Genomic DNA, 72,089 nt, shown 5'->3' with positions numbered 1-72,089 from the left:
TCAACACCACTATCACCACTAGATTGACATCCCCAGCAGACAACAGAGGGTGAGGGCTTACAGAGGACGTGGATGGGTCTGTTTGTGAAGACGTGCACGTAGAAGGACAGGCGATCTCCGGGATGCACGAACTGTCCGTCACGCTGGTCCATCACCAGACGTATGTCAGGGTCCCGCTTCATCCTGCAGCCGTCTAGGTTGTGTGCTTCCTCACCTGGCTCTGACCCCAACATATGGCACTGTCAGTGTTTTGGGCAACGCCTGTGGAGGGGGGGGGGGGGGGCGCTGGGGGGGGAAGGGCGAGGTGGGGGGGGAGCAGCTTTGTCGGCTTCTTGGTTACACTTGCGCTACCTTAACTGCCTCATCCTGGTTACATATAAAAGGTTAAGGTCAAAGGTCCGGCAATACCCACATTTCTTCCCCTCCACTCCTCTGTGTGACTGGCGGAGTGAACGTCCACGACTTGTTGTGAACACTACTCATTCCGTTTTGAGGCGAAAAATTGTGGATACTGCCAAAGGCCCCATAGCCTTTCACAGCAATCAGGGCAGTGTGTTCAAGTACACTGTGTCTAGGGTTCAGCATTGGAAGGCAGGGCCCAGTCCTCTCCTTCTGCCCTTTTAACTTTCCCCAACCAAAGTCAGGTATCCAATCACGCCTGAGTGGAGTGAGGAAAATCTGAGTTGAGCGCCTTGCCCAGGGACTCAGCACCATGCTGAAACGCGGCCTCGAACCCTGATCACTGATGAACACTGGATCAGGAGTGCAAAGCCAAAGCAGTTCCGCCACGGCTCAACCGTTTGACTACACATGTTCTGCCTTATCTACCCCATTTCGGTTACAAGTGCTCGACCTTCACTATGGTTATACATGCTCTACTATGACTACATGGTAGTTACACATGCTCTACCTTAAATACATCTTGGTTACACCAGCTCTATCTTAACTGCATTTTGGATACACCTGTTCTATATCTTAACTACGTTTGTGATACACATGCTACATATTGGTTTCACATGCTCTTCATAGACTACTATATATTGGCTTCACATGCTCTACCTATACTACTCCATACTGGTTACACATGCTCTACTTAAACTACTCACTGGTGCTGTGCTTATGAGACAGCGATTCAGCTGTGTCCTAAGGATGGTTTCCAAAGGACATAATTGGTCTCTTTTTACACACACACACACACACACACACACACACACACGCACGCACGCACGCACGCACAGACACACACAAACACACGCATACTTATAGCCACAGCCTCAACAGACTGAGGGAAGCGGAGGAGAAATGGAGTAGGAGAGAATAAATTTTGCCCGTTGGTTTTTAATTCAGTTTGATGAGAATGAAGTCCTCCACGAGGTGCCAGAATGTTGGTGGTGGTGGTGGTAGTAGTAGTAGTAGTAGTAGTGTAGGGACTGACATTTGACTGCCTAGGCCTGACGGCCGTTTCATTTCCCCTTCAATATCTGTCTCCTTTTATTTGTGGGATACACATATGTTTTCTTTTACATGTACTGTAATTCACTCGTCAAAGTCAATAAATTTTTCTTTTAGATTGATGTTCATGTCAAGGAGATTTTTTAACACATTAGTATTTTGTGTAAGTTTAGTTTCTATAGGTAGCACATTCCATTTTTGTGCAATTCTATTAGCTAATGAATTTTTCTTTAGGTTAGTATTACAGTGCTCTTCACAAATGTTCATCATTGAATTTCTTGCACTCTCATAATGTGACATTCTAAAAATATTATTCACATTGACTTCATTATAACAACTTAATATTTTGTACGTTTCTATTAAATCCTCTCTTAGCCTTTTACCCTTTAATGAATGCAGATTTAAGTATATAAGTCTGTTGATATTCAATATTCAAAAAGGGTACTAGATCTGATCCAGGTAACTACCGATCAATTAGCCTCACATGTGTGGCATGTAAAGTACTAGAATCACTAGTTAGAGATGTTTTAGTTAATTTTATGATTACAAATAATTTATATTCACCATGTCAGCATGGATTCAGGAAACAGAGGTCATGTATTACTCAACTGTTAGAGGTTATGGAAGACTTAACTCAGTTAATAGAAGAAGGAATCTGTAGATATTATATATTTAGACTTTAAAAAAGCTTTCGACTCTGTACCACATTATAGGTTATTATCTAAGTTAGAGGCTTTGGGGATAAATGGCAATATCATGAAATGGATAAAGGCTTTCTTGGTAGGGAGAAGTCAGAAGGTAAGGATTGGAAATAGTTTTTCACCAGATGTGCAAGTATTGAGCGGAATTCCTCAAGGTAGTATTTTAGGGCCAACTTTATTCACCATATTTATAAATGACCTCCCAGACTATGTTAGTAGTTGCTGCAAAATATTTGCCGATGATACTAAAATTTATGATAAAACCCAAAATTCCTTCAAATTGCAAAATGACCTAGACAACCTTCAAAATTGGTCAAACATGTGGAATCTATATTTTAATGTATCTAAATGTAAAGTGCTACACTTAGGAAGAAATAATCCAAAAAAAGAATTATTTAATGAAAATTAATGGCACAAATTCTAATGTTATTTCAGAATGCAATGAAGAAAAAGACCTGGGAGTAATATTTGATGAAAATTTTTCTTTTGATGGCCACATTCAGGCTGTGATAAATAAAGCTAATAAAGTATTGGGTATTATTAAGAGAACATTTACATTTATGGATAAGGACATTTTTGTCAACCTCTATAAAACAATTGTTCGACCAATTTTGGAATATGGTAATATAATTTGGTATCCCAGACTAATAAGACAGTCTAAAGCAGTTGAACAGGTGCAAAAAAGAGCAACTAAAATGATACCAGAGTTAAGAGATTTGGACTACCAAAACCGTTTGAGACAACTAAACTTGCATTCACAAAAATACAGAAGATATAGAGGATACATGATACAAGTATTCAAGATAATTAATAAAATGGTTGACACTGACCCCTGCACCTTCTTTTCTACTAACAAACTCCATGTTACCAGAAGCTCAAATACTAACCTTTTCACAAAATTTTGCAGAACAAATATTCGTAAGTTTTCTTTTAGCTTTAGAGCAGTTAAAGGATGGAATGCACTGAAAAATTCAACAAAAACAGCAAAAACTATTGACCAGTTCAGGAATCTTCTAGACAATGACTCTAAATCATTAATAAAACCATTCGATTTTGATGAACGAACATTTAAAAAATTTCATACGCATGTACGAAACCCTAAACTATTTCTATATTAAGAAGGGGCGTCGAAAAGCCAAAAAGGCTTTTAAAAAAAAAGTCCCAAATTCTGTATCTGTATCTGACAGCTCACAGATCTGCATTCTTTTAATAACTTAGTTGCTCTTCTTTGTACCGTTTCTATAGCTATAGATTGTGTCTTGAGGTATGGGTGCCACACAATATTACCACATTCTACTTGTGATCTAATCAATGCTTTGTACATTGTTGGCAGCAGTCAGCAGCATACTGACCTTGACCAGTGCAAAGGATAACGAAACAAGGGAGGTGGGGATGGAAAAGAAGGAAAGAAAGAGAATGAGATGATGATGGTGGCGGTGAGTGGTGGTGGTGGTAATAATGAAATTATGGTATTGATGATGATGATGATGATGCTGACCTAGATAGATAAGAAGATATTTTGACACTGACCACAGCAAAACTGCCTTGAAGATCAGACTTCTCCACGTTTGTCACAAGACTATGGTGACACTGCGGTCACAGCAAATTATGGTCACAGCACACTGTGGTGACAACACAGGCTGTCGACTTTCCAACACAGGATGTCGGCTTTCCAAAATAATCGACTTCCAACACAGACTGTCGACTTTCCAACAGAGACTGTAGATTTTCCAACACAGGATGTCGTCTTTCCAAAATAATCGACTTTCCAACACAGGTTTGCCCTGAATAGTTTCTGCTGGTGGGTAAACAGATCACGTTGTAAAGTGTCATGCAAAACGGCACTCAAGCAACATGAGTGGGGGTTCATGTCAAATCATGTTGACCATCTCCAGAAAAAAAAAACCGTGAATATTTCGTGCAGCACGTCACATCTGCCATCAAATTCTCTCTCTCTCCCTCTCTCTCTCTCTCTCTCTTCTCCCACTAATCCGAAGATTAGAGTACAATGAAAGAATCATGATGCAAAAGATTATGACAGGTAATGCACCACCAACAATGTTATAGCGTCATGCTCACAAATGATCATTGTTACAGCGTCATATCTACAGTGAGCATTGTTATAGCGTCATGCCCTCAACTGAGCATACTCAATGCGTCATATCAACAAATGAACATCGTCATTGCGTCATGATCACAACTGAGCATTGCTATAGCATCATGCCCTCAACTGAGCAGCGTCATGCCCTCAACTGAATATCGCCATAGCGTCATGCCCTCAACTGAGCATCGTCATGCTCTCAACTGAGCATCGTCATAGCGTCATGCCCACAACTGACCATGTTTATAGCGTCAAATCCACAACTGAGCATCGTCATAGCGTCATGTCCATAGCTGACCATTGTTACAGCGCCGTGCCCACAATTGAACATCACCATGGCGTCATGAATAAGATCTTTAAATTCCTCCCCTTCATGACAATATTGTAAGCAGGGTTAGCGATCAAAGTTCAAGGTAATATTTTGTATCATAACCGTTTCCTTTAATCCATTACAGTTTAGTCGCTATGTACAAATCCGAGTGGTAAGTTAGCCTTCAAGATTGCTATGTACATATGTCGATCTTTACAACTCAGATGCAGCACTTAATGTTTGATATTTGTATGTTAATCTCGTGCTGACTGAACCATGTACAATTTAATATTTCCTGTCTTAAAAGACATAATAATAATCATTGTTATTGTTACACACATGCGCACTTTTGATGGCAATTTTTATCGAACAGTTATTTGCGAAATGAAGTGGAGGATAATAAAAATGATAATAATAATAATTATTATTATTATTATGATACATGAAGGACATACGATAAAAGAGTACACATGTACGTTCATTCATTCACACTCATACATTCGCTCATAGAAATTATTATCATAGCCATTCACTCTCTCACTCAAAGAACAGGCCCCAGTACAGATCATCATGTGAAGTTTTCATTCAGTTTTATTGCGGAATCCTGTGAAAATGCCTACAACATATCCATGTAGCAGATCAAATAAAACTTTCGGGTTGTGTAATAACAGGTATTTGCCTGAGATAGAAAGGGAGGGTAGCCTCTTATACTGCTCCAACACCCTAATCCCCTCCACAACACACACATATAAACACGGAAACACACACACACACACACGGAAACACACACACATATACACACCTATGCACGCACACACACACACACACACACACACACACACACACACAAAGCACGCACAACAACAACAACAAAAAAAAACAATAACAAAAACTCGTGTGGAGGGGGTGTACATTTCTTTCAGCCACAAACTATGCCCACATGGCTTAGTTCCGTCACATTTGCTCCCAATTTTTATTTCTGTTTTCTTTACTCAAATTCTCATTTACTCAAAATTTTATTAATTATCATTCATTTTGGTCAGATGGAGTCAGTACGCACACATCGTTTATTCAATGTTCTCCCTGAAGCCGTGCATATCGTTCAAAAAATCAAAATCAAAACGTGCTATACATTCAATCAGCATTTGCTGTAGGATTTACATGTAGAAAGTTTGCTAAGATGTCAGCTGGTTGAAATACTTCAATCCGCGTAGAAGCTGTACCTTTAAGCTACTGGACAGTCACTATAAGGGTAACATGGATCACAATTCATACACTGAGCAATTAATACGCTTCCACGAGACAGGATCAAAAGATAACGTGGAAGGTGTAAAACGAAATTTCATATAAAACAACTGCGATAAAAGGCAGTAATTGTAAAAAATAAAATTAAAATAAAGAAAGAGAAAGAGACAGGCGGGAAGACAGAAAAAGAGAGAGAATCAAAGAAAGACAGAAAGAATAGGTGCCTTAAACAATCATGTTAAAAGTGTCGTTAAAACACAAACATTGTTCAATCGGTTGAAAAATACGTGGTGTTGAGTTTGCTCACTTCACTTCAGGTTTAAAGTGATGCCAAGAATTATCATTCTCATACCTTCCCAAAGGATACAATCACACCCACCCCCGACACACACACACACGCGCGCGCGCGCGTGTGAATAAAGGAAAGGTGCCTGATCGCTGAGTATCTACAGATCAGTTCTTTTTCTTTTTGTCTTTCTTTCTTTCTTTCTTTCTTTCTTTATGTCTGCATGTTTCTTTCCAGGGGAAGTCTAAACGGGTCTAATGTCAGGTAAGTAGAACACTGGCAGACCGGAGGGTTCCAGGCAGTGATCTTCACTGGACTCGGTGCCCACGTGCACCGGCACGTCACACTTCACTGAACCCCCTGCACCCCTCACCTTCACCTGCAAACACACACACACACACACACACACACACTCACAGTTGAAGAAAAGGAATGGTGTCCAATAGCCGAGTATCCTTAAATCTTTCTTTCTTTAAATCTGTCAGCAACGATTGAATCAAAAGCGCGACCCGCAAAGATAATAGGGCGAGGTAAGCGAAGTCATGACCTCATTCTGAGATATATTTTCTCCAACCCTTTGAACCATTTCGTCAGGATAACTCGTTGGGCTCAGAGGTGACCTGAATTTGCAATATGTTTTAGGGATAATTTTACAGTGTGAAAATGCTCATGTTCCTCGTAAGAACCACATGGAATGACGTATGACCAATGGCAGGCGAGAAATAATTGTATCGCCTGATAATATCACGATCGTTTCGAGGATCTCGTGGCAGACATCGGTGGCGGTACTTGCATTTACAGGAACGCTCGCAGCTAAGTGCTGGCAAAGTGTCCACATGCAGCTCTCATGTGATTACCACCACCACCAACTTTACTGATGAATGGAATTGAATTAATCTTCATCAGCCCAGGTAAGACTCGCTTACTTCTTCGTTATACCACTTGTATCCAACTCTGCCACTTCTAACAGTACGACCACAACTACTGACCATATTTTGATAGTTAGTCCTGTCCGACTTTCACCATCAGAACAGCAGTGGAGGCTGCTGCTGTCCTAGCGCTTTTGGACAGTCAGCGTTTGGATTGTCAAAGGCAAACTAAGAGCCAGTGCTGTCTTACCTCCTGGTTTCATAGTCATAGTTCTTCACAAAATACTAAGCTATAAAAGAATTCCCATTGCAGAAATAAAATCATTGATCATACAGCCCTCACTTTTACTGTTGGCCCAACTGTAAGAAATTATCTTTCGGGAATGGCTCGTGGCTCGTGGAGTGGCTCTTCCTCTACTGGTCCGCACCATCACCCAACTCTCACCTATGAGTCCTAGAAACTGCTTGCATGCTGAACCCCCGGTAACAGCTTTCAGAGCAACTAAACCAGGTAAGAGTAGCAGACGGGTTTGAAACCCTCAGTGAGCTAGGGATATGCCTACCCTGTTATGCGAAGACGACCTCCGGCGGACTGGGCGGGCGAGATCAGCAGCAAGATCCAGCGGCTAGGAAGGCTGTGCTGCAGGGCTCCATGCAGAGCTGAGACCGTAACCAGGCACCCAAGACGTCACGGCCATCCACTCCAGCCAAGGAAGTCTCCAGTCGAGACGGCTCTTCGTACCACTGGACCACGACTTTTCAGGCCAAGTGTGTGGATCTGCACAATTGCAACGGCCTTTCCACTTCAAAGACTTTCCTGCACAGGTCCATTGCACAACTCATCTCTCATGTCTGCTCCTCCATCCTTGTTTCTTCCTGCTTCCTACAAAGTTCTACAGTGGTGGGAAAGGGTTGACGTGACAGGTGGAGGTAACCACTGGAAATCATAGCACCAAACATGCACATAGGCGGCCTACGTACCAGTGATCGCTTATCTCTGACCCAGGACAATAGAGATGTTCGGCAGCCTCCGAAGCGACTGAGCAGCCCTCTTTAGGAACAGCACTGCTCAGCTTCACTTGAAGGAGGGGACTAGAAAAGGTGTCTCAAAGATTGTTTGTCTGAACAGAACTACCGCGGCTGGCAGTTTGCTCCCACAGCGGTGGCAAAACAGCAAAAAGAAAGATAATAATTGGAGATCTTTTGGTGCCTTATGCTCCAGCTCGAGTGAAGAGTAAATAACTAAGTAACTAAGTAATGCATGGAACATTCGAGCACTCACAGACAGAGAGCTCCATGAGACCAGAGGGGAGAACGGCCTTCATTGCAAGAGAACTGGCATGCTGCCGCATCGACATAGTTGCCCTGACTGAAACCCAGCTTATAGGAGAAGGATCAGTAGCCGATCTCAAGGGAGGTTACACCTTCCCATGAAAAGGTTAGGCAGAAAATGAAGTTAGAATCTGTGGAGTTGGCTCCGCCATCAGAATTGATGTCTTGCACCTAGATATTCCTAAAGCATCAGCGAGCATCTGATCAAACTCCGCTTCCCCCTCAACTTCCACCACAATGCGGCTGTCATCTGTGCCTATGCGCCCACCCCGACGAGCAGTGATGGAGTGAAGGATAGCTTCTACAGTGATCTGGATCACCTTGTGAAAGTCGCTCTCCCATACGACAAGCTTCTCCTGCAAAAAAAGCTTCAATGCCAGAGTTGGCAATGACCACAGGAACATGGGACACGTCACGGCATTTGTAAAATGAACTCCAATGGCGTGAGGCTACTGAGTACGTGTGCATAGAATGACCTGATTATCATCAACACACTCTTTAGGCAGGTGGACAAGTACAAAGCAAGACGGATGCATACCAGATCCAAGCAGTGATATCTGATTGACTGTGCAATCTGTCGCAAGAGGTACATCCGTGATGTGAAGATCACCAAGGCCATGCGTGAAGTGGAGTGCTGGACTGACCACCGTCTGGTCAGGTCCATCCTGTCACTGCACATTGTCCCAACACACTGCAAGAAGCTGAAAGTCATCAGACAAGCCTTCGGTGTTGCAAAGCTGAAGCAAACGAGGCAATATCAGGAGTCTGCTGATGACCTGGATGACAGGCTGACCTCCCATGGACAGCTGACTGGAAGCACAACACAAATGTATAGACCAGTTCAAAACACTGGTAAAGGAGTCAGGAAATATCCACCATTGGACCAAAAATACGAAAAAATGCGAGTCCGCTAGGACTGGTCCGATGAGAATGACAAGAGCATTAGACACTTCTTGGAGGAAAAGCAGAAAACCTACCTCAACTGGCAGAATGATAGCCCCTCCACCTCTAAGTGTGATTGCTGTAAGCATATCCAGAGACAGACACAGACCGTACTGTGCATAATGCAAGATGAATGGTGGCATAGCTATATATTGAAAGGCTGATGAAGTCTAGAGGTATGCTGACACTTCGAAGTAAACATGTTCTTCAGTGCTATCAAGGAAGACTTCAGAACAGCCAAGCCATTCACCACACCAGTCCTGTTGGCAGATAGTTCTACATTGCTGAAGGAGAAGAACAGAATCAACTTCAGATGGAGAGAACATTTCCATAAACTTCTTAACAGCCCCTCCACTGTTGATTCCATATCCCCCCCCAACCCCCCACCCCCTCCAAAAAAAAATCTTAGTCAACAGCCTCGACCTTCCTCCCACAATGGATGAGGTCATGAAGGCAATCAAGCAGATTAGCTCGGGTAAAGACCCTGGGAAAGACAGAATTCTTGCAGAGATCTTAAGTCTGCTGGTCAAGTGGCCCTCGAAACCTTACACGCCCTCCTCACCAGCATCTAGGAGGAAGAAGTCGCTCATCATCACAAATGGCGTCAAACAAGGGTGTGTTCTAGCTCCCGTCCTCTTTAACCTCTTCTTCACCAGTGTGCTCAACCATGCTGTCAGAGACATTGAACTTGAGGTGTACCTGAAGAGCAAGTTAGACGGCTCTCTTTTTGATCTTCACCGCTCAAGCACCAAGACCAAGACAATGGAGAGGAACATCTTGGATGCATTCTTTGTTGATGGCTGCACCCTCATGGTGCACAAGGAGTCTCCAGCTCATTGTCAACAAGTTCGCTGAAGCCTCCCATATCTTGGGTCTCACCATCAGCATTGCAAAACAGAAGTCCTGCTACAACCTGCCCCTGCTTCCACTGCTCGCCCCCTACTCCCCCTGTCTCCATCAAAGGGACAGAGCTGAAGACAGTGGAAGAATTCAAGTAGTTTGGCAACGTCATATCTAGTGATGGAACCCTGGACAAAGAAGTCAAAGCCAGGATCTCAAAGCCAGAGAAGCTCTTGGTCATCTGAGAACACGTGTCCTGAACCAGCACATCAGGCAGTCCATGAAGCTCAAGGTGTACAAAGCCATCGTTCTCACCAGTCTCTTGAAGGATGTGTGACGTGGACTCTGTACAGAAGACACCTGGAACAGCTAGAACAATTCCACATGTGCAGCCTGAAGTCAATACCGAATCACAAATTTGGAGGTCCTTGACAGAGCTGAGACAACCAGCACTGAAGCCATGATCTTGAAAACCCAGCTTCGATGGACGGGCCACGTCATCCAAATGGAAGACTCCAGGATGCCTTTGCAGCTGCTGTATGGCGAGCTTTGCTCAGGCAAGCGGAACCAAGGCAGGCGACACAAGCGGTTCAAAGACTGTGTTAAAGCCAACACAACCCTTGCCATGATCGCCCAGCAGCTCGAGCACAGTGCGCAGGACAGGCTTGGCTGGCGTGCTCTTTCAAGTCAGGTACATGACAGCTTTGAAGAGGAACACCGTGCAAGCATCTTGGAGGCCCGTGAAAGGAGAGAGGTAGCAGTAACTATGCCAGCTGAACAAGGACAGCTTCCCTTCCCCCACTGTGAACGACCATGCCATTCAAGAAATGAACTCTGCCTCCTGCAAGTCCACGACAGATGAGCTGTGCAAGCTGTCATCATCATCATCGAAATCGACTGATTACCAAGGCAAGAAACAAATTTCAATCCCTGACAGGAGCCGAGCGTTGAAACTACACAATATTATACAAGACAAGACAAGACAAGACAATACAACCATTATTTTCCAAGGGAAAAAAAACTGAACGTGCTTTTCACACACATTCACGCCCACACACTGGCGCCGCGTGCCGTACTGCACTGACCCTCACAAAGAAGCGGACGTTGGCAAAGGAGCAGCCCAGTAGAGAGGCGCTGGTCAAGCAGTGGGTGGGGCAGGTAAAGCAGGCGATCTCACGGATCCACACTGTCCGGGGTTTCACGTTGGGTAGGGAGAATCTCAGCACCTTCTCTTTAGCGGTATTCATGGCCACGCGCTCCCCCTGACTGTCGTAATCCTTGAACGTGAATTCCTGCACGTGGACAGGGTCAGTTCTCAACCTACCTCCACCACCACCCCCCACCTCTCGCCTCCACGGCGGGATTTCCCCCACAATCTCTTTCTGCTAACTACACAGTGGTATTCATATACCGTACAACACCACATGTCAGCATCTCTCTCTCTCTCTCCCTTTCACACACACACACACACACACACACACACACGCACGTATACATACATGGAGTACTATAACTGAAACACTGTGGGTGACTGTCAACACATTGCACTGTGACTGAGGCCACTATGACGGCCAACACTGTGTACCATGACGGAAACACTGTGAATGAATGCCAACATGCTGTACAATGACTGAAGCACTATGTCTGACTACTAACGTGGTGCAATATGACTGAAGCACTGTGAGTGAATATCAACATGGTGTACTATGACTGAAGCATTGTAAGTGATTACCAACATGGAGTACAATGACTGAAGCAGTGACTCACCATATACAGGGTCAGGGTGACCTTCAAAGTAGGTCTGTCAGAGTCGTTCTGCACCTGCACAATGAGGGGAATGTCGTGACCTTGCACTACCAGCTGGTCACGTGCCTGCAGGTGGCAGCGGATTGGTTTCCGTGGCCCGGAGAATCTTTTCCATGCATGAGACATCCCATCCTGGAATGGAAGTGAACACAGCATTGGCCACAGGTGCCTGACATGGAAGAGGCAGGAGGAAATGCCCTTGTTAGTTGGCTACATACGACTCTCGTCAGTTCTGGAGCAATGATCGAAATACACAGCAGTTTCGTTTATGCTCGTTTATTTATTTATAGTCTGTTCATCTAAGATGATGATATTAGACTGAAAATAAATGATATTATTATTATTATTATTTGGATTATTATCATTCCTATCATACTGATGATTGTTAGTATTAATTAGAAATCGACATTTCTGTACATTCGAATGAAAAGGGGGGCGGTTGAGGTGGGGGGAGGGGGGGAAGGGGGAGGGGACTAAGAAAGGAAGAGACAGACAGACAGACAGAACAGAATGTGGAAAAGATAGAGTACAAAATCTAAAATGGAGAGGGTGAGTGTCAGTGATTGGAGAACGAAAAAACATAATACTGACGATATTTTAATTGAACTTGTTTGGTGGGTGTTGTCACTGTCAAATTAGGACTGTCTTTTCCGATACGAAATTCCATCATAAGAATGACGAGATCCAAAAAAAACGTCATCTCGAGATCATGTAACATAATGTTTTTACGTCATCATTGGATCTTAGTTTAAAAGAAAAATAAATAAATAATTTTAAAAAGGAGAAAAAAAACACACCCCAAAACATGTATCATTTAAACAAAAAATAATCTCAAAAAAGACAAATGTACCTCTGAAAATGGATGAAAAATTCCCCAGAGCACAAAACAAAGTTTAGGAACCCCGGTTGAAGTGTCCTGTAAATTCCAAGGGATGGTCGCCGGTACAATGGTTTACCCCAGAGACGCAGCACGACGCATTAGATGTATATTTTACAGTAAGCTCCAACCGAGGTCACCGCGCTAACTGAAGATATTGATCCTGGAATCCAGAGGTAAGTTAACACACCGAAGACACTAAATACAACTAAATAAAAAACAGAGAAAAGACTGAATATTTGTAGAGCTGTTGATTACTGTTGCGGTTGCTAACCATGCGCAGGTCACTCCCCACACAGCAGTTTCTTTGCTTCAAAACCCAGTAGCCTGAAGTGGTATGTAGCCAAAGGTTAATACCAGCGAACAGTCCACAGCACAATGAAATGTGTGATGAATCGACTGTCATAGTTGAAGCAGAAAACTTGATGATAATAATGATAATAATATATAAATAAATGATACCAGCGTGCACATCTTGGCCCGCCGATTTCAAAAGCTGAAGTGACCATCGCTAAGAATTTTACACATATAGGTCTTTTTGACATGACCAGTAAAACGATCATGGGATACTTTCAGTTTTGTCACGGTTGTCTAGAAACACTTCAGTCTTATCGTTAACTCACTCAGTACGGCCAGTCCTCTCTTCTCCTCTACACAGACCCCTCGGATGTCCAGTGGATGTCTGAATGACCCAAGCTTTAGCTTCCGTCGTCAGAATTGTGGTATTCTTTGTCAACATTCACGTCTTCAGTATAAGAGCCTTCCGCTTGCAATATTTTGATGGTGGTAATTGGGGTGAAACGCTGTTAACGTCGTCTCTTTCGCCGTTCGTATGGAGATCATGGGTCTGTATCAGTCTGCAACATAAACAATAATAATAATAAATAATTTTTTTTTAAACGTCGATGATGAAAAAAAACAAACAAAAAAAAAAACGTTTGCTTTCAGAATGCTTTTGTGCATCATGTTTTTTTGTGGAAGTTGTCCATCACAGGGCTCTGATTGGCTGGCAGGAAGCACTAAGCCACGCCCACAACGATGGAATCCGAACTCATTATGTCCGCATGAGGAGGCTATGGCGGCAGAGAGGATGCGAGGTGTGTTGCAGATAAGGACTTTGATTTGTCTATACACAAGATTTGTGTTGCTTAAATACTATCCATTTACTTACTTACTTACTTACTTACTTACTTACTTACTCTTCGCTCCAGCTGGAGAATATGGCACCAACAAATCTCCAGTCATTTCAGTCTCGGACGAGCAATCTGATTTCATTCCATGTCTTGCCTGCTGTTTCTCTTCAACAGTTCTTGTCCGTGTGCTTGGTGGTCTGTCACTTTTCCTTATCCCTGGTGATGCCCATGTGAAGGCAACATAAGGATGTCTGGTTCTGGTCATCCTCTGAACATGGCCCAGCTACCTCCAACGTCTCTGTTTCACCTCACCCACGATGTTGTTGATGTCTGTGCATATACTCACTTCTTTGTTGGTGACATGCTGTTCCCAGTTAAGTCTGAGGAATCGATGGAGACATAGTTCTTCGAAGCCTCTTAGCCAGCTTTCAATTTTTGTTCGTTCTCTACGTTTCCGAGTCATAGGGAGACTGAGCGGTCATTTGTAGACTGTCAGTTTGGTGTTGGTCTGCAAGTCTGATGATTTCCAGATGTTCTGCAGTTTGTTGAAGGCCTGTTTTGTAAAACCGATATATATATATATATATATATATATATATATATATATATATATATATATATATTCTTACTTGTACCCGTTTTGCTTTCTTTGTACTCCTATTCTTTGCTTTCGTCACCTTGGTCTTGTCAGGATGGATCTTAAGTCCCACACTTCTTGCTGTCTGTTCAACTCAGTGTGTCTTGTCTTGAATGTTTTTGGGTGTGTAAAAGCAGGGTGGTATCATCCGCAATATCACAGCCTTCTAGTTGGTCTGTCAGTCCCTGTAGGAGCCCTCTTGGCTGGTTGGTGCGCAAGATAAAGATTTGATCTTTGCATACGCTTACCTATCTGAATCCTGCCTGCTCTTGTCTCATGATCTTCTAAATGGGTTGTTTCATTCTCTGTAGCATGACTCCGCAAAAAGATCATTACAGATAGTAGATGTATGCCCATCTAGTTGCCACACACCGACAGGTCGCCCTTCTTTAGAAGCTTGACGATGATGCTTTTCTTCCAGGTTTCTGATACTTTCTCCTCTCTCCATACTGTTAAAAAAATCTAGCAATGTGTAGTCACTCACAGTGGTGTCTGCCTTCAGCATGACTGCAGTAATGTATATCTTCGCTGTTTGCCCCGTTCTCTTCATTTGTCTGATGGCCTCTTTTATCTCCTGCTGTGTGGTGTGCCCACATTTCATTTCCATCTTCTGTGACTGATTCTTCCGGCTCTGGATGTGGACCGTTCAGAGTCTTTATGAAGTGTTCGCCCATCTGTTGAGTTGGTCTTCTTCCTTCATCAGCACTTTGCCATTCCTGTCCCTGACTGCTGTCATCTTGCTGGTGGACCCACCTGTGAGAGTCTTTGTGATTTTGTAAGTTCTGGAGTCACCTCTTTCGGCTGCTGACTATGCCTATTTATTTATTTATTTATTTATTTATTCAGTACTATTGCACACGCTGTGCTGGCTCCACAGTATAAACACAAAAAGCAGGAACTGCCTGCTACCACCGAAAAGAACCACATGATGGTTACATTTGACGTATGCATACATGCGTGTGCTAAGTGAGTGCATTATTACCGTGTGTGTATGTGTGTGCTAAGTGTGTGTGCATTATTAATGTGTATGCATGTCTGTCTGTGCATATGTGTATGTGTGTTTGTGTGACTGTGCATCTGTGTCTGTGTTTCTGTGTCTGTCTGTCTGCCTGTTCAAGTGTGTGTGTGTGTGTTTATGTGCGTTCGTGTGATACTTTTGTGATCATGCCTTTCTTATCTGTAAAGAGAGTTCATGGAATTAAAAGATAAAGAGAGGGAGGAGGGAAGACAGGAACAGAGACAGGAAGAGACAAAGAGAAAATGAGAGACACAGAGATAGACAGGAACAGAAAAGTAGAGAGAGAGGAAGAGACAAAACAAAAAAGTAGAGAGAGAAAGAGAAAGACAGAGAGACAGAGAAAGAGAGACAGGCAGAAGAGAGACAGAGATAGAGAGAGGAACAGAAAAACAGGGAGGGAGACAAAGAGAACGAGAAAGAAAGAAGGAGAGAGAAAGAGGAGAGAGAGAGGGGGGAGGAAGAGACAGACAGACAGACAATCAGAGAGGGAGAGGGGGGGGACAGAGAGTCAGAAAGAAATAAAGAGAGAGACAGAGAGGGCAAGACAGACAGGCAGACAGAGAGCAGCGAGTGCCAGGCCTCACAGACGGGGAGTGAGCGGCGAGCTCTTCCACCACCACGCGCTTCTTCACCGTCAGGAGCATGTTGGCCTGCACCACAAGCGTCTTCTTCGCCTCCCGCAGTGACCCGCCTCCCGGGCCCGGGGCCATTCGACAGTAGGTCAGCTTGGCACGCAGGCTGTTGCTCACCCGGGCCTTGAACACCCAGCCAGAGCAGCGCCACGTGTCCGGCACGTGCTGGGAAGGCACCTGCAGGATCACGCGACGAGTCAAGGCCGGTTCCGAGCCGCTGGTATCGCCGGTGCCAATCACCAGTAGGTCTTCGTCTGTCACCGTCACATCACACAGATCTATAAGCGTGTGTGTATGCCCGTGTGTGACGCTTTGAGTGTGTGTCCACGCGTGCACAAACGTGTGAGAGAGTGAGAGAGCAGTGTGTGTGTGTGTGTGTGTGTGTGTGTGCGCGCGCGCGCGCGCGCGTATCATGAAGAAAATCGTGAGGGTTATCAGTTGGCCTTTGTTCGTTGTTGAACAGAGTTTATGAAAAAACACAACACAACACAACACAACACACACATACACACACAGAGTGGGCAATAAGCACGTGACCAACAGCCGCCCAATCGCTTGCTAAATACAATAAAGAAAGGCTCAAATTGGGACGCATTGTGTGAGGGAGAGGGGAGAGGGTTTCATGATTTATGAGTTGTTACATATGCCAGGAAAAAGAGGTCACACATGATTAGTAAAAATCACAAAATAAGCAGAAACGTGGAGCATATCCACGGTCAGAAACGATCACCATAAGGTTACCAGAATACAAATACTGCAGTTATTTGGACAAAGAAAAAGTATTAGTCATAATTTCAAACGTGCCATATTACTTTAAATACAGCAATTACATCATACAAAAAATGCAGCCTCTCGCATGAAGACAATCATGACGGTGCTCGCAACAGCTATAAAACGATCAGTTCTTCCGTTTCATTTTTTTTGGTGTCTATTCTATTGAAATGCTTTATTTTGTCCGTTTATCTGTTTGTTTGGAGGGAAAGGGGGATGTTGTGGATGCAGTTGGGTCAAGGAAAAAAACACTTAAATTGGAGATGAGTGTGAGAATGAGTGAATGAACGCATATGTGCGAGTGTGCGCTCACACTTGATCACGTCGAACGTGGTCATAGAGCCCTACCTTCACAGACTGCCCTATGACATAGTCATAGAACCCTCCTTTCATGGCCTGTCCTAGGGCATGGTAATAGATTCCTGCTTTCACTGCCTGTCTGAGAACATGGTCATAGAATCTTACCCTCTCGACCAGCGTTTGAACATGATCATAGAACCCTACCTTCACGGCCTGCTGTTAGACTTGGAACATGTACACTGACGGAATTGTTGGCAAATTCCTCTTTCTGAAGATCCGTGTGGTGATCCCCCAATTTGTGATGGCCGACCGACCTGAGGCGTTGGCATCTGCCTTTCGACAGGAAGAAGACTTCCAACGCTGTAACCAACATGTCAGTCAACCACTGCTGTGCCTCTGGCCAGCACAATATATCTGCTTGCCTGTCAGTCGAGTCGGTCGAGTCAGTCGATATCTCTCTGTCTCTGTCTCTCTCTCTCTGTCTGTCTGTCTGTCTGTCTCTCTCTCTCTCTCTCTCTCTCTCTCTCTCTCTCATGCTCGCTTGCCTGCTTCACAAAATACACATAATCCTGTATGATCAGTAACAACAGCAACATCAGCATCGTAATCAAACCAGCATCACATCATCCTACATCCTATTCATCGTCATCATCATCACCATCATGCTCATCATTACCACCACCATCATCATCATCATCTGCAGTCGAAGTGAAACTGAAAGTGCCCCGTTGAGTCCGCTTCTTCGTATAAAACAAAAGAACAAAAGCAGCAACAATAACAGCAACAACGAGCTGCGTAAGAGCGTCACAGTAATTCCAATAACACTGCCACCAGCAACAACAACAATAGAAGACCTCACCAACACCTTCAAAAGAACATCATCAATAGACGCCATCAGCGCCAAAGTCACTTTCAACCATGACACCAACATCAAATCAATGAGAGCAATGCTTCCACTATCACCTCCAAAAAGAACAAAAACAAAACCACCACTGACAACAGTTATAAAACAATATCATCATTACCACCATTAAGAACTAAACAACCACCACCAACAACAACGACAACAAAACCACCATCAACACCACCACCACTTGGTCCACATCCCCAGCAGACTACAGAGGGTCAGGACTCACAGAGGACGCGGATGGGTTTTTTGGCGAAGACGAGCGTATAGACGGACAGGCGATCCCCGGGCTGCACGTCACGATGTCCCATCACCAGCCGAATGTTAGGGTCCCGCCTCTTCCTAAGGTCCTGCGTCATCCTGCCGCCGTCCGGGTTGTGTGCTTCCTCACCTGGCTTCTGACCCCAACACATGGCACTGTCACTGTTCTGGGCAACACCTGTTGGGGGGCGGGGGGGGGGAGCTCTGTCGGCTTCTTGGTTTAAATTGCACTACCTTAATTAACTGCCTCATCCTGGTTACATGTAGAAGGTTAAGATTAAAGGTCCGGCAATACCCACATTCTTCGCCTCCACTCTGTGTGATTGGCGGAGTGAACGTCCACGACTTGTGAACACTACTCATTCCGTTTTGAGGCGAAAAATTGTAGATACTTCCAAAGGTACCATAGCCTTTCACAGCCATCAGGGCAGTGTGTTCAAGTACACTGTGTCTAGGGTTCAGCATTGGAAGGCAGGGCCCAGTCCTCTCCTTCTGCCCTTTTAACTTTCCCCAACCAAAGTCAGGTATCCAGTCACGCCTGAGTGGAGTGAGGAAAATCGAAATTCAGCGCCTTTCCCAGTTTCGAACCCTGTTAACTTTTGAACACTGGATCAGAAGTGCAACACCTAACCTATTCTGCCACGGCTCATCCACATGGCTACACATGCTCTTCCTTAACTACCCCATCTTGGTTATACCTGTTCAACTTTACTACATATTTGCTACACCTGCTCTGCCCAAACAACTACAGACTGGCTACATATGCTCAACTAAACTACTCCATTAATGGCTAAACATGCTCAACCTAAACTTCTGCATGTAAGCTACACATGTTTTATCTAAACTAATGCATACTGGCTACACGTGCTCTTATAAAACTACTCCGTACTAGCTAAACAAGCTCTACCTAAACTACTGGCTACACATGCGTTACCTAAACTACTACATATTGACTACACATTGTCAACCTCAGTCACACCATCCTGGTTACACATTCTTTACATCAACTGCTCCATATTGGCTAGCATGTTCTACCTTAACTACTCATTGGTTACGCATGTCTACCTCATCCACTCCATATTGGTGAGCATGCCCCTCCTCAACTTCTTAATGGTTACACATGTCTACCTCAGCTACTCCTTTCTTTTAGGCCTTCATCACTTCGAAGTCTGCTGCGCTAAAGAGACACACATCGATTCAGTTGTGACACAATGGCGGTTCCCAGGGTCTCATGTTTGGTCTCTTTTCACACACACACACACAGAGAGAGAGAGAGAGAGAGAGAGAGAGCTGCAGCCTCAACAATTATACAGGAATTAAAGGAAATGTTTCCTATGTTTTCTCCCAAGATAGATTGGTGGAAGGGTGGAGAGGAGGAATGGGGTGCAGGACAATAAATTTTGCTTGTCAATTTTGAATTCATTTGGGCGGATATGGAGTCCTCCATAGTGGGTAAGAATGTTGGCGACAGTTTTGAGGAGAAGGGGGAAGTGGAAAAGAAGGAAAGGAAGAGACGAAAAAGGTGACGATGACAGTAGTGGTGGTGGTAGTAGTATTATGGAATGTGGTGGTGGTAGTGGTGGTGGTGATGATGATCTGTATATGTATCTGTATTATGCACGTCGGCAGGAACCAGTTCTGGCATTGTTGTACCGACGGGAAGACTTACATGAGAGCACCCTAAAACATAGATAAAAAAAAAATCTGAAATGAACCGTTTCAGGTTATCGTAGACCAGGTCAATCCGGCTAGCGTAGCGCTCCCCGAGATTTAATCCTGACCGACACAACCCCAGCCCATCATTTACCCCACTTTAGATCAGACCCTAACTAATGTTCTGTGTGATACAGGAGGCGGTGTTTAACGGTCTCTGCTGTCTCAGTATTTACGGTTTCCTCAGTGCTGTTCCGGGCTGTTCCAGTCCCGAACAGTTCTTGGGGGAAAAAGCTGGGTTTTTTTTGCTTCTTTTTTTTTATAATAAATTTCCGATTTGCTGAACTAGATGTTAAAGCAGCGTGGGTTATTCATAGTGAATTGTGAGATGATATTCTGGGACTGTGTCTTTGAGTGTCGTTGTTCTAATAAGGCTCTTGTCTTTAATTGGCATGATGTAATCCTCTGCTTTCACTGCAGGGAAATACCCATTGACAATCTTGAAAAGAACGGGCAGGTGCTGTTGTTTCCTTCTTTCTTGCAGGGGTGGTAATCACAGGACTGCAAGCATTTCTGTCTCACATCCCGGATGTCTTGACGTATAGTCCTGTTTGATGAAGCGGGCTGACCGACGTTGGACGCCCTCAACTTTGTCAGTGTTCTGTTGCTGGTGTGGGTCCCAGACGATGGAACTATATTCTTGGACTGATCTGACAAAGGAGGGAGGTGTATGCTGCTTTTCTGCACTCCTGGAGGCAAAACCGTTGGTTTCATCTGAGCAGCCCTAGGCTGGCATTAGCATTTTTTGTGTGATTTTGCCAACATGCTCTGACCAAGATAAATTTGTCTGTCTGGACACCAAGGTATGGGTGTGATTCGGCCTGATGGAGAATGTGTCCATCTAGTTGGTAATTGATGAGGTGCTGCAGGTAATCAAATTTTAGCACTGTTTGACATTAAATCTCATGCCCCACTCTCTTGCCTAAGCTTCCAGTCTCCCGAAGTCACCCTGCAGGATCCGATGATCTGCCTCTGACTTTATTTGTCGGTAGAGAAGGCAGTCATATGCAAAGAGACGGACTTGTGACTTGACAGCTTCTGGCAGGTCGTTTATGTGGCATAAATAGAGGGGTCCCAATACGGTACCTTGGGATACGCCTGAATCGACCGGGACATCATAGGACTGTTTGCCTTCAACTACCACCTTCATACGGCTGGTGGGTGAGGAAACTGGTAAGCCATTGGTACAGATTCCCTCTGATGCCAAAGCTGTCTAACTTGGTAAGCAGCTTGGAGTGAGGCAAGGCATCAAATAGAAAAGTCCAGAATAACCATGCTGGTCTGTATTTTCTGGTCATAACTTTTGCAGAGATCATGGAGTGTAACCACCAACTGCATCCCACAGGAGTAGCTGGACCTGAAGCCATGGTTCAATGTGGTAAAGATGTTTTTACCTTTCGATTGCTTCGTGAGATGGCCGCATATTTGTATTTGTATTTCTTTTTATCACATCAGATTTCTCTGTGTGAAATTCGGGCTGCTCTCCCCAGAGAGAGCACGTTGCTACACTACAGCGCCACTCTTTTTTTTTTCTTTTTTTTTTTTTTCCTGCGTGCAGTTTTACTTGTTTTTCCTATCGAAGTGGATTTTTCTACAGAATTTTGCCAGGAACAACCCTTTTGTTGCCGTCCGGGGTTCTTTTACGTGCGCTAAGTGCGCTAAGTGCATGCTGTCGTCTCATCCGAATAACTAGCGTCCAGACCACCACTCAAGGTCTAGTGGAGGAGGAGAAAATATCGGCGGCTGAGCCGTGATTCGAACCAACACGCTCAGATTCTCTCGCTTCCTAGGCGGACGCGTTACCTCTAGGCCATCTCTCCACTGTGATATGATGTGCTCTTGGAGCTTTCATGACATGGAGGTCAGGGAGACGGGTCTGTCGTTTTTTGCCAGGTGATCTTTCTATCTTCCTTCTTGAAATCAGGTGCAACATGGATGTTGGACTAATCCTCTGGCAGTGTTCCTGTAGTGAAGGATCTATGGAGTCCCTCGGCAAACTGGCAGGCACAGTCCTTAAGGATTTGGTTAGGGGTTCCATCAGGGCCCACAGCTTTGCTGACAACGATTCTTTCATCAGCTATTCAAAACTCTCACTGTTTATTTATAAACTGTCAGTGGGGGGATATTGGTGGAGTCTAGCTTTAGAAGGTGAAGCTGGTTGAGAAAATACTGACTGGAACTGGTCACCAGAAGATTCGCTTTGGATCTGGCATCAATAAGAAGGGAACCATTCTTTTTCGGTCAGGCGACACCAGTATCATCTTGTTTTGTTGTTGTTCTTGTTTTTGTGTTGTTGGGGGTTTATTGTGCCTTTTTTTGTTTGTGTTTTTTGTTGTTGTTGGTTTTTGTTTTTTGTGGGGTTTTTTGTTTGTTTGTTGTTGTTTTTTTGCTTGTTGTTTTTTTGGGGGAGGGGGTTGTTTGTTTCTTTGTTGTTGTTGTTGTTTTGGGGTGGGGGTGGGGGGCGGGTTCCCTTTAACATATTTCCAAACTGGTTTGGAGTTATTTTGCGCTAAGCCATCCAGGATCTCGTTATTGATTTGTGTCTGTTCAGCCCCTCTGAAGGCCCTCTTACACTCCTTTTATATGAAGGGTTAGTTTGCCCATGTACCAGGTGATGATAATGATGATGATAACTTAATACTAGTGAAGAAAGATTTTGACACTGACCACACGAAAACTGTCTTGAAGATCAGACTTCTCCACGTTTGTCACAAGACTATGGTGACAACACTGCGGTCACAGCACACAATGGTCAAAACACACTATGGTCACAGCACACTGAGGTAGCAACACATGCTTTGTCGACTTTCCAATAAAGACCGTCAACTTTCAAAAACAGACTGTTGACTTTTTAACACAAGCAGTATACTTTCCAACACGAGCTGTTGACTTTCCAACACAGACTGTCGACTTTCCAACAGAGGCTGTTGTCTTTCCAAAATCGTCGACTTTGTAACACAGGCTTTCAAACACAGAATGCAGACATTCCAACACACACCTTCCAACACAGATGTCAACTTTCCACTTGCCGTTTAGTATCATGCAAAACTGCTCTCAGGCAGAAGGACTGGGGAGTCATGTCAAATCATGTTGATCATCTTCAGAAAAAGAAAAAAGCGAATATTTCGTGCAGCATGTCACAATTCACAGAAAATTTTCTCGGTCTCTGTATCTGTCTCTCTTTTTGCACAGGTGCACACACTTGTGTGTGAGTGTCTGCATGTGATCCTGCGTGAAAAGGTGGACAGACGGGCGGGCGTACGGGCGTGTGTGCGCGCGCGTGTGTGTATGTGTGTGTGTTGTGTGAGTTCATGTGAGTCAGCCAGAAATCAAGATTTACATGAACGTATTGTTCTTGACATGTACCAGTCTTTTTGATTGTTCCTATTTTGTTGTATGGTGCATATATGTGAGATTATTAAAATGAAAATATGCTTGAAAAATAAACTGAAATTTTCGAAACGCTTGTTCAAATTCAATAGGAACATACTCATGTGGCCTAAATGATTTATGGAGAAAATGGTGTTAATCCAATTTGGGTATCGGCGAAAATGAGACTGGTTCGATTTTGGACTAGCTTAGTGTTATCAACGCGCGCGCTTGAAAAAGCTGAAGAATGCAGACATTTAGTTGCAGACCTTGATGATCATGACCGGGTAACCTTGCAAGCATTTTATTTATCTATTCATTTCTTATGGTGCTCTTTTGATGTTATGAACCCAGTGAGCGTGTGTGCTTTTTGTAAAAGGTGTTTGTGTTGCTCTCACACACACACACACACACACACACATATCCATTCCTTAATAATGCAAATGAGCAATTTCTTCTGTTCTTCCACTGTGCAAAACTTGATATGGATCACCTACACGCGCTCTGACACCTTGAAATTGAAACCAAAACTGCGAAACTTTAACTTGACACATTGACAGATTCAAATGGGTATTTTGTGTCCACCAAAATCGTTCACTCTTCTAGTCAAAGGAGAAAGATCTTCACCAGTGTAAAATCTGTCTTTAAAACTTTGCTCTTCTGATTCAGTTGGGTTTTGTTCTGAATGTGCTTGGCATGAAGACTGTATGTAACCCAACTGCCACCCACGCAGTTGTCAGATGTATTCAAACGGTCCAAAAAAGCTAACAATAATCGGTTTGTGTAATTTTTCGTTAAGGAACATCACTCGTTTCTTTATGCTTTGGTTACGCTCAATGTTCTTGATTTCATCTTTTCCAGTTCTATCCCACACAAATTGTCCCTTCACATTCTCAAAACTGTCATATGCCATCCTTCGAGTTTGACCTCACAAAAAATGCAAGATGGAAGGAAATAAATCAACATATCTATATCTTTTTACCAGAGCAAATAATCTGTCAATTATCAGCAAGTGAAGGTTGGTGACGAGGACATTTTGGTGGGTGGAGGGGTGGCGATGCACTTATGTGGACGTACACACACTGTTCATACCCACACCCATCCACATGTCCCACTGACAAACACTGGCATGCAAACATGAGTATATACATGAAATGCACACTGACTTGGATGATACTCATGTCAGTGAACTGACAATATATAATGGCTGGTGCACATGTATACATGCTCACATATGTGGCAACATCAACATTGACAACACTTAAACATATGTGTATGGCAACAAACTGGAAACACACACACACACACACACACACACACACACACACACACACTGGAAGTCATGGAACATGAATAAATACACACATACTATGAGCTGTAAAAAATTTATTTCATAATCATCATTCATATCCTATGACTAATGGAAAAACACACAAAAACAAGAAAAGGAAAAACACAAAAAGGAAAATTATGTTTCCTGATATACTTTCCTGATATGCTAAAATCTTTGTGGAACACATATCCAATCTCTGCTAACTTTCAATGACTTAAACATTGAGTCTCTCACAGATACTAATGAATGGATCTCATATAAGTTACCATATATATCTTTTGTAAGGTTTGTTGTAATGTGTCGACGGGCGCAATAGCCGAGTGGTTAAAGCGTTGGACTGTCAATCTGAGGGTCCCGGGTTCGAATCACAGTGACGGCGCCTGGTGGGTAAAGGGTGGAGATTTTTACGATCTCCCAGGTCAGCATACGTGCAGACCTGCTAGTGCCTGAACCCCCTTCGTGTGTATGTGCAAGCAGAAGATCAAATACGCACGTTAAAGATCCTGTAATCCATGTCTGCGTTCGGTGGGTTATGGAAACAAGAACATACCCAGCATGCACATCCCTGAAAATGGAGTATGGCTGCCTACATGGCGGGGTAAAAACGGTCATACACGTAAAAGCCCACTCGTGTGCATACGAGTGAACGCAGAAGAAGAAGAAGAAGAGTTGTAATGTTGAAATGAATCCACTATTTAAATATCTCAGTTTAACGCAATGAATGAAAATATTTACTTCTACAATTTTACAGAAATGTATTGATTAAAAAGTAATAACAGAATTACTGATGTTATTTCAAATGTTTTCTGATTGTAGAATTACTGATGTAATTTCAAATGTTTTCTGATTGTAAGTACAATGAAATATTTTCATTTGTGATCATCTGTTGGAAAGGATACAAATCCAAATCTCACATTTTAAGGTCAAGCAACATGTAAATCTTAGTCATCTTTTCCTGTCAACACATAAAATTCTTTTCAAATATATCCAAAATAAAACCAGAAGTAATTATTACACCAGTGTTTTAAATATAAAATATAATGATACAAAAATAAAGCACAAAGTTCTTGATTGCCTGTCCATGACAATACTTGTTCCAAATACCTTCATGATTTGAAATTCATATTGTCCACTAGCTGATACCACAAGGTAGGTGAGGAAAGAGCTGTCTGATAAATTTTAGACAATCAAAAATGAATGAAACTGATGTTTTGTATGAAATTTTCAATGTAAGTACCTAACTTATCAATACTCTGCCTGAATCAGCAAAAGAATTCAAGGATTAAATCAGTTGTAAAAGAAGGCAGAGTGATATTTTCTTTTTTTTCTTAACAAGATAGAATGATTTGTGCAAAATCATGTGCCAATGAATAATAATGTGATGGACACAGATAATATGTGTTTTGCAATGATCAAGCCAACCAGAGAAACTGTATTAGGACAAGTCAAAGAGGGGAAAAACTGCACATCCAAAGCTTGAACAATGAACAGAAAGTGTCAAAATACCTTTCCATCCCTGTATCACACCACAGAAATAACATATCTAATATTCAAACAAGTTTAAAATTAAAAAATTTTTTAAACCTTCTGTAAAATAGCAGCACACAAAAACAAAATGTAAAAAGTTTGTATCTGTGACAAACACTGCAGAATGTGAGCAAAGCCTGTCCCCGAGTCTGGGTGTTGTGGTTAGGTTAAGGTTGCTCTTCTGTAGTTATACTGCTGCAGCTCTGATTTTGTGAATGTAAACCACTATGCAGAAAAGTCCATGACCAACTGAGATCTGTTCATGTGCATGTGACAAGAGATATGCAGGCACTGTAGTCACGAATGATGAGACACCATCAGCTGTTCAATATCCTCTGTTATCTGCTGAACAACTTTCTCCTGATCCTCTGTTCCATCAATGTACACTGAAACAAGGAAAACCCAAGACCATGAAGCACAACCAGGGTGCCATTCAGAAACTGGCCCAAAATGGACCAGAGTGCCATAGAACATAATGGGCAGTAAGTATCATTTTCATCAACACAATGAAAACGTTAATGTGCATAAACATCAAAGTAAATGCTGAATCCCTTCAGTAAGCAACAAACTAGCATGAACTATTCTTGTCAAAACAAATTTGGCAATTTAAAATATTCATGCCAACATGGTCCATTTATTTCGAGATCACTTAGATGGAACTCTTTCTTTGCGTTTCATATCAGACATACTAATATAAGAAGCAAATATACATAACAAAAGAAACTTTTACAATAATTATACATTCCATGTGTGGCAAAATGTCAATCCAATCATGAAAATCAGGCAGACAGATTACTGATTAATGGCTCTTAAGTAACCTCCACTGTTTGATAAGAAGATATCAAACATGCATTGTGCATTGCTTGTAATTTGTCTAAGCAGAACTGACACAGTTTTCCAGTTTAATGACTAAATCTAAAAATAAAAAAATTAAAAAAGAGATACTCATTCCACGTTCATCATTCATTATGCCAAAATCTAAGATAATCATTTATTTCTATCTGTATGTTAAAAATAATAGGCTTTTGCCATAGAAATCAAGGTAAATGGAATCTAATTAAAGCCTATGAAATTTATTTGAATTAAAAGTACACATAGTGTACTTAGCACTAAAGTCTGCAGCATAAAACATAACTCATATTTACTGAAGTGTAGAATATAACTCACGACAACAAATTATCTACATGAAATCAGGGTGCAATTGAGGATGAACAATAATCTAAACTTATTTGACTTACTCACATAGTTTCATTATTTGTACTCACTGTCATTGACAAGCACACAGGATTTGTGTAATTTCAAGAACTCACCTATGTCAGTCTGTGCCTCGATCTCCTTCTTGTTGATCAGATACATGGGCCATACCACTTTCTCAAAGTAGCCTGGCTTGTCTGGGGGGTTGTAACTCCGATGTCTGTCAAAACAACAAACAAAGATTACCTCTGAATTAATAAGGCAATCCTTGATTGCATTTGTTGTGAATATCAGCCCCAAATGGTCTCTTTTGAAAGATTATGCAATAAAGTTGCAGTTTTTAATATTGCTCTATCCTAAGAAAATAACGTATAAAATGGTAAAAACTTGAAGACACATACTAATAAAAGCTTGAGGTGTATCAACCTCTTCAGTGCCAGGCATTATTTGACTTATGCTTCCTATTTACCAGGCGATTTGGGAGTGTGGAGGGTACTAATCATCAGAAAAAGATATTCTACTATTTCTAGCATGAATTTACACATGACCCATTCTTTCCTGGAAGAAAAATGAGCAGACCATCAAATTCTGACATTAGAAGTTCATCAAACACAATGATTGTATACATTCATGCCTTTCAACTGCAAGTCCTGTGTGTGTCATATCCTCTTACTTCATGCTCACTTTAAGACAGTATCAAAGAAGTTAACTGTGACCCAAATGTCCCACAGTGCACAGGCGTGGAGATGAGCACTGTTCATAAGTTCACCACCATTTGATCACTGCCAGGTGTTTTTCTAAAACCATGTGGTCCAATTCACTACTCGCACAAAACTGTTCACCACCTTCATCACTCTCTCTCCCTCCCTGCCCAGAATAAATAATAAATAATAATAATAATAATAATGGTATTTATATAGCGCTGAATCTTGTGCATAGACAAATCTAAGCGCTTTCGCACCAGTCATTCTCATGCACGCATAACTCTAAAACTGGAGAAACTGAAGACAAGGAAGAGGCAGGGAAGGGAGGCTATTCTGGGAAGAGGTGGGTTTTAAGGCCAGACTTGAAAGAGCGGAGTGTGGAGACATGACGAAGCGAAAGAGGAAGTTCATTCCAATTGCAAGGTCCAGAGACAGAGAAAGAACGGCGGCCAACAACCGAGAGTTTGAATCTGGGTATGCGTAAATGGAGTGGATCCGAAGCTGATCGTAGTGAGCGAGATGGAGTGTAGAGGAGAAGGCAGCCACAGAGATAGGAAGGGGATGATTTGTGAATACATATATATGTACATCATGGGGCAAACAGCGAAGCATTTTTTATGATGGAAACGTCATGGGGCTCTGAAGAGGTTAATAAAGTGGGGGGGTTTTCTAATGATAAAAAATTATGTATAAATTAAGTTTATCAATAAGACAGGCCATACAAAAATAAAACCAAGAACTTGAAGTACTTAACAGCAGAATAAACAGCAGAAAATAATGACGAAATGAAAATTGGGACAAACAATTCTAATGAGTAGATACTGACTAGTCGATAACTATTGGTTTTTACACATAAAGACAGCAATGAATGAATCAGACTTTGCATCCTAAATGAATAAAGTATTAGTAACTGTCTCAATTTTCATTTTGATTACAATGGTATAGATCTTAAACTGATGTAAATTATGTGAACAACTACAACAGCAAAGGCAACACACATGCAATAAACGTTTAAGCATTACAGGAACTATGCTTAATCAAGACTCTGCAAATCAGTCGCTAATATGAAACCATGCACATGTTGTTTTTTTCTACAATGAAAATGAGATTCATACTTTTGGGGAAAAGAAACTGAACTCTTACCTCCTTCTTTCCATGCATGTTTCTTTATCAATGGTCAGGAAGTACTTTTTGTGAAAATAATTTGTCAAAACACTGGAAAAAGAAGCAAAAAAATACACACAAAAAAGTCATCATTATATAACTATTTTACTTATTATCAAAAGAGGCAAAAATCATTAAGCAAATTAAATAATATATATTTGACAGTCACACGGGTGTGATATCTCACATGTATATACATGCTAAACATCACAGCCATGTGACTGTCAAATGTTTCATTTGCCTCAGCATATCTGAGAAACTGTTGCTTTGGTATCAATATCTGCAATAGTTCTATCTTCAAAACATCATCCAAAAAAAACAACAACAATAAACAATATAGAAATCATAAGTCTACTATCCATTCTTAACACTGATCACTAATGTCATCTTTATTTCAGTTTGTTAAGATCACCTGTCCATCTTCATTTGATGTTAAATCATAAGTTAAAGACATGACAATTACCTGTGATTAAAGATGAGGAACCCTTCAATGATAAGAACTGGCACAGGATCAGAATCATAACATATATGCTGCTCTTTCCACTTTTCAACATCTTCAATCATACGATCCATTTCCAAGGCACCAAATTCTGTAAACAAAGATCAAACACAACAGAAAATTGATGACAAACTCACTTTTATAGCAAATCACACAACCACACTGAAGTTTACTTTCTGAGACCCTTGAAAAACAAACTTATCAACAAATAAAATAAACAATGAATCACTGACATTCTGTAAAGCAGACAGAGGAAAAGACATCACTCCAAAAGCAAACTTCCTATGACATGAAAGGCATGGTGTCTGTTATGCTTTGGGAAACAAAAATAATGATAGTCCTAACACAAATGGTCACTAATTTTTTCTTCAAATTCCTTATCAAAAATGGGCCTGTCTATATACAGAAAATAGATAGCCAGTAACATTACTTATACCTACAATATTGTATCAGTGAGCATCATTCAGCATAGTCACATAGCTTAGAAATTCATTTTCATTCTTTCTTACTACTTAGCTTCATATATTAATATACATCTTCCCTGTGTGTTATATAATTTACATAATAATCTAAGCGGAAGATCTCTTCAGAAAAAAAAAATCATCAAATTATGACTAACAAACATAAGAAAAGAAAGAACCAATCTCCTACAGAGTCCATTTCAGTCATTCTCACCAGCTGTTAGTTCTATCTCAAGTGTTGGTGTTTTTTTCTGTTTGTTTTTTTTTTTTTTGTTTGTTTGTTGTTTTTTTTGACTGTCCAAGAAATGGAATTGAAAAGGCACTGTGAACAAAGATGTCTAGATTCAGACATAGTTTCTGGGGTTTTTTAGACAGATGTCTGACAGTAATACAAGGGAAGCAGGACCTGTAGATTATTCCAAAGGATGTTAAACTTCTTACTAAATCCTTTACAATAGAAGGTACCTGTATCCTCAGTCTCTGAAAATTACCACCAGCAAAAATTACTCTGTAAGTGTAACGGATTCAAGTTGTACTTACGCTCCCAGTTGCAATGATCAACCTCAGGAACATAGTATTGCTCCAGTCTCTTGTCATCAGGTGCCTCAACATACAACAGCACTGAATATATTCCTCTGAATATCATACGGATGGTTGTGGGGTTTGTTCTGGGTTTTTTCACCTTTAATCACTTGCTTTATTTCACACACACACACACACACACACACACATACTTGAACAAATCAGGGTGATAACATTATCTCACTTTACACACACAAGAGTGATTTTTTTTTTTTGTTTTTTTGTTTTTTTACATCCACAACAGTATCTTCAATAAAGGATGGGAGACTTGCAAGACTGTGCTTCTTCAACACACACACACACACACACACACACACACACACACACACACACACACACATGTACACTCACACACATACTTGAACAAATCAGGGTGATAACATTGTCTCACTTTTCACACACAAGAGTGATTTTTTTTTTTTTTTTTTTTTTTTTTTTTTACATCCACAAAAGTATCTTCAATAAAGGATGGGAGACTTGCAAGACTGTGCTTCTTCAACTGTTCAAGTTTAACAAAACCCTCCCTTGCACAAAAGTATAACAAGAGAACTGCAACATGATATATATCAGGACTCATGTTTGACATTTGATTACTTCAATAATATACAGAACTTGCAGAAAAGAAAGAGAAAAAATAAGGCAACCCAACCTATCTCACAGATATAAATATTGTATTTTAACATCACTGTGGTATGACCTTCATCTCTGACTTAACTTCTGTTAATCAACTTAGGCCATAACCAATCACTCTTTAAATCTATATATGACAGTACGCAACTGGTTTTTTGTTTGTTTGTTTGTTTCTTTTTTTGTTGTTTGTTGGTTGTTTTTTTTAGCTTACCAGGAAATAATGATCCTGACCCATTGTTTGAGCCTGTGGGAAGAGCTTGTTTAACTTTGACACCAGAGTAGTCTTCCCTGAGTTGGTTGTCCTGCAACAATAGACATTCATATTGTAATAGTATGAACTGCCTATGTGACAGTACCCTGTAGGAAGAATAAGCTCACTGTGCCACAGAAAAGCAGAATGGAGGAATCCCACATCTCTACAAATCTGAGAAGTATACTAGTCAAGCCAGCAGCCTGAGAGAATCTGGCTTTCAAGCCAAAGTCCTTGCCATAGATATTTGGGCAAGAGGGTTTGTGAGCGCATCTGCCTACAGCCTCATGAAACTGCTGTCGAAGTCTGGCAGAGAGAGGGCAAGGACTCTCAAGGCAATGGCAGAAGCAGCAAAAGAGAGTTCCAGCTGGATCTGGTCGAGGAGAAATGAAAGTAAACTTCATGAGGATTAAATTTCCCTACTCAAATTAGGTGTATGATGGCTCAGTAGCTACAACGTCTGCCAGAAAGGTGACTCAGTCCTGAAGTGGCAACCACCCTGGAGGCGCAAGTTCGTACCTGTTGAGGACCGAGGGGTGGGGGGGTGGGGGGGGGGGGGGGGGAGGTGGCAATACAAGGGCATCCAGGAGTCATGATCTGGGTGTGGCCCAGCCCCCTTAGAGTGTATGGAGTTATGGTTATGGTGAGCTGAGAGCAAGTTTGTCATCATCCTCAATACAAGTAAAAAAAAAAAATCCCAAATTTTGTTACCTTTCATGTCCTGCTCTCATGGTGACCTAATGCAGTTTCAATGTCCCCTTCACTTTCGATCAAGTTCCTGTCAAAATTCTTTGTTGATACTGGGACGGTGATGGACAAAACTATGTATGGCTGCATATGGTGGATTCAGGATCAGTGGTGTTGGGGTAATTTCACTGCAACTTGGGAAGAAAAAAAATTTGTGATGGGGCAGAAAAATAAATACTTTATAATTCATTGTACGTAAATATCACATATCACGTACTCATTTTAAAGTAATAAGGATCTTACAAATTTCCTTAAAATATCAATCACACATCTGTACAGGTTTAGCTGATAAAACAAGGAAAATACTAGAATTATTATCAAACATATACAGTACGACTATGACTGCACTACACACACACACACACACACACACACACCAGGCTGACAAACAATTACACACACTTACCCACTAATGCCAATGATGAGAAATTTCTTCTGTTCATTCATTCTGCAAAACTTTAAACGTAAAACTTTGACACGCTTTAGCACCTCCTTTAAACAGAAACCGATACTGCAAAACTTAAAACGCGACACTTTGAGTGTTGACAGATTTTCATTTACTGGGTATTTTGTGTCCACAAAAATCTTTCACTCTCACAGTCAAAGGAGTATCATGTTCTCAAAAATCAATCAGTCTTTAAAACTTAGCTCTTCGGATTCGGGTTGGTTCTGTTCTGAATGCGCTTGGCCTGAAGACTGCAATCCAAATGCGACGGAGTTGTCAGATGTATTCAAACGGTCCAAAAAAGCCGACAACAATTTCTTGTTCAAATGATCGGTCTGTGTAATTTTTCGTTCGGGTGCAGTTGCTTCTTCACTTGTCTCGTTTATGCTTTGGTCGCGCTCAATGTTCTTGATTTCATTGTTTATCTTTTCCAGTTCTATTCCACGCGGATTGTCCCCTCCCCCTCCCAAGCCGTCGTCTGCCATCCTTCGAGTTGGAACAAACAAGGTCCGGAAGGAAGTAATTCACGTCTTTTTACCAGAACAAATCTGAAACTTTCTTCAAGTTATCCGCAGGAGCCACAGTCCCATGCTGATATATTATGCACACACACACACACACACACACACAATCACACAGTGTATCAGTATCAGTACTGAGCTCTGAGTGAGCAGGCGTCACTGCGGTAAAGTTCGGACAAATCCATATACGCTACACCACATCTACCTGGTCAGTGAAGCAGATGCCAGCAGCGTAAACCAACGCACTTAGTCAGGTCTTGAGAAAAAAAATTAAATAAGAAAAAAAGTAAGAAGAAGAAGAAGAAGAACACGTGACAACAACAACAATAAATGAAAATGAAATAGAAGACAGTAACAGTGATGATAAATAAGCAAATAAACACATAAATGTAAAACATGCAGCCACACATTCACACAAACACACACTGACACACATGCATAACAGATATGCAACAAACATGCAGTTTCACAGAGTTTTTATCTGTGTGCTCGCCGTGAATCGGTAGCGCCGTTAGCTGCATTGACTTGAAGTTGCGTAACTCAGTTGTGAATGGAGAGAGTTACCACCTATCACTATTCGTGAATGTGCGTGCGTGCGTGTGTGCGTGTGCAGGAGTTCATTTGTCGCCGGGCCGAGGACTCGTCAGTGTGCTTTTTTGTTTTGCCGGTGCAGTGTTGGGCCAGTGTGAACATTTGTTTGTGTTTTCGTGTCTGTGAGACTGCATATTTGTTGTTTATCTGTTGTGCATGTGTGTGCGTGCGTGCGTGCTAATTTACGCTTACTTTTATATCTGTTTATCTATCTACTGTATTTTGGTGTTGCTATTGAAAATTATTGTGTTACTTGTATCTCAGTTTCTTCTATATTCTATTTTATGTCATTTATTTATCTATTGGTTTTTCTATTTATTATTTTGATTTACCAGTTTATCAATTTCGTTGCTTATCTGTTTATTTACTTTTGTATCCGGCTCAATACGTTTCTTTTTAATTCAGTTTCCTCAAGGCCTGACCCGTTAAGCGCTGGCATTGCGTTTCGCTTCTGGTCAGCCATCTGCCGTTAGCAGAAGTGGTTTTGCGTTTATGGATTTGTCCGAACGCTGTGACGCCTGCTTGAGTAACTGAACTGAACTGAACTGCTCACATAGCACCTTCCGTCCAGCCCAACACATTCAACTGAGGTGAAAAGTAGCCGAATTTCCAAAATGCTACTGTGAGCGCGTGACTGCGTGCGCACACTGCATCGAGTCATGGCTCGAAGCCTCGTTTTGGCCTTTTGTCTTGGGGGAAAGGCATATCACTCCGATTTTCCTAACTCCACTCAGGTTTGAATGGGTATCTGACTTCGGTTGGATTTCGGAAAGGTTATTAAAACAGCGAAGTGGAGGGTGAGGGGGTTTTTTTCTCGTGTTTTTCATCAAAGGTTCGAGATGCGTCTCAGCATTTTTGTACTGTGTTCACGTCCATTGTTTCCCTTCCTATCAATCCTGGACGTCAGTCTACTGACGGTCCCCATGCACCCCCCACCCCCACTACCCCTCCACTGTAGGGTGGGAGGACCATGACTGGTGATAGGGGAGGGGGGGGGAACACTTGTAAAAGGATGGTTCAGTCCATCCATTTAAAATCCGTGGCTCTGAGCGCATTCGGGACAGCATTTGATTGCCGCAGAGAAACAGTCAACGGGCTTCAGCCAGGAACGATGTGACCTTAACTGGGGCCGTCAACTCCGCTTCAAGAGCACTCAGCAGGGGCTGGTAATCTCCAGCAGCTGAGCCCCATACCCAGTGGATATGAATTCACTGCCCTGATGGCTTTAAAAGGGTATGGCAACCTTCACTTAACACTGCCAGTGCATGTTCACAGTGACTTGAGTTCAGTAACTTTTAGACGTTGGCAAGTATGCATGTGTGCGTGTGTGTGTGAGTGTGCATGTGTGAGTGCATATGCACAAGCTTTTAATTGATATTCACATGTTTTATGTTAAAATTTTAATGTATCTGTGTTCAATGTGTATGATTTTCGATTTATGTTTGTACCTTTGTATGTACTATTATTACCAAGTGTACCGGGGTCACAAGGAATACTGGGGGGATAGGGAGGGGCGAGGTGGTCGGGGGGGTGGGGGGGCGGTGGCAGGCGGCCTCCACCAGGACAGACGTGAAACATGTGCTGCAGGAGGGCAAACCACAGACTATCCGTGGAAGGAATGCCATTGCATTCGCCACCTGGAACGTAAGGACACTCAGACAGGTTATAAAATTAAATGAACTGACCCATGAGATGGACAGATACATTTGGCACATCCTCAGCCTCTGTGAAGCTCAGTGGATGGAAAAACAACAGACAAGCACAGCCAGAAGAAGGGCATGTCTTGTGCTTCGTGGAGAAGAGGACAAACATGTGCATGGAGTCCGTGCCGTTCAGTTTTGGTCATCAAGAATATAAAGAACGCAGTACTCGGATGTTGCCCCAATTTCCAGCAGGATCATGACCGTTTGCTTAGGCGGAGCCAAACCAGACGAAGAACAATTGGTGGGAAAAGAAAGCAGAAAGTCTGCAAGCTGCAGCTGACATCAATGACATGAAGACGTTTCACGAGGGCCTTCGCACTATCTATGGACCAAACCCAACTGGCTCAACACCCACTCGTGCTTCTGGCTAGACCACACTGCTGACAGATAAGACTGGCATCCTTGCTCGCTGAGCTGAACACTTCAATGCTCTCTTGAATAGAGACTCGTCAGTATCTGAAGAAGCAATCGCAACACTCCACCAACTGTCAGTGAACCGATGACTTGAAAAGCGGCTCGGCCGGTCAAAAAGCTGTGAACCCAACGGGTGATGACTGGGTTTTCACCTCCATTCTCGTCAGCTTCTCCAGTATCAGATGAGCCTGGATCGTGCGGTGTTGAACAAGGCTGATAACTGAAGACTGAAGTCCAGGAATTAGGACTGATGCCGACTGTATGATGAACGTTACAGTTCAGATTTTCCACTGGGTGCTTCGGAGCTGCCGCATGAAAGATCGTCGTGATGGCGTCACCAGTACTGCGGCTGGAGCGGTACACAAACTGCAGGGGATATTGGTAGGGGCAAGTAGCCTTCAATAGACGCCGGAGGACCAGACGTTCAAAACATTTTAAATGGATGGATGTCAGGGCATCAGGGGGCGATACTATCACACACACACACACACACACACACACACACACACACACACACACACACACACACACACACACACACACACACACATAGTAAAGAATTTTTTTTCTTTTTAAGAAAGAAAAAAACGAAAAGAAAAAAATCCTATATTACTAAATTCACGGGGGTACAGTTTTTGACCGCGACCCTTTCTAAAATGGTGGACAAATGAAAGCGGAAGTTATGCTAAAGTCCGACAACTGCAAAGTCTTCAGAAGATTTCGATTTCTCGAAGAAACAGAAAGAGCGGGATTGGTTGCAGTATTGTTTTCAGGCGTTTTAGATTTACCAGCCATACCCTGAATCTTGTGAACAAACGCACACTCAGTACTTTCCCATCGGTACGTAAACAATGCAGTATATGGATGTATGAGAGGAAGCGAACACCGGTTGAGACAAAGTCGAGTCAGAGAATAACATGGTTGACAACGTTGATTAATGATACACGACTGAGATCAACATACGAAGTCAGAATAATGTGGCATTTAGCTATAAGCATTAATTGAAAAATAAACGAACAAAACTTTTTTTTTTAAAAGTACATAAATATGATTGAATGCGTTCAACGCAGATTTACTGGTACTGGAGACCTTAGTTATGGTTATTAGCCCAGTCTATAATTGAGGCGAATAAGAGGTGATCTCATTGAAGTAATCAAGATCATGCACAGTATTTATTATCCCCCGAAAACGGAGTATGGATACCTACATGGCAGGGTAAAATACACGTAAAAGCCCACTTGTGTACTTACAAGTGAAAGCCCACGAACAAAGAAGAAGAAAAGGAGAAGCATATGTCATTATGTGGCTGTATTAGTGTATATTTATTCAATATTGGTCCAGCAGTATGGAACAGACTGCCCTTAGTCTGTCATGTGGATTCCCCAGTGCAGTTTTACAAGTCACTCTAAACACACCTCTTCTGTTCTGCATACAATCTTACTGACTTATTTGCTTCTCAGACTTTTGCTGGCTGAGTGTATGTAGATGTGTTTGTATAACTTTTTATTGTTAGCACCACAAGCTCTCTACCTAAAACAGTGAAAGGTGTGAGCACCAATCTGTAATTAAAATTTTAAAAAATTATTATGATTATGATTATTGCTGTTGTTGTTAGTATAACATTATTATTAACATCATCATCAATATCATTATTATTATATTGTTGTCGTTGTATAATACATGTATATCAATGATATGTTTCAAAGAAATGTGGATGAATGTGTTGGGGTTTTTTCACCTTTTTTATTATCAGTTCGATTATTTCAGTTTACGGTGTAAAAAAGCATGTGGACTTATCCTTAAATGCTACACTATATCTACTGTGTTTATTCATTTATTTATTTATGTATGTATTTATTTATATTTTATTTCATTGCTATTTTTTTTTAAGAGCAGATGCCTCATCTTCACATCTAGGCACAACAAGCTGATCAGGCTTTGAGCACCTCCTCAAGGTTTCTGTAAAACATTAACATAGAAATAGAATACATGGTAGTATGCATATATGTGGCTGTATATATTATCAAATCCTGGCCCAGTAGTGAAATAGTAGTAGTAGTAGTAGAAATAGTATGGAGCAAACTGCCCTTCTCACTCTGTGGTGCAGATTCCCCATTGCAGTTGTTAAAGTCTCAAAAACACCTCTTCCATTTTGCATACCATCTTGTTCACTAATGTACTTCTTGAACTACTGATGGTCATGTGTATATTTTACTTGAATGTGTGTGTGTGTGTGTGTGTGTGTGTGTGTGTGTGTGTGTGTGTGTGGACACTTGTTCATTGTATATTTCATTTGATGCCTGTATGTTTATGTTCTGTGTAGCTTTTTATTGAAAACATCACAAGCACTTTGCCAAATGATTTAATATTAAAACTTCTTTTTTATTGCTCCTGTAAAAAATCAAGTCATGTTCCATGTTTTCTGTCTCTGATTCTGTGTGTGTGTGTGTGTGTGTGTGTGTGTGTGTGTGTGTGTGTGTGTGTGTGTGTTAGCTGATTGTCTAATTTTGTTTGTCAGACGTGATGCAATTTCTCTTCATGCGATAATAAAGTTATTCTTATCTGTGTATCTTGTCTTTATCTTCACTTATCTCAATAATTTTCATTTCCCCCACCATTTTAGTATTATAACATTAAGTAAGTTGACAGTGCATATATCTTTCTGTGCTGCAGACATCAGAATGCCGACAATCATAGCTCTGGACGTCTCTCTGTCTATGGCTCGACCCGTCCAGATGCCGGACACTCCAGAGCTGTACCAGCGGCGCCACCTGGCAGTGCACGGCATCAATGCCCTCCTGGATTTCATCAGCGTCAACGCAAAGCTGGAGTTCACATCTCTGGTGACTGTTGAAATGTTCATGTTTTCTGTCTATTATAACGTTTTGAATATATATTATTATACATATGATATTTGTACAGAGAGTGTTAATCAGTGGTAGAAGTTGATGATCCTTGTCATATTCATGACAATTCAAGTTTCAACACATTATTTGAATAAATTTGTATACACAGACATGCTTGCACATACTGACATAGTGACATACACAAACACACTCTCTCACACACACACATACACATACACCAGCATGCACTGCCCCCAAAACAGGCTATGGCTGCCCACAGGCACAGAAGAAGTTTATGCTAGCAGTAGTTGGTTGGATTTTTTTTATGAATTATGGAATACATTTTGTGCTTATAAGAAATAGCAACATAATTTAAGAAAATTCATTAAAATTGGGAACAGTGTGTAGCCTGTCCTTACAGTATATCTGAAACATACATTGTTAGTATGCTGAAGTTTGATTTGTTTTGTTTGTATGTGTGCTTTGTGTTGTTGTTTTTTTAAGCTTGTTGTTTTGTTTGTCATTCTTGTGAATCAGTATGTAAAAATTTGCAAACATACATAGTCATTGTATCCCCCTTACCCTCGTTGTATGTGCTTTCTGCATACGTATCTCTGTGTGTGTGTGTGTGTATGCATTTGCACGCTTGTGTGCATGTGCACATTTGGGTGTGCACAGGTTTACTGAGTATGGCCCATTTTTGTTCGTTTTCATTTGTCTTCGTCGTATCTTTCATTTCACTTTATTTTGATGTGTAGATCTACTTATTATTTTGGCTAATTTCTTTTTATGGTAGCATTTCACACAAACCTTGGGTATGGTTTGAAGGGCTGACCAGCACTAGGGGTTTTTGCCACAGTTAGGCTTCTGCTTCCTTTATTTCTTTAATTCTCTTGTTTTGTAATATGATTTTTATTTTACAGCAGATGTGATGTAGCATATAATTATGTATGGATTTGTGCACATGCTTTGACTCCTTGAAACTGAAACTGAAGCCTAGACACCGCAAAGAAAAGGGGTGACAGGGTTTCAGTTTCCTGGAATCGGTGGTGGATCTGTTCCCTTTTGTCCTATTTGATTTGATTTTTTTATGTTAATATTTTCTACAAACCCAGGACAGGCTCTCAAAGCCTCATCAGCGCACTGGGTTTTATGCAAAGGTCATAGATCTGCTCCTGTTTTTTATGAAATCTTTTTTTTTAAATAATTTTTTGTTGTTGTGTTTTTTACAGCAAAAGTGGTGTAGCGTGTAATGTATGGATAAGTGCGCTTGCTTTGACGCCTTGAAACTGAAGCTGAAACCAAGACGCTGAGAGAGAGAAAGAAAAAAAAGAAAAACGAAAAAAAGAAAGAGGTGAAGGATTTGAATTTCCTGGAATGATTGGTGAATCTGTTCCATTTTTTTTTCTTTTTCTTATTCTGTTTCATTTTTATGTTAATTTTTAATGTCTCACACAAACCTAGGGTAGGCTCCCTAGACCTGACCTGCACACTTGGTTAATGTTTTGATCAGGCATTTGCTTCTTTTTGTTTTTGAAGTCTTTTCTTTTGTTTCTTTTGGTATATTTGGGCTCGAATCTTGGTAACGGCGCCTGGTGGGTAAACTAAAGGGCTGAGATTTTTCCAATCTCTCTGGTCAACATGTGTGCAGACCTGCTAGTGCTTGAACCCCCTTTGTGTGTGTGTGTGTGTGTGTGTGTGTGTGTGTGTGTGTGTTTGTTGTTGTTGTCTTACAACAGAGTAGATGTAGTATGGATCAATCTGCACACATTAGTTTCATACCATGAAACTGAAAATAAGGCCTCCACACCCTAAAAGGAGAAAAAGGAAAGTTAATATCTTAACTTTTGTGGGAGGAGGGGGGTGGGGTGTGTGTGTGTGTGTGTGTGTACTGCTGTACATGATCATAACTCTGTTCATAATGAACCATGTGATTTGCACAAATAAATTCCCATGTGGATTGATAAAAGTTTGTGGGGTTTTTGGGGGGTGTGGAGGGGGTGGGGGGTTTGATTTGATTTGATCACCGGTGACTTGTGTCGGCAGGTGAATTTGGTTTATTTGGTTTGATTTAATCGCCGGTGACTTGTGTGGGCAGGTGTCGTTTTCCTACCTGTGGGAGCGCACGGTGGCATTCACGCGTGACTACGAGGCACTGAAGACGGCGCTGACCAAAGTGGAGCTGTACAACAAGACGTGCATGGAGACGGCCTTGGCTGGCGTCACCACCGTGGTGCAGGAGGAGTGGAACTACGGCGTGCCCTGCCAGGTGCTCACTGCCCCTCATAACTGGCGCTACAGCCCAGTGGTTAAAGCGTTGCACTTTCAATCTGAGGGTCCCTCTCGGGTTCGAACTGACGTCACAGCACCTGGTGGGTAAAGGGTGGAGATTTTTCCCCGCTCTCCCAGGTCAACACATGTACAGACCTCCTGGTTCCTGAACCCCCATTGTGTGTATATGCACATAGAAGATCAGATACATACATTAAAGATCCTGTAATCTATGTCAGCATTCGATGGGTTATGGAAATGAGAACCTACCCAGCATACACACCCCCTAAACACAGTATGACTGCCTTCATGGTGGGGTAGATAAACAAAACTGTCATACATGTAAAATGTTACATGTCTGTCTGAGTGTGTATGTGTGCTTGCCTGAAAACTGATTGAATGACACAGGAAACGAATGATAAGCGCCCCATGGCAGCCGTCAGTCGGCTCTACCCAGGTAAGCAGCCTGTTGTGCAAATGACCCCAAGATTGTAAAGTGCTTAGTATTTGGTCTGCCACTGAGGATAGGCGCTATATAAGTATCCATATCACTGCTACACCCCCCTGCCAACGGCCATACCACGTTGAAAACACCGGTTCTCGTCCGATCACCGAAGTTAAGCAACGTCGGGCCTGGTTAGTACTTGGATGGGTGACCACCTGGGAACACCGGGTGCTGTTAGCAACCTTTCTCAAGGCCTCATTAAGCGCGTTGGGTTACGCTGCTGGTCAGGCATCTGCTTGGCAGATGTGGTGTAGCGTATATGGATTTGTCCGAACGCAGTGACGCCTCCTTGAGCTACTGAAACTGAAACTGATACCCTCCACCTCGCTCTCTACGATGGTTTTTGGATCCACTCTTGTTTAAGCAAACCCAGATTCAGACACTCCACTGTTGGCCACCATTCTTTCTCTTGTCTCTGGACCCTGCATATGGAATGAACTTCCTCTTTCGCCTCATCAGGTCTCTGCACTCAGCTCTTTCAAGTCTGGCCTTAAAACCCACCTCTTCCCAAGATAGTCTTCCTCCCCTGCCTCTTCCTGGTCTTCAGTTTGTCCTGTTTTAGAGTTTTGCATGCGTGTCAATGACTGGTGTGAAAGCGCTTTGATTTGTCTGTGCACATGATTCAGCATTATATATAGACTGTTAGTAGTAGTAGCATTATTACTTTCCTGTGGCACCCTATCCAGTGTTGCTTCTGCCTAATGATGATTTATCTTCTTGATTATCCATCGTAGTCAGAAGATGACACAGTCTGTGTGTCAGGGACTGGAGCACGAGTGGCTGGCCAGTCCAAGACTGGAAGTACGCTACTAATAATGATAATTATGATAATGATGATGATGATGATCATCATCATAATGATTGTAATAATCATCCTCACCACCACCATCATCATAATAATGATAATGATAATTCTTAAGTTTTCTGTGACACAGTATCCAGCACTAAATGCTGCATAATGATAAATTAATTAATGGTAATGTGATAGAAGGTTGAACAGGGTGGTGAGGGGTGAGGGTTAATGTTGTGATAAACTGGATGTTGGATAAAAAGGGCTTACATGGTCCACACACAGGCCAGGGACAAAGAGTGGCCATTCACAGAAAGTCTTTAGTTGTTTCGTTTTCAGTAGTCAAGGAGAAGAAGACGGTGCAGCAAACATAGCCTGAAGCCAGCCATGAAGTGATTTGGACATGGGGTTGACGGGCGCAATAGCCGAGTGGTTAAAGTGTTGGACTTTCAATCGGAGGGTCCCGAGCTCAAATCTCGGTAACAGCGCCTGGTGGGTAAACTAAAGGGTGAGATTTTTCCGATCTTCCTGGTCAACACGTGTGCAGACCTGCTAGTGTCTGAACCTCCCTTCGTGTGTATACGCAAGCAGAAGATCAAATACGCATGTTAAAGATCCTGTAATCCATGTCAGCGTTCGGTGGGTTATGGAGAAAAGAACATACCCAGCATGCACGCCCCTGAAAACAGAGTATGGTTGCCTCCATGGCAGGGTAAAAACGGTCATACATGTAAATACCCACTCGTGTACATATGAGTGAACATGGGAGTTGCAGCCCATGAACAAAGAAGAAGGACGTGGGGTTATGTCGTGATGTGTCAACAATCTAATCTTTTTAAAATAATTTCGACGTCCGATTTTTTTTCATCTCAACAGTGAGGTTTTTAATTTAATCAGCAAGTGATCGCATATCAACAGTTAGAGTTTAGAAATGTATAATGAAGAGGTGAAATGACATAGCTTTGATCAGTGTCAACATGATTTACCCGATGAAAGATTAAGATCAGAAATCAAATAAAAAATATGATAGATATAAATGTCTGCACAGTGAACATGCCTTAGCTTTGAATGATGCATAGGATTAGTTTCATACAATATTTTGCTTGTATGTATATATGTGTAAATGGGGCTTGGTTTGAATTTGGAATGTTGTTCTGCCATGGTCTCAGTATTAATGGTCTATGTGTTTGTGCACATCTGTCGTATGCAGTGGCATGTGCTGGTCAGTCAGCGTGTTGACAGTGCTGTATAGTTATGTCAGTCAGTGTGTTGACTGTGCTGTATAGCTGTGTCTGTGTGTTGGCAGTGCTGTATAGCTGTGTCAGTCAGTGTGTTGGCTGTGCTGTATAGCTGTGTCAGTCAGTGTGTTGGCTGTGCTGTATAGCTATGTCAGTCAGTGTGTTGGCAGTGCTGTATAGCTGTGTCAGTCAGTGTGTTGGCTGTGCTGTATAGCTGTGTCAGTCAGTGTGTTGGCAGTGCTGTATAGCTGTGTCAGTGTGTTGGCTGTACTGTATAGCTGTGTCAGTCAGTGTGTTGGCTGTGCTGTATAGCTGTGTCAGTGTGTTGGCAGTGTTGTATAGCTGTGTTAGTCAGTGTGTTGGCAGTACTGTATAACTGTGTCAGTATGTTGGCTGTACTGTACAGCTGTGTCAGTCAGTGTGTTGGCAGTGCTGTATAGCTGTGTATGTCAGTGTGTTGGCAGTGCTGTATAGCTGCGTCAGTCAGTGTGTTGGCAGTGCTGTATAGCTGTGTCAGTCAGTGTGTTGGCAGTGCTGTATAGCTGTTTCAGCCAGTGTGTTGGCTGTGCTGTATAGCTATGTCAGTCAGTGTGTTGGCTGTGCTGTATAGCTGTATCAGTCATTGTGTTGGCAGTGCTGTATAGCTGTGTCAGTGTGTTGGCTGTGCTGTATGGCTGTGTCAGTTAGTGTGTTGGCAGTGCCTTATACCTGTGTCAGTCAGTGTGTTGGCAGTGCTGTATAGCTGCGTCAGTCAGTGTGTTGGCAGTGCTGTATAGCTGTGTCAGTCAGTGTGTTGGCAGTGCTGTATAGCTGTGTCAGGTCAGGTCAGGTCATTAGATCTGCTACTGGTAACCTGTAATCCAGTACAACCTGTTCAGGGTCGGGTTGCCGGCGACTAAACCGGCACTCCCACCGCTCCCTTCCGGGACTGGTGAGGCGGGTGGCTAGACACCCTTATGGAGATCCATAAAAGGGCGTTGGCTCAGGAGAGCCACCGACGGCCATCTAGCTCCACTGTGCTGTGTGCATGCCACACGCAGTTGGCCCCCGGGGTGTGTCTACCCATGCATGCGAAGTCTGGATCCGGCAGAATCTGCGGAAGAAACCTATCGGTTCAACGGAGAGGAAGGCGGTTACAGCAACGCACTGTGGAGTGCAGAGAGCAAGATGAGACACCGAAAGGATATCTTGGTCATCCACTGCATCCGTGCTCATCCTCCAGTCGTCTCGACTTAGTCTTGCCACTGGAAATTGGTGGACCCGGACGAGAGAGTGAGGTTGACGTTGCGCAACTCCTCTTCACTTTAAACAAACTCATCGCGCAAGTCATCAGTCATCCAAAATGACCTTTCCGCCAGATGCAGGATAAGTGGCTGAGTGACAAAGCTGATGAGATCCAGGGATATGCTGACAGGCACGATATGAAGAGGTTCTATGATGCCTTAAAAGAAGTCTACGGCCCCACATCCTCAGGATCATCCCCCCTCCTCAGTGCAGATGGGAATACCTTGATCACCGAGAAGGAGAAAATTCTCGAACGCTGGGCTGAGCACTTCAACAGTGTCTTAAATCGCCCTTCCTCCATAAATGATGAAGCCATAGACCGTCTCCCACAAGTCCCCATCAACGAAGCACTGGACGATCCGCCAACACCTCTTGAGACCCAGAAAGCAATTCGTCTGCTATCCAGTGGCAAAGCACCTGGCTCAGACTCCATACCAGCAGAGGTCTACAAGGATGGAGGCACTGTGCTGACTGAGAAGCTCCATCAGCTGTACTCACTCATGTGGAAAGAAGAGACAATCCCCCAGGATTTCAAAGATGCATCTATCATTCACTTGTACAAGCGAAAGGGGAACCGGCAAGTCTGTGATAACCATCGGGGCATTTCCTTGCTCTCCATCGCAGGCAAGATACTTGCCAGGATCCTACTAAACCGCCTCACAGCACACCTTGACCAAGGTCATTTGCCTGAGAGCCAATGTGGATTCCGGAAAGAGCGCGGAACCACCGACATGGTGTTTGCTGCAAGGCAGCTGCAAGAGAAATGTCAGGAGCAAAATGCTGATCTGTTCTCCACCTATGTCGACCTCACTAAGGCCTTCGACACCGTGAGTAGAGAGGGACTGTGGAAGATCATGGCCAAGTACGGATGCCCTCGGAAATTTATTTCCTTGGTCAGCCAATTCCATGAAGGCATGCAGGCTCGAGTCCAGGACAAAGGCGAAACATCTGCTCCTTTTGCTGTCACAAATGGTGTCAAGCAAGGCTGCGTCCTGGCTCCAACGCTGTTCAGCCTCATGTTCTCTGCAATGCTTACTGATGCCTTCAGAGATGGCGATGTTGGAATTGGCCTAAAGTACCGAACAGATGGTAAGTTGTTTAACCTCAGAAGGCTTCAAGCAAAAACGAAGGTCATGACAGACATCATCAGAGACTTTTTGTTTGCTGATGATTGTGCCCTCAACGCTGGATCTGAAGCTGACATGCAACTCAGCGTTGACAAGTTTGCCACTGCCAGCAGGAACTTCGGCCTTACCATCAGCACGAGGAAAACTGAAGTTCTCCATCAGCCAGCCCCAGGGAAACCCTACGTTGAGCCGAACATCACAGTCAACGGTCAGAGACTCAGTGCGGTGGAGCGGTTCACATACCTTGGCAGCACACTGTCACGAAATGCGACCATCGACGATGAAGTGAACGTCAGGATTGCAAGAGCAAGCGCAACTTTTGGTAGACTCAGTGCAAATGTCTGGAACAGAAGAGGCATTAGTCTTGAGACCAAGCTAAAGGTCTACAGAGCAGTAGTTCTCCCCACACTACTGTACGCCTGCGAAACTTGGACAGTGTACCAACGACATGCCAAGAAGCTGAACCACTTCCACACAACATGCCTCAGGAAGCTACTGAACATCAAGTGGCAAGACAAGACCCCAGACACAGAGGTGCTCGCAAAAGCCACCCTTCCCAGCATCTTCACCATCCTGATGCAGTCCCAGCTTCGCTGGGCTGGACACGTGGCGCGCATGCCAGACCATCGGCTGCCCAAAAGGCTCTTCTATGGCGAGCTGCAACAAGGGAAGAGATCACACGGAGGTCAGAAGAAGCGCTTCAGAGATACTCTGAAAGTCTCTCTGAAAGCGTTTTATATCAACCCTGACTCCTGGGAGGAATCTGCAGTGGACCGTGACAAATGGCGTGCTGCTGTGCACAAAGGCGCCAAGTTGTGCGAGGCCAACAGGACTGCTGCAGCTGTTCAGAAGAGGCAGGCCAGAAAGTCACGGGCAAACAAGCTCCCTGACAATGGTATGCCTGTCTTTGTCTGCCCAAACTGTCAGCGAACATTTCGTGCGCAGATTGGACTATTCAGCCATCTGCGCATTCACAGATAGATTCATTTGCATCCTCCCCCCCACCCCACCACCACCCTTCCCCCATCCCCCAGCTGGATGACAACGATGGTCATCATCGATCTCGATGGACACACACCATAGCTGTGTCAGTCAGTGTGTTGGCTGTGCTGTATAGCTGTGTCAGTCAGTGTGTTGGCAGTGCTGTATAGCTGTGTCAGTGTGTTGGCTGTACTGTATAGCTGTGTCAGTCAGTGTGTTGGCTGTGCTGTATAGCTGTGTCAGTGTGTTGGCAGTGTTGTATAGCTGTGTTAGTGTGTTGGCAGTACTGTATAACTGTGTCAGTATGTTGGCTGTACTGTACAGCTGTGTCAGTCAGTGTGTTGGCAGTGCTGTATAGCTGCGTCAGTCAGTGTGTTGGCAGTGCTGTATAGCTGTGTCAGTCAGTGTGTTGGCTGTGCTGTATAGCTGTGTCAGTCAGTGTGTTGGCAGTGCTGTATAGCTGTGTCAGTGTGTTGGCTGTACTGTACAGCTGTGTCAGTCAGTGTGTTGGCAGTACTGTATAACTGTGTCAGTATGGTGGCTGTACTGTACAGCTGTGTCAGTCAGTGTGTTGGCAGTGCTGTATAGTTGTGTCAGTGTGTTGGATGTGCTGAATAGCTGTGTCAGTCAGTGTGTTGGCAGTGCTGTATAGCTGTGTCAGTCAGTGTGTTGGCTATGCTGTATGGCTATGTCAGTCTCAGGGTGCCATAGCTGATTTTTTAACATCTACCCCCATCTTTTGAAATCCATTGTATGCAATGTTTAATAAGATATCTTCTTGTGAGAAGGCTTAATATGAGCACCAAACAAGAATTTGGAAATAAGTAAAGGGAGATAATTTGACTCATACTACATAACAGCAAAGCAGTTTGGAATGACTGCAAGATTGTTTGAAGAGCCTTTTAACTCTATATCAAAGTGGCAATGATCAGGATACAGTATGGTCCGAACTTAGTCCAATTTATCCTAACTTTGTAAATTTTTATGTAGAGGAGGGTCCCAAAAAGTTTACTTAAATGTGAATTTGTGAGAGCGTTCATTTTGTGCCCATTAAATCTGTGTATCAAACCCCTGTCTAGGATGTAAAATGGCATGAACAGTAGTCACATGAACATTTGTGCATTGCTAACACCATATGGCAAGAGCAGGATAATAATGAAAGCAACAACATAAAACAGAACTGACTTGTAAAATAACATAAACCGCATTGCTTGGGCCATATAACTGGTTAGTTCACAGGTTTACAATCGCGGACATACAGACAACGGAACACCGGGTTATGATATAGACTCACTTTGTTTATACAAGAGAGTCAATAATGATTGATTGATATGATTGATTGATATGGATACTGATATAGCGCCTATCCCCAGTCCGAGACCAAGCTCTAAGCGCTTTACAAACACAGGGTCATTTGCACAACAGGCTGGCTACCTGGGTAGAGCTGACTGATGGCTGCCACTGGGCGCTCATCATTTGTTTCCTGTGTCATTTAATCAGGTTTCAGGCATGCACACATACACACTCAGACAAACATGTAACATTTTACGTGTATGACGGTTTTTATTTACCCCACCATGTAGGCAGCCATAGTCTGTTTTCAGGGGTGTGCATGCTGGGTATGTTCTTGTTTCCATAACCCACTGAAAGCTGACATGGATTACAGGATCTTTAATGTGCATATTTGATCTTCTGCATGTGTACACACATGAAGGTGGTTCAAGCACTTGCAGGTCTGCACATATGTTGACCTGGGAGATCGGAAAAATCTCCACCCTTCACCCACCAGGCGCCGTCACCGAGATCATCTATTATTGTTATTTTATCATCATCATCATTATCATTAATAGTAATAGTGCCATAATTATCATCATCATCATCATTATTTTTCTCCTTTTTTTCTGTAGCACGACTCACTCTATTATCGTTATCATCATCATCACAATTAATATTAATAGTGCTATAATTATCAACATTAATTTACTTCTTTTTTTCTGTAGCACAGCTCACTCTATTATCGTTATTATTATTATCATCATTATCATTAATAGTAATAGTTCAATGATAATCATCATTTATCATCAGTATTTTACTTCCATTCCCCCCCCCACCCCCCCACCCCCGAAGCATGACTCTCCAACATCTTGGTGTTAACGATGACATTTGAAGCGTTTGTATCACCAGGTGATCCTGGTTACCGACGGCAACTGCGGCATTGGCCAGGGTTCACTGCGACAGTCGCTGGACACACACAGCCAGCGTGACGGGGCCGACCCCAAGTTCCCCCTCCCCTTCCCCTTCCCGGCCAAACTGCACATCGTGTGCGTGGCCAACCCGGGCGACCCTGACCTCAAGGCCACACTGCCCCTCTATCAGAAACTGATCGACATCAATAACCAGGTAGGTGTGAATAACCAGGTGGGTTGGACATCTTCCACTGTTCTATCAGAGACTGATTGACATCAGTAATCAGGTGGGTTGGACACCTTCCCCTGTTCTATCAGAAACTGATTGACAATAACCAGGTGGGTTGGACATCTTCCACTGTTCTATCAGAGACTGATTGACAATAACCAGGTGGGTTATAGACACCTTTCACTGTTCTGTCAGAGACTTATTGACAATAACCAGGTGGGTTGGACACCTTCCTCTGTTCTATCAGAGACTGATTGACATCAGTAACCAGGTGGGTTGGACACCTTTCTCTGTTCTATCAGAAACTGATTGACATCAGTAACCAGGTGGGTTGGACACCTTCCTCTGTTCTATCAGAAACTGATTGACATCAGTAACCAGGTGGGTTGGACACCTTCCTCTTTTCTATCAGAAACTGATTGACAATAACCAGGTGGGTTATAGACACCTTTCACTGTTCTATCAGAGACTGATTGACAATAACCACGTGGGTTGGACACCTTCCACTGTTCTATCAGAAACTGATTGACATCAGTAACCAGGTGGGTTGGACACCTGCCTCTGTTCTATCAGAAACTGATTGACATCAGTAACCAGGAGGGTATGAATAACCAGGTGAGTTAGACGCATTCTACTGTTCTCTCTATCAAAAACTGATTGACATCAATAACCAGGTGCATGATAATGATGATGTCATGAATGGAAGAATTGGGATTGGTGAGTAATTTGCTGTGTTACTTTTTAGCAGGAATGTGATGCTGCTACGTAGGATGTCCCACATATTTTTACGAGCAATCCGGCCTGTATGCCAGCTACAAGACCTGAAAGAAACAAAAAGGGAGGAAAACCCTGAAAACTTCAGTCATCTTTTCAACATCAGCCATTTCACCCATTCTAGGAAGACATTGTCAGGAATGGCCAGAAGGTTAACCTCCAGCCTAACGATGGAAGTTGAAAATGTGACACATACTCTCCAGTGGCTATCATCTGTCCATACACCTGGAAACCAACATGCCATGATTCTAATAGACTCAGTGAACCTCAAACAAAAAATTGAAAGTGGAATGGGAAGCCCAGAGGCAGGCAATTTGCAACTTTCAGATTAAAAAAACTTTGATGGTCACACTGCCCTGGGCATGCAGGTGTTAAGGGAAATGAGCGAGCTGACAGGCTTGCTGGTAATGCAATAACAACAAGCGGTCTACATCTGGGAAAATCGGAAATCCTTGCAAAAGTCAAACAATACCAAAACCAAAAAACAAATAGGCACAAGGTCATCACACCATCAGTTGCCTCAAAGAAAGAAAGAGAGAGAGAGGGAGCGGCTGGAAGTCTAGCACGAAAATTTGAGCACAGTCCTTTGCAAATCAAACGAATGTTGGATTAATTTCCAAGCCAACATTGCGCAAATTTCTCCAAAACGAAACAGAGTCTCTCTGGGCGTTTCCAAATACAGTAGACTGAGCATCAGAGATCTTTTCCCACCCCTCTTGCAGCAAATCAGTGGCAGCATGTGTGTGTGTGTGTGTGTGTGTGTGCTTGCTTGTGTAAGTGTGCGAGTGTGTAAGTGTACGCATGTGTCAGGAGAGCTCTGTGGGTGTGCAAGTGCATACATGTGTACTCAAGGCCTTACTAAGCACATTGGGTTATGATGTTGGTCAGGCATCTACCTAGTAGATGTGGCATAGGGTAAACAGATTTGTTCAAATGCATGATTTACTCTGAATTACCTTTTAAGGGTTTCTGTTGTTGTTGTTGTTGTCTACTGTGACTATTGATTGTATGCATGGTTTGCCATAGGATGACATCTAAGCATTTTATGTCTTTTGATATATACACATTGAATGACTGCGATTTTCATGCATTGTTTATGTGTTTCTGTACCACAAATGAATTTCTGTCGTTGAGGGGATAAAGCGTTCTGTATTCTGTGTACCTCTAGAGGGTGAGACTTCTTCTCCTTCTTCTTCGTTTGTGGACTGCAACTCCCACCTTCACTCGTATATACACGAGTGGGTGTGACCGTTTTTACCCCCACACCATGTAGGCAGCCATACGCCGTCTTCAGGGGTAGGCTGAGACTGAAAACTGGGGGTGCCCTCTGTGCAGGGGGGCAGCATCCACAGTCCTGATGGCGCCCTGTCCTTCCAGTCAGTTCACGACATGTTTGTCAGCTGTGCGGAGAGCATCTACACCCCGTTCTTCGCAAAGCTCACCTGCGGCAACTTCACCTGTCCTGTGCAGCTGCACCCCAGGCCCGAACCCTATGACAAGTTAGTTCGTCCCCAGCTTTGTTCGAGGGTGTGGGTGGGAGGAGTGAGAAGGGGGTTAAGAGGGGTCAGGGTGGTCTGGGGGTGGAGTGGTTTTGTGTGTGTGTTGTTAGGTGTCTGTATAGAGTTGTGGCCGATATTTGTGTTTGGTTCTGAAATGATGTTTGTTTTTTTGTTGTTGCGAATTTCAGTTTGTTGAGTGTGGCTTGATTTTCTTTTCTTTTTTTTCTTTTTTTTTTAAATTCCACTTTCTCTCTCTCTCTCTCTCTCTCTCTCTCTCTCTCTCACTCTCTGTTTTATTTCCTTTTTTTTTTCTTCTTCTTCAATTCTTGCAGTTTGCAATCAATTTTTGTAAGTTTTGTCAGCTTGTCAGCTTCAATTTTTGCATTTTACTTAGTCCAGATGTGTGTTGCTGGACCTATGTGTTAAGCGCGCGAGTATGTATGTGGGAGTGCATATGCGCACGTGCATGTGTTTGAGGGAGGGGAGAGGAGGGAGAGAGAGAGATTGTGTGTGTGTAAGAGAGAGAGAGAGAGCTTGTAAGAGTGACATGGGCATTGATATAATTGTTCACACTATCTGATTCATTATGTAATATTTTTGTTAGTGGCCCACTTTTTTGTTATGGGCCGGAGGCCTAACAAATAAACCATTGTCTTGTCTTGCCTTGTCTTGTCTTGTCTTGTCTTGTCTTGCCTTGTCTTGTCTTGTCTCTCACTCTCTCTCTCTCTGTTTTCATGGTGCTTCCATGAAATTGTTATTGTTGACTATCATGTGTTCCATAGGAAGTTAGGGTTTGGGTTTGCTTTTTGTTTGTTTGTTTGTTTTGATAGGGGGTGGGGAGGGTGGGCGCTTGCTTTTTTTTTCCATTACTGATAAACAGGGGTCCTTGTAGAAAGCCTAGCGGGTAACTAACTGCATTAACCTTCTCTATGGTCCAGTTTACTTGTCCAGATATTCTAGAATAGGCCCTGCATATAGAATAAAGAAATAATGATCATGTGAATTTGTATTATGAATTTGAACTTAATTCGAATTTGAGTATGATTTTGTATAGCACCTATTCTCTAAATAGGAATGTATATATGGATATATATACATGCATACATAATTAAGTGTATATCCTGTTATACTCTACAGCGATGTGCCTGCTACAACTCCCCTCGACCAGCACAAGATGAGACCACCACCTAAAAAAGGGGGGGGGGGGTTCAGTAGAACCGCGAAAATCAATGGGGAATTGTTGATTCAATTTCTCATGCATCCAGAATCCATGAATGGTTCAGTTCAGAACCCCAGCTGTACCAAACAAGAATAACCGAAATTAGGATGGTGTGTTGGTATAAAAATACTTGCACCTGATCCACAGGGAAAGTAATCATGGTACAAATTAACTTGTACCGGGATTAGAATGACACGCACGCACGCACGCACACTCACACACACACACACACACACACATATATATATATATATGTATCTTATACACATACATGTATGCATACATCCATCCATCCATCCATCCATCTATACATACATACATATACATACATACATGCATATAGACAGAGATAGATAGATAGGTACATGGATAGATAGCTGAACTGATAGAATCAAATCAGTACGTCTACCCCTACAAACACCTTACTCCTTCTGCATTTTTTGTTTCATTCTTCTTTTTTTTTCTTCTTTTTTTTTCTTTTCGTCTATTTCAGAGAGCTTGAGTTCCAGTACGTCCACCGTGAGATGTGGGAGACACTGACCATCCTGGGGTTCCTGGACTTGGGGGAGGTGGCCAGCCCCCCGACACTGTCGCGACACCTCGTCCTGCCCACCTCCACCAAGGAGCGCAACACCAAGCAGGACTCTGCCAATGGCGAAGGTGCCACTGGTCTAAAAATAGGTGGATAGTGCATGCCTATTTTGAGCCGCTTTGCTAACTGAAGCCAGCGGAAGTGTTCAAACAGCCGTTTTGCTACTTGTGTCAGCACAGGGCGAAGCGGTAACTTCACACATGCAGCCAAGCGTTCAGCTGGCTTCACAGCAAGCTTTCACTTGCTCGCTGCGTTAGTTAAGCTGACATTCCAGTGTGTGTCTCCACAGCAAGTTTTGCAACGTGTCACTACACTGTTTTCCTGTAATAACTTTGGTGAATATACCATCGGCAGATATCAATCAAGACACAACATTTAGGGGTGGGGGGCAAGCATCTATTTTTAGAGCAGTGGGAAGATGCTGCCACACCTGTCAAAGTCGCTTTGTAATTTTTTGTTTTCTCTATTTTCTTTTTTTCTTTTTTTTCTTTTGCCAAATGTAACTGTAACCCCACTGTGGAAATACTTAAAGTTTGTTTGCACCGTTTTTACCTGAAGTGCATTGTCATCATAATTAGAATGGTGTGGAAGCGAAGTGATTTTAATTCTGTGGTCAAGAGACTTAGGTGTTGCCAGAAAAAAATGAGTGTGCTAAATTTTACCACTGAGACACGGGCATACATACATACATACACGCATTATGCACACACGCACGCACACACACACACACACACAGGAAGAACTGTGTTATTACATAGACTGGTATTGTGTGTATACACATGTGAGCCACAAAATTAAGGATAGAAGTATTTATGTTGTGCTGAAGCTTGCGCAGAGACAAATCATTCGGATAAGACAAACCAAGGTCCCTGGCAAACCCCTGCAGGAAAATCCGTTTTGATAGGAAAATGAATACACTAACGGACAGACAAAAAATGCTTAAAAATGCTTTTAAATAGGGTTGTTTGTTTTTTTGTTTTTGTTTTGTTGTTGTTGTTGTTTTCTCCTTTGCAGTGAAGGTTTTGTTTGTCAAGACAAAAACATGTTATCAAATTCCACATTCCCAACACACACACACACACACACACTGTTATCTGAGCTGTCCATGAAAACTGTGTTGTCTGGGCCCCACTGCCCATGAAAACTGCGTTGTCTGCGCCCCACTGTCCATGAAAACTGTGTTTTATGGGCCCCGATGTCCATGAAAACTGTGTTGTCTGGGCCCCGATGTCCATGAAAACTGTGTTGTTTGGGCCCCCCGTCCATGAAAACTGTGTTGTCTGGGCCCCCCTGTCTTTGAAAACTGTGTTGACTGGGCCCCGATGTCCATGAAAACTGTGTTGTCTGGGCCCCACTGTGTTGTCTGGGCCCCCCTGTCCATGAAAACTGTGTTGTCTGGGCCCCACTGTCCATGAAAACTGTTTTATGGGCCCCAATGTCCATGAAAACTGTGTTGTCTGAGCCCCACTGTCCATGAAAACTGTGTTGTCTGGGCCCCAATGTCCATGAAAACTGTGTTGTCTGGGCCCCGATGTCCATGAAAACTGTGTTGTCTGGGCCCCACTGTCCATGAAAACTGTGTTGTCTGGGCCCCAATGTCCATGAAAACTGTGTTGTCTGGGCCCCACTGTCCATGAAAACTGTGTTGTTTGGGCCCCCCGTCCATGAAAACTGTGTTGTCTGGGCCCCCCTGTCTTTGAAAACTGTGTTGACTGGGCCCCGATGTCCATGAAAACTGTGTTGTCTGGGCCCCACTGTGTTGTCTGGGCCCCCCTGTCCATGAAAACTGTGTTGACTGGGCCCCAATGTCCATGAAAACTGTGTTGTCTGGGCCCCACTGTCCATGAAAACTGTGTTGTCTGGGCCCCACTGTCCATGAAAACTGTGTTGTCTGGGCCCCACTGTCCATGAAAACTGTGTTGTCTGGGCCCCACTGTCCATGAAAACTGTGTTGTCTGGGCCCCGATGTCCATGAAAACTGTGTTGTCTGGGCCCCACTGTCCATGAAAACTGTGTTGACTGGGCCCTGATGTCCATGAAAACTGTGTTTTCTCTGCCCCACTGTCCATGAAAACTGTGTTGACTGGGCCCCGATGTCCATGAAAACTGTGTTGTCTGGGCCCCCCTGTCCATGAAAACTGTGTTGTCTGGGCCCCGATGTCCATGAAAACTGTGTTGTCTGGGCCCCACTGTCCATGAAAACTGTGTTGTCTGGGCCCCACTGTCCATGAAAACTGTGTTGTCTGGGCCCTGATGTCCATGAAAACTGTGTTTTCTCGGCCCCACTGTCCATGAAAACTGTGTTGTCTGGGCCCCAATGTCCATGAAAACTGTGTTGTCTGGGCCCCACTGTCCATGAAAACTGTGTTGTTGGGGCCTCGATGTCCATGAAAACTGTGATGAAAACAGTGTCAGAACAAGGTATGCTCAGAACAAAATGCTATCAGCCAAATGTTTTATAACGCTTTTCACTTTTTCACTTCTTTTCATCAGTGCTTTAATCATTTTGTTTCCGCAGGTCATTATTCACAAGTTGTTCTTGTTTTGTTGTTGTTTTCAGGTGGGGCGGAGGGGGGCTTGGGGGGGGGGGGGGGGGGGGTTGTTTGTTTGCTTCTAGTTGATTTATTTTTGCTATTTTTTTGTTTTTGTTTTTTATAGGTTGTGTGTCTTTTTTGCTTTGCATTTTAAAAAATTTTATCATGAATATCATTTTAACACTGTTTTTGGGGTGTTTTTTTCTTCATCCCAGACAGCAACAAGGAGAATGGTAAACACGGCGGGGCGAAAACGGAGGACGATGATGACGGGACTGAGGATGGAAAAACTCCATCTTTCGCTGTTCTCCTTCACGGCAGCTTGAAAGTGGAGAGCATGGTCGCCATCACCAGGATCGGGTCAGTGCCTTACCAAGCACACTTCTTTCTTTGGTTTTCTGGTTTTAGATTAGCTTGCGCTTCCATTTCCAAAGGGAAATGATTGTGGATCTCTCAGAACCTGTTGTGACCTAAAGACTGTGCTAAATGGAGTGATGGCCTAGAGGTAACGTGTCCGCCTAGGAAGTGAGAGAATCACGGCTCAGTCGCCAACATTTTCTCCCCCTCCACTAGACCTTGAGTGGTGGTCTGGACGCTAGTCATTCGGATGAGATGATAAAGCGAGTCCCGTGTGTGGCAAACACTTAGCGCACGTAAAAGAACCCACGGCAACAAAAGGGTTGTTCCTGGCAAAATTCTGTAGAAAAATCCACTTGGATAGGAAAAAACAAATAAAACTGCACGCAGGAAAAAATACAAAAAAATGGGTGGAGCTGTAGTGTAACGACACGCTCTCCCTGGGGAGAGCAGCCCGAATTTCACACAGAGAAATCTGTTGTGATAAAAAGAAATACAAATACAAATGGCATGCCGCTTACATCATAGAACACGGGTCCTAGGCTGTGCTGACAAACGCTGTGTGTCCTAACACCACACTCTGTCTGTGTTGCTCAGCATTGAAGAAAAGTTGTTTGGTTGTGGGCAAGAAGAGTTCACTGCCTTGATCTTGCTGGTTATGGGATGGTGGCGCAGTGTTTGTGGATATGCGAGAGTGGATGAAAGGGGGAGGTGCACTGTTCTCTCTCTCTCTGTCTCTCTGTCTCTGTCTCTCTCTCTCTCTGTGTCTCCATGTTGTGTCTGTCTCTCTGAATGTGTGTGTTGTGAACAAATAGATACTCGTGTGTTATGACCAAGTGTGCGTGTGCGTGTGTGTGTGTTCAAGCTGCATTATATAAAGATGATTGTTTTTGAGAGTGTTGCTGCTAGGAATAAAGCAGAAGATAATACTTTGATCCCATTATCTACATTAGTTTGGGAAGTATGACTGAACTAAGATTACAAGCATGATTTTTCGCCCCCATATTTCAGGGGAAAATTCTTGGCTTACAGCTTAGCAAAAATTGTCAGCAGTGAAAGGATTAACTCTGTCAGTCTATGTGTGTGTGTGTGTGTGGTGTGTCTCTGTCTGTGTCTATGTATGTGTCTGTGTGTGTGTGTTAATGCAGGTGTGTGTATATGTGTGCATGCTTATGTATCTGTGTGTGTGTATGTGTGTGTGTGTAACTGCTTTGATGATCATGTTTTTGCAGTTTAACCGTGTCGCTATTCACTTGTTTCACCCATTGCATTCCAAGCAAAATTATGTAATCACTTTCTCCAGACCAAATGAATTTCAACCAGCAAAGAGTGAAAGCTGGTCAAGTCAGAAAAACGATAAGATAAGCACGATTAGTTTATGAATGAATTGGTGTAAAATACGGTTTGCTCGTTGCAAAGTCGTTACTGAGTTATGCATAACTTGTAAACAGAATAAAACGGGTTATTTGGGTGGGCGAGGGGCGGAGACAGTTTTAATTTCCAGTCGGATTAATAAAGATGTATTGTATGGTAAGAAGAGTTCAGCACAAAAGTTCCCGCTTTTGCGGGCTGTGTGAGTGCACACTTGTGTGTCAAGGGACATTACTTGTGTGTCAAGGGACATTACTTGTGTGTCAAGGGTCACTGGCAAAACTGGATGATTTCTATCCCTTGACAGTTAGAGCTGTGATCAGGGTTCAAGTTACAAGTCACCTCAGGGTCTCCGTGAGCACACACTGACATCACAAGAAACTGGTCGAAACAAGTTTTGCGAGCATCTCTTTCATGATGAATTGAGAACCCAACCCTACAGTACCTAGAGAACGATTTCTGGTTAAAACATACTGACGTTGGTAATGGTTAAATCATGAAGCCAGACTGAGAAAGTGATTTCCCCCTTGAGTGGAGACCGCCACCAGCCCTGTATTGATATCAGATATTGTATTTATTCTTTTTTTAACAAATAGTAAAGAGTGGTAACTCTCTTCATTCACAAGGTACACAACTTCAAGTCAGTGTTGCTTACGCTACTGATTCAGTTAGCACACAGGTAAATAAAAGGTACATTGGAACAAACCCAGACACTTCCTCAAAAAAGGAAGCGCCGGGCCTGTCCTTATACCGATCATTTGACATGTGCACACAGCAGCAAAGACAGAAGAAATGTGCAAACACAAATTAGCTTTTTATTCAAGACTGGCATAGCCTCTTTAATCCTGAACAAGCCACACAGAACACATGGACAATACAGAACAAACACGGTTGCCTCAGTGGTTTAATTTCCTTAATTTCTCTTTGTTAATTTCCTTATTTACTCTGTTGTTGTGCTTGCTGTGTCCTGGCTTTGTCCTCCTGTGGGGAAGCCGGGGTCTGTTTCTGGTGTTGACAGCACCCCCACCCTGTTTAGGAAGATTCCTCTTTTCTGTCGCTCTCTTCATTTCTGGCATTTTCCTTTTCTTTATGTCATCTCTTCCTCTCGATTTGTGTGTGTGTGTGTGTGTGTTTTGTTTTGTTTTTCTGCCTTGCTGGTCCATTCATGTATATATTTTCTAACAAACCTTCAACATATTTTTGTCTTTTTTTTCTTGGACTTGATAAGTGAGCCTTTTTAATTATATATATGTGTGTGTGTGTGATTTTGTGTATATATTTGTATATCATAACAGGTTTCTTGTTTTTAATCCTCTGCCAGAAACTTTTAAGGAATGGTCAGTTTCAAAGACTTGTCAAGGGTTTATGTGCTTGAATATGACTAGTTTTCAGGAGGAAGGTGGCAGAATGGTTAAGGCGCTCGTCTTCCTATGCGGTGTCTCTGTGGGTCTGGATTCTTTTCCTGCTCTCACCCTTTCTGCTAAGTTTGACTGGAAGAATCATGCTGGGCGTCAGGTCGTTCGGATGAGACGATACACCGAGGCCCCTCGCACAGCACGCACTTGGCGTACTGAAAAAGAACCCATGGCAACAAGAGTATTGTCTCCTCTGGCAGAATTCTGTGGAGGAAGGTACAAAGATGTGTATGCATGCACTCAAGGCCTTACTAAGCGTATTGGCTTATGCTGCTGCTCAGTCAGGCATCTGTCAAGCAGATGGGGTGAAGTGTATATGGACTTGTCTGAACAAATGCAGTGACACTTCCTTGAGAAACTGAAACTGAAAACCAGTTTTCTTTTCCAAGTGCATGTTTCGTTGTGTGTCGTTTCCGCCCCTCTCCTCCCCCCCCCCCTCCCCGCCCCCCAAGTTCTACACAATCAATATTATGAATGTTTTTCAGTCCAATTTTGGTCCTGAGGGGTGGTCCATGGGCTGGCAGTGTGAGCAACGAGGGTAGAGAAATGACCAGATTCCAGGCTTTGTGTCAACAAGGCTCCAAAAATGTTGTGTGTTTGATCTGTTTGCAGAGAGGATTGGTACGGGATGCTGTACTCCTGGGCAGACAGCAAGAAGAAATCCAACCTGATGCTGTCAGTTTTTGAGCCTGGTAATTCCTTTTTTTTTTCTTTTTTTCTTTTTTTCTTTTTCGTTCCCCCACCCCACCACTCCACACCCTGCCACAGTTGCACGCAAGATCACAGAGTACATAGTTTTTACACACTTTTTTTTTCTCCCCTGGGTTTTTCTTTTTTCTTCTTCTTTTTTTTTTTTTCTCTGTGCATGATTTTCTTCATTTTGACTCCCCCAAAACCCAGATAAAGCGAACAAAAAAAGCAAATACATGCACCTCCCCCCCTCCCTCCCCCAATACACACAAACATTTATGCACAAGTTTTTGTCTGTGTGATTTTATAAGGATGGACACATTTTATATTCTTTAAAGTTTAGCGAGCGCTTTCACATGTCTTGTTGTTTTTATCTTGCTCTGGTGTGTGTTACATCTTGCTCAATCACAATGTCTCTTTTACTCCTCTCTCTGTCAGTGTGTACTTCTGAGGGAACATTGTGGATGCGCACGTGTGTGTGCATGTGTCAGTATGTGTGGGAGCAAGTGTATGTGCATGCATGTGCGGTTGCTTTCACGAGTGTGCGTATGTATGTTAACAAATGATACTTTCATGTAGATGTTGTCAGGTGTACACGTCTATTTTGTCACTACTTTAAGTCACTGGTGTTTTCTCAAGACTGTTTCCTCTCTCTCTCTCTCTCTATCTCTCTCTCTCTCTCTCATACACATACACTCACATACACAGGCACATGCACACACACACACACACACACATGCATAACAGATACGCAACAAGCATGCAGTTTCACAGATATGAAAGCACAAACAAATACACATAAACGTACACGAGCCCCGACACACATACACAGGCACATGCACACACACACACACACACACACATACACACACACTTCCTCCATTTATGTGGAATAAACCACCTCTATAGTGGATGAATTTCTGTTAGACACTGTAGGTGTCTTTCCGGAACAGGGCCACTAATTCAATTCAGAATTATAGGTCAATGTTTTACACAGCTTAGTAGGCTCTCCAGGCCTGATCAGGGTTAGTTGAGTTTTGGGGATTTTTTTTTTCCCCAAAGGTCAGACATCAGCTCTTATTCTCTGTCTGTCCGTCTGTCTGTCTGTCTCTCTTTATTCATTTAAATCAGTATTTCAAACAGAGAAGTATATTAAGATTATAACAAATAAATGGCATAAAATCTGCTTTGCGAAGCTCAGATTGAGAGCACTTGGACTGAATGCCAACAGAAGATAGTTTGATTCAGACATAGCAACATCTCTTTTGCCCAATGTGTGGCGAAGGCCCAGAAGATGAAAATCATTTCATATTTAACGGCAAAAGATACGATGAATTACGAAAAAAAAACTGCACCTTTTTCATTACAGCTCCAGCGCAGAGAAAAGATTTGTTCGGCATATTAATGACAGAAAATGAAGATATGATACTTTCACTTACCAAATATGTATCTGAGGCAATAAATATACGGGAAACGTCCATCATCGGTCCAAATACTCATTAATCAGTGAAAAGAAAAATTAGTATGGGTTCTGTGAGAAAAAGCATAGATAAAAAACGGAAGGGCTACATTTGGATGGTCAATCTCAACATTGTAATTATTTGATGTGTTCGTATTGATAGGATGTGTATTGATGTTACATGCATAAATATTTTTTTTATATGATTTATCTGTACTTTGTTTTTTGTGTACTGTCCAAACCTTGGAGATGAACAACAACAAAAAAAAGGCAAATTACCCCCTGTCACATGTACTTTTAAGCTAATGACAATGTGCCAAAGTGTTGCAAATCTCTTATTAGTTTATGTTGTTTCAATTATGATTTTGTTTTTTGTTGTTGTTTTTTTTTTTGTTTGTTTGTTTGTTTTTTCCTGTTCCATTTCATCCATTTGCACCATTTTGTTCTGATTTGTACCTACTATCTCACCAGAGCTTTTCAGCTAATGACATTAAACATTTCAGTGTTCAGTGTTCTCTCTCTCTCTCTTCTTTCGGTGTGCAGGCCTGGACAACATCCCGTGGCTGGGGAACCTGGAGAACCTGTGCCCTCCATCCCTGCTGTCCCACCTGGCTGCCCCCCCCACCTTTCCTGGCCAGACCCCCCAGCAGACCCCCACCGGCCCCCCATTCCAGTTCCCCGTGCGCCCTGTCGAGAAACGCAGCTATGCCCAGAGCTGTGTCGTCTGGATCAAGGACTCTGGCTTGCAGGTGTGTGAGTAAGAGGAGGGGTGGCACGGTGGGGGGGTGGGGGGGGACGATTATGGTGATATGGATACTTGGATGGCACCTTTTTTTTTTTTTTTTTTTTTTTTTTACTGCTTTTATTATACATTTCTTTTTATTTTCACCGTCATATAATACATGTGCAAAACTGAACAGTGGCTACTTAGATGGCACCCATCGTTGGTCAAGAGACCAAGCTCTAAGCGCTGTACAAACGCAGGAGTCATTTGCAAACCACAGGCTGCCTACCTGGGCAGAGCTGACTGACAGCTGACATTTGGTGCTTCATCATTCGTTTAGCTGTATCATTCAGTCAGGTTTCAGTCACGCACCATGCACACATTAACACAGGTTTGTAACATTTTACGTTTATGACTGTTTTGGTCATTTACCTCGCCATGTTGGTAGGCAAGCTCCGTTTGGGGGGCAAGCATGTTCTTGTTTCCAAAACCCACCGAACCCTGACATGCACACAGGATCTGTGACATGTGTATTTGATATTCTGCATGTGTATACGCATGAATGGCACTAACAGGTCTTCACATATGTTCACCTGGAAGATGGGAAAAATCTCCACTCAGGGTGCAACGGGGATCAAACTCAGGAAACTTGGGTGTGAATCCAACGTTCTAACCATTTGACCACCGCACCCGTCATGTATTTTTGTTTAACTGGGTAGATGTGTTGGGTTTTGGGATTTACTTTGGTATGCAGATGGCATATCTCTATATGATAAATTACTTTTCTTCTTTTTCTTTTTAATTCTAAGAGAAACTATTACAAATCACAGACGTCTATGGATCAGATTTCTTGCTTTCATTGATCCCTTGGTAAAAAAAAACTGTTCTGCATAAGGCAGGTCTCTGTGGATGAAACACCTCCAGTTTTCCTTGAACACTGAGAAAAATTTCTTTTCTTTTCTTTTCTTTTTATTTTTCTGCTGCCCTATCATCTGCACCGTTTCAGTGGCATTACTCCCACACCGCTCGTTCAGAGACCCCCAAACACAGCTTCACCCGGGTTCATCTACCACAGTCCCAGTGCTGGCAGTCCAAAGGGAACCGTCAATGTTAGGTCACCTGGGAGACCACACACCAGAGGAGACCCTGCACTGCTGCTGAGTCACTTAGGTGGTGTTCCATAGTGCTGGTTGTGATTTAATGTACCTAAGACACCACATACTACTAAGACCCCTACTGATGACAATAATGGCATAGTCACGGAGCCAGACTGAGTGAGCGTCTCTCCCAGAGTGGAGACCGCCACCATGTCCCTCCAAAGGTAGTCCCCCATGAATGCGCCGACACTGAAGATCTTGATGAGACTCACTCCAAGCGTGGAAGTGGAAGTGATGTCACCATGAGAGCTGGGCATGAAAGGTCACATAATTTGGGGTCTGAGCAAAACTATTATCATGACAGCTGTGGGAAGTTTACAGTGGAGGTGTCTCAGCTTCATGAGAATTCCTGCTGTTTGTTCAAGGTTCAGAGGTGTTCAAAATCATTTCAATCTGAGAAACCCAGTTTAGGTACATGGAAACACAACAAGGAAAGAACAGGCTCACATGCTCGAGATGTGCAATCGCACGATGAAGAAGAGAAAAAAGAAGGGGGGAAAAAACACAAAAACCAGCGAAAAACGAGAAGGTATAAATGTCACACGAGGTGCACAATCGAGAGCACACAACTGCGCGATCATGACAACACCAAGAATACCACCATATAAACAAACACCGTGGAACCCTAAGATAGGAAAACCTGCAGGACACACATGCACACACGCAAATAAACAATCATCAATTCAGTATATGGAAAAAGTACAGAGAACAACAACAGCAAAACAAACACACAAAAAACATGGGAATATATTACTTGTAGTGTTTAGTACTGTTGTCCTGGCAAAAGAAACAAGAGAGGCAAGGCCTTCAAGACTCACTTGTGATACACTGAAAAAAAAATCCAAGCTTTTTATGTATTGTGTATATTTTCAAAATGTAATGTTTAAGATGAGAAAGATCAGTTTAAAGCGAATTAAGTCCCCTAGCATTAATTACAAGGTAATTTCTCTTTTTTACTATCTGCACCAAAACGTTTGCAAAATAAATAAAACTTCCATGCTTAGCAAAAGAAGTTCCTGCTTGAACAAAAAATGATAATAATGACTGCTCTTGTTGTTGGGTCAGAATATCAGATCAAAGTGCCAAGTTTAGAGAATACAAAAAATATAAATATAACAGTAAATGCAGTTTGCATATAATTAGGCTTCATTTTGTGTGTGTGTGTGTGTGTGTGCCCATCCCAGAGGTGCAATATTATTTTAAACAAGATGACTGGAAAAAACTGAATTTTTCCTATTTTTATGCCAAATTTGGTGTCAACTGACAAAGTATGTGCAGAGAAAATGTCAATGTTAAAGTTTACCACGGACACACACACACACACACACACACACACACACACACAGACAACTGAACACCGGGTTAAAACATAGACTCACTTTGTTTACACAAGTGAGTCAAAAAGGCTAAGAACATCACTGTGGTGAGAGAACATTGTGGGCATGGAGGTTGGTTGTGTTGCAGACTGACATGCAGAAGGTGATTCGACATGCTCGCAAGCTGCCCGATAAGCAGCAACAGTTTTACAAGGTCAGTCTTGTGGTTTCATTTGTACTCAGATTTTCCCTGCTTCTTTTTTGTTTTTTGTTGTTTTTTTGTTGTTGTTGTTGTTGTTTTGGTGGTGGTGGTGGTGGTGGTGGTGTGTCAGTGTATACAGTGTAGCAAAGACAGCACAACAGTGCATACAAAGAAAACAAAATCAGAAGGTTTTTTTTTTTTTTTTTTAATGTTTAAAAAAAGAAAGAAAAAAACACACAAAAAAAACAAGCCTGTGTTAATTGCAGCTGACCCAAATTGGCTCCGTATGTTCATGTGTGTCCACTTTTTGATGGTGTAAATGGAAAGCCTTGAGTGTGCGGCATTGAGTTTATTGGCAAAGGGTGTTTGATTCTGAACACACACGCATATACATATATACATATATATATATGTGTGTGTGTGTGTGTGTAAAGAGAGATTGAGAAAGTTTCCTTAACCCCTAGGCTGCCTAAATGACGAGATAACTCGTCATCGCAACCCTTTTGTTGCCATGGGTTCTTTTTTTGTGTGCGCTAAATGCATGCTGCAAACGGGACCTCAGTTTTTCGTCTCATCTGAATGACTAGCGTCCAGACTACCACTCAAGGTCTAGTGGAGGGGTTTAAAATACTGGTGACTGGGGGACTCGAACCAGTGTGCTCAGATTGTTCTTTTTGTCTCTGTGTGTTTGTGTTGTCTCCTGTGCGGGCATTTGATTGTCCCTTGTTCTTTTTTGTCTCTGTGTGTGTGTATGGATGGGTGTGTGTGGGAGGGTGGGGGTGGGGGAGGGGAGGGTGTGTGGGTGTGTGTATTGGAGGGGGTGTTGGTGTGTGTGGGGGGGGGGGGGGGGAGGTTGTTGTGTGTGTGCTTGGGGTGTGTGTGCGTGGGAGGGGTGTGTGTGTAGGAGGGGGTGTGGGTGTGTGTGTATGGGAGGGGTGTGAGAGGGGGGGATTGTGTGGGAGGGGGTGCGTGTGTGGAGGGGGGTGGGTGTGTGTATTGGAGGGGGTATGGGTGTGTGTGGGGTGTCGGTGTGGGAGGGAGTGTTGATGTGTGTATGGGGGAGGTGGAGGGTGTGGTAGGGTGTGTGTGTGTGGGAGGGGAGGGTGTATAGGTGTGAGTGTGGGAGGGGGTGGGGGAGGGGGGATGTGTGTGTGGGAGGGGGTGTGTGGGAGGAGAGGGTGTGGAAGGGGGTTCGGGGAGTGTGGGAGGGGATGTGTGTGTGTGTGTGGGAGGAGGTGTGTGTGTGTTGGAGGGAGGGTGTGTGTGGGAGGGAGGGGGTGTGTGGAGGGAGGGAGGGGTGGGTGGGAGGGGATGTGGCTGGCGCTATGAGCACACAACCTTTTATAAGCATGGACATTTTTTTACACTCCCCAATGCAACAAATCGGGTTGGTTGGTTGGTTGGTTCGATCATAGCTGCGCGGTCACTCACTGGGCAGAAGATTCTTCTTCTTTGTTTGTGGGCTGCAACTCCCACGTTCACTCGTATGTACATGAGTGGGCTTTTATGCGTATGATTACTTTTACCCTGCCATGTAGGCAGCCATACTCCGTTTACGGGGGGGGGGGGGGGGGGTGCATGCTGGGTATGTTCTTGTTTCCATAACCCACTGAACAGTGACATGGATTACAGGATCTTTAACGTGCACAGTAGATATTCTGCATGTGTATACACACATGAAGAGGATTCAGTCACAAGCAGGTCTGCACAAATGTTGACTTGGGAGACCGGAAAACTCTCCACCCTTTACCCACCAGGTCCTGTGACCTTGATTCGAGCCTGGGACCCTCAGAATGAAAGTCTGATGGTTTAGAAACTGGTCACAGAGGAGTGATGCCCTGGAGGTAATGCATCCACATAGGAAGTGAGTGAATCTGAGCGCACTGGTTCAAATCCCGACACTAGTCACCAGTATTTTCTCCCCCTCCACTAGACCTTGAGTGATGGTCTGGATGCTAGTCATTCGGATGAGATGATAAACTGAGGTCCCGTGTGAAAGCATGCACTTAGAGCACGTAAAAGAACCCACGGCAACAAAAGGGTTGTCCCTGGCAAAATTATATAGAAAAATCCACTTCGATAGGGAAAAAAAAAAATTGCAGGCAGGAAAAAATACAAAAATAACTTGGGTGGAGCTCTCAGTGTAGCGACATGCTCTCCCTAGGGAAAGCAGCCTGAATTTTACACAGAGAAATCTGCTGTGACAAAAAAGAGTAATTTGTATTTGTATAACGCACGTTAAAGATCCCACACTATGATCCGTGTCACCGTCTGTTGTGGATTTTGTATTTGTATTCGTATTTCTTTTTATCACAACAGATTTCTCTGTGTGAAAGTAGGGCTGCTCTCCCCAGGGAGAGCGCATCGCTACACTACAGTGCCACCCATTTTTTTGTACTTTTTCCTACGTGCAGTTTTATTTGTTTTTCCAATCGAAGTGGATTTTTCTCCAGAATTTTGCCAGGAACAACGCTTTTGTTGCCGTGAGTTCTTTTACATGCAGTAAGTGCGTGCTGCACACGGGACCTCAGTATATCGTCTCATCCAAATGACTAGCGTCCAGACCACCACTCAAGGTCTAGTGGAAGGGGAGAAAATATCGGCGGCTGAGCCGTGATTCGAACCAGCATGCTCAGATTCTCTCACTTCCTAGGCGGACACGTTACCTCTAGCCCATCACTCCACAATAAGACAATACAACAATACAACGATACAACGCTACAGCAACACAATACAAATTTCTCCAGTTGGAGATTCATGCAGGATGAATGTACAATGGAATATGTCTAATGCTAACGTCCATTTTCTAAATATATTTCTGTTAATAATTACGATGTAATAATTAATTGCAATGTTTTTAAAAGCGAATATGTGAAATGCTTTTATTTGAGAACATATGTTTATTACTCTTGTTTAATGAAGTAATCCGCGTGTGAGGTGTGGGTGGGGGGTGGGTGGGTGCGGGTGTGTGCTGATGATCTGGTTGCGGTTTTCCGCAATTTATCTTTATTCTTATCTGTCTATTATAATCAATGTTCAGTATAGTAGGCTATGTTTATAATTATATTCAAATAATGTTTCTTAATTCTTTCTGTTTTTACCTTAAGAATACTAGTTATTACCTGCAGTGTGTGGAAGTATGTATGAAACGGTGTATGTGATATTTTTTACATTTGTATCTTCATAATATTCGTAAAAACTGCTGTTGACTTTTACAGTTATGGTCCCCATGTTGTTGACTTGTCTGTGTTGTGATAATGCACCTGACCAAATTTCTCCAGTTGGAGATAATAAAGTTATTCTTATCTTATCTTATCTTATCTTAATAAGCACTGGGCTGTCGTGCACTGGGCAGGAGATGAACCGGATCCGGCGGGCGGCCCTCTCCTTCGGCTTCCACGAGCTGCTGGAGGCCATGGCCTCGCTGCTGGAAAGGGAGTGCACCCAGCTGCCCGGCACCGCCCACCCCAGTGCCTCCCTGCAGCTGACGCACGCCGCCAACGGCCTTCGCTCCCCTGCCGCGCTGGACATTGTGCACACCATCATGCCCCTCCAGACCAACTTTGCCCCAGGGGACAGATAGTTGCTGCCATGCGGGTGTGAGTGTGTGGGTGTGTGTGAGTAGTGTGTGGTGTGTTGTGGAGAGAGTGAGGGGGTGTTCGGAGGGAGTTCTGGTTTGGGGAGGGGGGGGGGGGAAAGCATGGTTATGTTTTTTTTATGTATGAGTACAGATAGTGTTGCTGTTTGTGTGTGGGAGGGGGGGGTGTGGAGGGGGTGTTGGGGGGGGGGGGGGGGGGCGAGTTTCAAGGTGGGTGCATGGCTTTTTTTCTTTTCTTTTTTTTTCTTTTTTTTTTTTTTTAATAAATGCACACTATGGGACAGACAGTGCTTGAAACTTAAGTGTGTATGTGCCCGCATGTGTATGCGTGTGCATTTGTGCTTTGATGAATGTGTGCGTGTGTGTGTGTGTGTTTATGTGGGAATGTGCCTTTGTGTATGTATGTGTGTGCATTTGCTTTTTTGTGAATGTGTGTGTGTGTGCATGTGGCAGCATGTATGTATGTGCATTAGTGTTTTATGTATTTTATTGTATGAATGTGTGTTTGTTTATGTGTGCATGTGCCTGTGTGTATTTATATTTACACTGTGTGCACATCCAAACAGGCAGTGGGAGCATGGGAGAACTTATCATTGGAATATGAGTGCACATTACCTTAAAACTAGTAAGAGTGTGTGTGTGTGTGTGTGTGTGTACATGCCTGTGTAATGTGGGCTTTCTACAACTGCGAGTGTGTTGAAGAACAGTGAGTGAAGTTATCCATAAAGAACAAGTGATGGTTCCCTTTCCTGTTTCATTATGTACTGGAACAGCCTGCCGTGCAACCACTGTACTTCAAGTGCAGCATGATATGGACACTCATACAGCGGCGATCCTTGGTCGGAGACCAAGCTCTAAATGCTTTGCAAACTCGGGGTCATTTGCGCAACAGGCTGCCTGTCTGGGTAGAGCCGACTGACGGCTGCCATAGGGCGCTCATCTATTGTTTCCTTTGTCATTCAGTCAGATTCCAGGCACAGACACAGATATGTATCATTTTAATTGTATGACAGTTCTGTCTATTTACCCCACCATGTGGGCAGCCATACTCCGTTTTCAGGGGGTATGGTGCGCTTAACTTCCGAATACTGTGCTCACAGTGATTATGCTGCACTGAAGTAGCCAAACAAAAACGCAGCGCTGTGCTGTTTGTTTTTTGTCTTCAGTAAATCAGTCGATTGAGGCGCCATGGCAGAGTGGGTTAGGTTTTTGACGTCTGATCCTGTGTTCATCAGTGGTCAGGGTTCGAGGCCCCTTCTCAGCATGCAGTTGTGTCCTTAGGAAAGGCGCTGTACTCCGATTTTCCCCACTCCACCCAGATGTGAATGAGTACCGGACTTTGGATGGGGGAGGTTAAAACAGCAGAATGTGAGGACTGGACCCAACGTTCCTGTGCCAAGCCCAAGACACATTGGATATGAATTCACTGCCCCGACAGCCCATAAAAGGCTATGGGACCTTTAACCTTTGAATCTGTCAATACCATGACCAATCTGAACGGGTACAAAAAGGGAAAGGAGTGTGGAACCTTGACCTGTGATGAAGGTGGCCCTCTACTTTCAGCCAATGAGATTTTTATTTCTATGGCTGACAGGTGCAATAGCCGAGTGGTTAAAGCGTCGGGCTTTCAATCTGAGGGTCCCTGGTTCGAATCACAGTGACAACGCCTGGTGGGTAAAGGGTGGAGATTTTTACGATCTTCTAGGTCAACATATGTGCAGACCTGCTAGTGCCTGAACCCCCTTCGTGTGTATACGCAAGCAGAAGATCAAATACGCATGTTAAAGATCCTGAGAATGTTTGGTGGGTTATGGAAACGAGAACATACCCAGCATGCACACCCCCGAAAGTGGAGTTTTACACGTAAAACCCCAATTGTGTATACGAGTGAACATGAGAGTTGTAGTATACAAATGAAGAAGAAGGGGAGGATTCAAACATTTTTCAAACCCACCCATGTTAAAGCTTACAACTACCGCAGTTTTAGTTTTTGTGCTCCTATGGTCTGTTGGTCTTTGGCACTGACCAACACTGTTCAAATCCCAGCTAAAAGCTCATCTGTTCTTTGAGGTGTTTTTGTGATTTTTTCCCCCCCTCCATTGTTAATTTGAGGTGTTTTTGAGTTGTGTGTGTGACAGTATGATTGTGTGTGGTTTCTCATTTTCGGGCATTGGTTAGTGTGAATGGTCTTTTGTCGGTGCATTAAGTCTAACTTTGCTCTGCACAAATTCCATTCCCTATTATCATCATTATTATTATTGTCATTACATGTATTATTATCATTAATATTATCAGTATAAAATTGATTTGTCATATTTGGTGTCTTTTTTTCATTGACATTGTGTGTGTGTGCGTGTGTGTTTAAAGTCTTTCTCAGCCATTCATACATATTCCACTATGTGAACTTAAAAAGACACACACAACATGCACGTGCTCATGTGCATGTGCGCGCACATGCACACACACACACACACACACAGAGGAAATCATAAAGGAACTTCTGTTTTAACTTCATATTAGAATTCAAACAAATTTTAATCAGGAAGTGTTTCCAAGTTATCACATAAACTTTTTTCTGCAAGTCATCCTGAGATTCTCAAGAGTGCATTCCTTGTCCAGAGCATATAATTAGTACAGGAGTTCTTACATGTCACAAATGTTTCAACACAGAATCACTCGGAAAATAGCGGTAGGTTCTGATTAATTTAGCTACAGACCACCTCTTTGCAGGCCCAGTAGCATTTCATGAGGATATAATTTTGATGGGTTTTTTTTGGGGGGGGTTGTTTTTAATTTTTCAATGCTAAATGATAGGGGTTAAAACATGGGTGATGTCAAAATGTTATTTATTTGCTTACTACACCATCATCTACACAAATTAACTCACTCAGTACGGCCAGTCCTCTCTTCTCCTCTACACAGACCCCTCGGATGTCCAGTGGGTGTCTGAATGACCCAACCTTTAGCTTCCGTCGTCAGAATTGTGGTATCTTTGTCAACATTCACCTCCTCAGTATAAGAGCCTTCCGCTTGCAATATTTTGATGATGGTAATTGGGGTGAAACGCTGTTAACGTCGTCTCTTTCGCCGTTCGTATGGAGAGAGTTAAAGTGTACTCTGTGAAGAGTAATCTTACTTCAGCTGAGTGAAAGGCCAGCAGTAGTTGTCCACTCTGAGGCCTCAGTGTAGTCACTGTTTAACTGAAGTCAAACCTCCACTGCTACAATCATTAGGTTGGAAGGACGATCCACTGCACTGAATGGAGGGGGGGGATGGGCTGGCCGTGTGTTTTACATTAACGTTTTATCGGTTTGCCTGATCTAAAGTTGCCCTCCAGTGAATAGCAGATGGATGCAGCACACACACACACACACACACACACACACACACAATTTTCTGAATATCTCTCACACACACACACACCTAGCATTTCTTGAATATCACACACACACACAAAG

The 72,089-nt window shown here is 43.0% G+C and overlaps 2 protein-coding genes and 1 non-coding gene across 7 annotated transcripts; 2 read left to right on the top strand and 1 right to left on the bottom strand.

Moving 5' to 3' along the window:
- Positions 1–24,871: 24,871 nt before the first annotated feature.
- LOC143281977 (nicotinamide riboside kinase 1-like) lies at positions 24,872–33,563 on the bottom strand. Of its 2 annotated transcripts, XM_076587341.1 has the most exons (7): positions 33,000–33,562; positions 31,808–31,898; positions 30,925–30,988; positions 29,888–30,014; positions 29,404–29,475; positions 27,673–27,776; positions 24,872–26,748 (listed from the first exon to the last, which is right to left on the bottom strand). In XM_076587341.1, exons 1-7 carry the CDS (start codon positions 33,038–33,040, stop codon positions 26,660–26,662), a joined length of 588 nt encoding a protein of 195 aa, XP_076443456.1. In that variant the 5' UTR covers positions 33,041–33,562; the 3' UTR covers positions 24,872–26,659. The 2 variants fall into 2 exon arrangements, with proteins under 2 accessions (XP_076443456.1, XP_076443457.1); XM_076587342.1 differs by lacking the exon at positions 29,404–29,475 and having other exon boundaries at positions 33,000–33,563.
- Positions 33,564–34,224: 661 nt separating this feature from the next.
- Positions 34,225–68,677, top strand: LOC143282400 (integrator complex subunit 14-like). Of its 4 annotated transcripts, none has more exons than XM_076588028.1 (12): positions 34,225–34,272; positions 35,231–35,383; positions 39,003–39,110; positions 41,212–41,382; positions 49,494–49,709; positions 51,834–51,997; positions 53,710–53,876; positions 56,558–56,702; positions 60,098–60,177; positions 62,178–62,383; positions 64,980–65,045; positions 68,389–68,677. In XM_076588028.1, exons 3-12 carry the CDS (start codon positions 39,003–39,005, stop codon positions 68,614–68,616), a joined length of 1,551 nt encoding a protein of 516 aa, XP_076444143.1. In that variant the 5' UTR covers positions 34,225–34,272; positions 35,231–35,383; the 3' UTR covers positions 68,617–68,677. The 4 variants fall into 4 exon arrangements, with proteins under 4 accessions (XP_076444143.1, XP_076444141.1, XP_076444142.1 ...); XM_076588026.1 differs by having other exon boundaries at positions 38,941–39,110; XM_076588027.1 differs by lacking the exon at positions 34,225–34,272 and having other exon boundaries at positions 35,221–35,383; positions 38,941–39,110.
- Positions 41,951–42,069, top strand: LOC143282588 (5S ribosomal RNA). The gene has a single exon (XR_013055280.1). It is a non-coding gene; the product is annotated as a 5S ribosomal RNA (ribosomal RNA).
- Positions 68,678–72,089: the final 3,412 nt, after the last annotated feature.

This window comes from Babylonia areolata, chromosome 5, assembly GCF_041734735.1.
Source record: "Babylonia areolata isolate BAREFJ2019XMU chromosome 5, ASM4173473v1, whole genome shotgun sequence".
Taxonomy (NCBI): Eukaryota; Metazoa; Mollusca; class Gastropoda; order Neogastropoda; family Buccinidae; genus Babylonia; species Babylonia areolata.
The sequence above is the reverse complement of the archived record's forward strand: the minus strand, read 5'-3'. Positions and strand labels throughout refer to the sequence as shown.

Coding starts and splice junctions, on each gene's coding strand:
- LOC143281977 (XM_076587341.1), bottom strand. CDS start 33,040: ATGAATGAACAGAAGAAATTTCTCATCATTGGCATTAGTGG. Junction 29,476..29,887: donor TTCCTCATCTTTAATCACAG/GTAATTGTCATG, acceptor TTCTTTTTCCAG/TGTTTTGACAAATTATTTTC. Junction 26,749..27,672: donor CGAGGCACAGACTGACATAG/GTGAGTTCTTGA, acceptor TCCTTGTTTCAG/TGTACATTGATGGAACAGAG.
- LOC143282400 (XM_076588026.1), top strand. CDS start 38,949: ATGCCGACAATCATAGCTCTGGACGTCTCTCTGTCTATGGCTCGACCC. Junction 41,383..49,493: donor ACTACGGCGTGCCCTGCCAG/GTGCTCACTGCC, acceptor TTGTATCACCAG/GTGATCCTGGTTACCGACGG. Junction 65,046..68,388: donor AGCAGCAACAGTTTTACAAG/GTCAGTCTTGTG, acceptor TGCACTGGGCAG/GAGATGAACCGGATCCGGCG.